Below are 72,089 nucleotides of genomic sequence, written 5' to 3'. Positions count from 1 at the left end.
CACCTCCTCGTCAGAGAAGTCGCATGCTAGTACACGTTTAGGTACTGCTTTTGGCTACTTCTGAAAGAGGACGAGCAATTTCAATAGCTGCTCTTCTGGATCGGTACTTCGCCTGATTCTATTAAGTCGCCGTCCAAAAGCACAAAGAAAAGGATATTGTATGTAAATAACTGGAAAGTTCAAAGAACACGATTATCTTATAGGCAGAACTCGCCTTTGTTTACTGTAAGAGACATGATGCTGAGAGATCTCATTTATTACATCACCTAAGGTCAGGCTCCTGCACTAACCCACTCAGGAATTCACCTACCAATTCAGGGATTGCCTTCTCCAGCTACCCGCATTCCTGACGGGAGCCCAGGGAATTTACCTGGCTAACTCAACCCCCTAGCCTGTCAGCTGTCTGGGGCAATCCCCCAGACCAAGCTGGCCTGGCTTGGTGTGGGATAAACTTTTGGTGAAGCTCCAACAGGAAGGAGAGGTGACACAATCCAGGTGGAGCCAGCAGCTGTGAGGTGTGTTCGGCAGCCCCGTGCTCCTCCCCAGCAGCAGGTGCAGCTGCGTGGGGACAGGACGTGGGGCACAGGGCAGGGGAAGTCACAGCAGGGCAAACCCATGCCGCTTTTGGCCACCCCAGCAGCCACAGAAACGTTCCTTGCTGTCCCGTGAGTCAGCACTCCTGATGTCAAGACTTGGCACTCAAATGGAAACACACAGCACTCCTGCCTGGGAGGAAGGGAATCTGAGCTCCACAAGGGGCTAGGCTGGCAAGCTTAGGTGGGCCATCAAAAACTAGGGCTTGGGTGGTTTTTACTCAGCATTTCCACGCTGTGGATTTCACTTTAAATTTGTGATTTCACTTTAAATATGCAGCAGCAAATGGTGGTAGCCAAACGCAGGTTTCAATTGTTGCACTGAGTTTGAAAGGCAGTGTATTTAACATTTAAATACACTGCATGCACCTTATGAATTATTTACTTACACCAGCCTTTCTGGAGATGCAGGGATGTTCTCACACTCACACACGCATAGCAGCACTAACACATCCGTGTGCATCAGCTGAGTCCTCCAGCTAATGATGCTGTTCTGTAGCTATTTAGCATGTTGCTGCTTTCATTTACAGGCCAGGGTGGGTGGTGGATATCCAATACGGACATTTTTGTGCCCAGTGAGGGACTGACACATCGGCTAGGATCACGTTGATGGTTATTCAACACAACTGCAGTAGCCTCTATTTTTGCTCCATTCTCACAGCAGCAATAAAACAGTGGCACAAAACAGAAAGTGACACACCAGATACATTGAACAGCAGCTGCCCTTAAAATCTGAGCAGTCTCCACGGACTGATCTGCCATTTGCAAACACTACCTTCTTTTTTTTACCCCTTCCTCTACTGAGGGGGTCTAATTAAAAAGGAGGGGGGAAAAGGAGATTGTAACAGCAGTAGGAGCAAAGAGTAAGCAGTGAGACCAAAAATACATCACCATGCTGGGGGAGATGCGTGGAAAACATCTGTGAGGTGTTTCCTTTAAGAAAAAAATTATCATGAATAGCAGGTGGACAATCTCCTGCTGCAATGTCCAGTCTTTGCCTAATTAGTAAAAAAGTTCACGTTTTAGGCAACACCAAAGCAAGCAATTATGTATAAAAGCCAGGTAAGCAGTGAAAGCACATACCCAAAAGTGCCCATAGGCAGGATCAATGTATAGACAAGCTTTTGGAAAAGCATATTTTTCTGTTTTAAACAGGTGAATGTATTTTGAACTAAGGCAGGAAAACTTATTCTCATGGTGTTTCCACACTGCCCTGTTTTAAGTACTGCATGTCATCGGATGTGGAATGGAAAAAGCACTTTTCTGGTGCCAAAGGGGAGAGGAGAACACAAAAGTACCATTTCACTTGTAAGACATGCACTCTGATATTTCTTCCAGCTGAACTCTGTAAGTGTGCAAAGTCCAAGAAACAGAATATTAATCTTTGATGAAGCAAACCTAAAATTGTGTAGGCTTGAATCACAATCATAATTATATTCAAATGCCAGGTCTCCTTTCTCTATAAATATACTTAAAGTATTCTGCAGAACAGTATTCCACGGGGAGACTGAACTAACTCAAGATGATATAGAGGCCAACCAGAACCAGAACTGAAGCTAAAAATATTCAATGACCCAATCACTGCATAGCCTGTGATAGTAGCCCTTTTTCTCATAACATATGTTCACAGATATGTCATCATCATCTGTTGTCAGACTAGTGGCAAATAAAGACTAGCAAATTTTCCTACATTTTTCACATCTCTTCTTGTTCCAGCAGCAACATTGCCTGCTTGCCTTTTATTCCCCATGGCTGGCATGTTCTAGTAATTTTCTGTCATGCTAAGATTTTGTGCCCTCAATATTTGTTTGCCTGTTTTTTAAAAATAGATGTATAGCAAGTTTTCTTCTTTTTCCCCCCTCTTATTGTCTGCATGACATTTACTTCTTCTGATTTAGGAAGGACAGGAACCCCTTTCCTGCACACACTCCGAGCAGTTTAAGACTTGAGTTATCCTTTTATTTAAGATCAACAAACAAACCAGCCAAATTTGATCCTGGATGAAAATATAGCTAGCAGCATAGCAGAGCTCAGCTGAAAGGACTGTCCCCAGTACTTCCAGCCAGGGGACCTGGAAATAAAATACTTCCCAGCTTCTCTGACTGTTCTGCCTGTGAGTCAGGAGGAGTCCCAAGTCTGAATCTCCTTTTATTCTTTGATATTCCCAGGGACAAGACCAAGGTGTGTGCAGGTTAGGAACATGCCAGAACATGCTGTAAAAAGTCTGGATGATCTGAACAAGAAGGGACTGGGAGTACAAAGTACAGGAACAGAGTGTAATGTGGATTTTGCTATTTCCAGCACTGGAATGGGGCCTTTTTTGGCCAAAATATAGGAATTCACAGCACAGAAAATTAATTTCCAAAGTGTGAGAGCTAGTGAGCATTAACTAACATTAGTGACTTACACCCACTCCTAGAATTTTGTCATCATATCCAATAACATTTTGAGTTTTGCTCAAAAATCTGTTATTCTATGAAGTCCTGGGTCAGGAAGCAAGGTAAATAAATCTGTGCAGAACGTCCCACCTCAGTGGCACGACCCAAGTGATTAAAGACAGAACTGTGCTAAGACATGGGTGCTGTCAAAGCTTACAATAGGTCAAAACCCATCCAGGAGGTAAATTTTTAATTTACCTGAGGGATGGTGCACCAACTATGCAGATTTTAAGGCTATGAGTTACATTTCCCTGATGCTGATGGGAATTTAACCTCAGTCAAGGAAGTGTCTGGGCCTGAAGGAGCCTAAAGACACCAATAATCACTAGCAGGTGATGATTGTCTGTGCTGAATGATCCCATTTAAAATCCTGCCAGGCATCTATTTGCCTCTTCAGCTCCTTAGTTACTTTTGTGTATCTGGCCTTTATTATTTGGAGAGTCTTTTGTTTATTCTTCTTTCTATGGTCTTTTGTCTTTGAAGGATTGATTTATTGCTATCTGATATGAGCTACATAATCCAACAAAAATGCCTTGTCTCAACAGTTTATAGTTCTGCTTAAGATTTATGTTTCATCCATCCTTCCAAGGAAAGTACTTGCTTTCTCTTCTTTACAATTTTAAATGTTTGTCTATTCAGAAATAAAATCCTTTCTTAGGAAAGGAAGTTAAGCTGAAGTCTGAATAATTTTAAACTCTGAGATGGCTCAGTTTAGGATGTGCTCTTTGTAACATAAAAACATACACAATTCCCCGCTGCCTGTGTTCCCCAGTGCATTTTTCCTAATGCACTCAGATTTTTTCCTACCCTGCACTCCAGCTTCTCCTCAAAACTTTCTCATTTTTCACCTTCTCTTTTCTTTATTCAAAACACTGACCAACACAATTTTCATTGGTTTAACCCTGTCTTTGACTCCCTCTTGAACCTCTAGGATTCTGCACTCCAGCTTCTGCTCAAAACTTTCTCATTTTTCACCTTTTCTTTATTCAAAACACTGACCAGCACGATTTTCATTGGTTTAACCCTGTCTTTGACTCCCTCTTGAACCTCTAGGATTTATTCTCCCACACCTTGGCATGAAGGTTCTACCTTCAGCTTCTGCCTCATTATTTCCTCGGCTGTTTAATCTCTTTTCAGACACCTTTCACTCATCCTTGGTCACACACTGAAATCCCACACTGCCCTTTCCCTGGTTTGGAGCCCTCGTTGTGCTGGAGAATCGTAACTTGCACCAAGAACAGAACATGGTCTGAATGTTCAGTGAAACAACAGGGCTTTGAGAGGGGGGAAAAGGGACACGACTTGGGCTTCTCTTCTGCAAAAGTTCTGGCCCCAGCTGCTGTGTCTAGGAGCATTTTGCTCTGGAAAACGGTCACATTTTAAGAATCCAAAACAATTTTCAAGACCCTCCAGTTGGTGGATACACTCACAAGTAAATACCAAAAGAAGGCCATATATGCAGTAATCACACCAATAGAGCTCACATTCAAAATGCTGCAGAAGTGAAAAGCTTCTGGAAAATCAGGTGACCTTTCTATGGAGCCTTGACTCACCTGTTTAGCTGCACTGTTCCTTCCTCAGCTACTTTTCCTCAAAGGCACCAGAAATTCTTCAGCCTCTATGAACCTCAGCAGAAGGCACAGACACCTGATGTCTTTTAATGATCAACCTATTAAGTCTGATACCACTGACCTCTGTAGCAGTGCTTACCAAGCACAAAATATGATAATATTAAACATTTTAAAGAGGTTTTTTTTTATGTTTCATTTCAAACCAAGTACTTCTGATTAAGGCAGTCAGCTCAATTCCTACCACAGTTTACATCTAACCCTTTTTGAGGTTTATTATAGTCTCCTACACCTAAAAATAGAGTGGTGACTAACATGAAGCAAATATTTTTAACCCCAGAGCAAAACCAAGGTGGGCAGATAGGCTTTGCTGCTCTCAACTAAACTACATATGGGATTTGTGATGTGATCATTCACATTTACAATGAGTGTCAATCCAACATCTGCTCCTACCATATTGGACTGTGAATATTTCACATCAACAACTGAAATCCAGATGTGTTTGTGTCATGAGCTCTATGCACTCTACTTGAAATGATTTGTCTCTGAAAACAGAATTACGGATGCACTCACGCTTGCAAAAGTATCCTGAAATGTTCCTGGTGCACAGCAGAGCTTTGGAGGGAGGATTCAGCCACCTGGGCCCAAAGTTCCTGATATTCCAGGCAAGAGGCATGTGCAGATGGGGACTCCCTCCTTTCCCAGTGCAGCAGCTGGAAGGAGGAGGCAAACCACCATCACATTCTGCACCATTATTTTCCCCACTTCCAATTTGATTCCTGCACTAACATCCCCCCCAAACTTTTACTATGCACCCTCTATTCTAAGGACACCACAACATTTGATATATGGTCACAAAATCCACAAAAGCTACACTTATTTTATCCCTATGTCTCTCCACATAGCTGAGTAATTTTGAAATGGTTATTACAAGCACTACATGTGGCTTGCTACACTTTATCAATTACCTGTCTTATTTCTTTTTTTACTCTTCAAGTTGAGGATTTCCACCCTGATCACTGGCCTCACCTTCCTTCCCTTCTGCAGGGGCAGGGCTGAGAGAGGTAGGGAGCAAAGGGGCAGGATGGGCTGTGGAGCACATCACACAACCTGGGCGTAAAGCTGTGAGGGTGATTTTATAATGAGGACCATGGGGTTAGTTCAGATGCTAAACACAGGGAATGTTTTAACAACCTGCCCCAAACACAGGGAATATCTCTCGTTGTAAAAGGGGAAAGTTGTTGTTAAGGTTTAACTCATACCAGAATGTCTTAAGACCAATTATTACATTTTAATTTTGTTTTCTCCTTCCACCCAGCCTGGGTTCCAGCTGGTGCTGTGGAAGGGGTTCATGTGCACACCTGCCAGAGCCACACATCCAGATGTTCATCTGTGTATGGAATCAAACATGGATGCCTGGACACTGGTCCTCAAATTCCACAAAAAAAAAAAAAAAAAAAAAAAAAAAGATATTCACAGATTTGGCCAACTCTCTTTGGCGTTTAAGGTATTGCTGCTTTCAGAGGAACAGGGAGGGAGTTCATTGCCCTGTGTGGGGTAAAACACAGAGAACTTCTCTCTGTCTGCCATTAGCACAGCCCAGCATAGCTCTGAAACTCCCTGTGCCAGACAGCTTAAAAAATCTGCACTAAGGAGGGGAAAAAGACAGCAAAGAGCAGGGAAGTGCTCACCATAGCCAGGGGACTTACATTTATCCATCTGGATTACTACTGTGGTTATTTTCCTAATTCTGCTCCATAAAACATTTATTGGGTCACCTTGTTTAGATGTGTGTAACTTCAGAGCATGTTCCTTGTTTGTTAAAGTAGCTGGCACTTCCCATATTCTAAGGAGAATTTGTATTTTTAGACACAAGCCTAAGCAAAGATGCTCTTAAGAAAACAGCTATAATCAATCAGGAGCATTCTGAGAAATAAAAATTTCTCTGGAAAATACTGATTCATGGAATCCTGCCCTTCCTATTGGTGTTTTTTTTGTTTGGTTTTTTTTTTTTTTTTTTTGGTTGGTTTTTTTTTTTTTTTTTTTGGTTGGTTTTTTTTTTTTTTTTTTTGGTTGGTTTTTTTTTTTTTTTTTTTGGTTGGTTTTTTTTTTTTTTTTTTTTGGGGGTTTTTTTGGTAGGGAGAAAGTCAGAGAAATGTTTTTTGGAACTCTTACTTTTTGTGAAGAAAAAAAGCTATATAGAATAAAGATATTACTGTATTCACCTGAGACACAGGAGACCCAAATTCAGCCTGGAGCTTTCTCTGATTTAATTTTGGCCTCAGCAAATCCCAGGTGAATGTCATGGCCAACTGCATGCATCTCAGCCTTTGGTACTGGTCCAGGGAATTGAGGGAGCCCAAGACACTAAAAATGTTCCTTGGAAACTCATCAAGAAGGTCAGGACAATGGCAGGAGTGGGATCCAAATCTGCACAAATAATGGGAAAGGAAAAGAGGTGCAAAAAGAAATTTGCCAAAATGAAATGAAAGATCTCATTTTACCACGTCAGTCAGAAAATGCTCTAAAACAGTAAAAAGCTGTGTTCCTCTACTAACCTGGCAAAACAGCATGTCTTTGTGAGGTCTGAAATCCCCATTTATGGCGATGAATAAGATTTAAACCATCCTCTTGATTTAAAAAAAAAAAAAAAAAAAAAAGATACCATTAAATTCTGATATTCTGATATCCCCAAGTCTGAGAAAAACTCCCAGTGACTTTTTAAAGAATTTTGTCTTGAGGAACAGAGATTTTGGAGTTCAGGAGGTGGCTCTGAAATTTCAGGGTCAGATTTCTTCAGCACCACAACTGAACACAAAATAACCAAGCTCAGAGGAATCACCCAGGACTCTGAAGTTCTTCTCCCACCCCTAAGGCATCATGCAGCAATATAAAAGGCACAAATACAATGTGAGATTTGCCTGCTATTTGCAAAGTTCTGGGTTTCTTTCTGCTCCAGACTGTTGTGCTATCACACCCAATGCCACTGAGGGCTCAGGAAATGCCAGAAGATGCCCAAGTATTGTATTAGTGGGGTTCCCAGGCAAAGGAAGGAATGATGAATCTGACTCCATGTTCTCAGAAGGCTAATTTATTATTTTGTTATCCTATATTATATTAAAGAATACTAAACTATACTATACTAAAGAATGCAGAAAGGATACTTACAGAAGGCTAAAAATATAATAATGAAACTTGTGACTCTTCTCCAGAGTCCAACACAGCTTGGCCCCAATTGGCCAAAGAGTGAAAACAGCTCACAGCAGAATCCAATGAAACAATCACCTGTGGGTAAACAATCTCCAAACACATTCTAAAGCAGCAAAACACAGGAGAAGCACATGAGATAAGAATTGTTTTCCTTTTTCTCTGAGGCTTCTCAGCTTCCCGGGAAAAGAATCCTGGGCGAAGGGATTTTCCAGAGAATGTGACTGCCACACCCAAGTCCCTGTTTTCTCAGACTCTGCATTTCCCACGCTGCTTAGATTTGCTTGTCACTGTTTTCCTGCTTGATGACTGCAGGGATGAGAATATTAGGAGTGGCAGTCTAATCAGTGACCACTCTGGGCATTCAGCCTGTCACAGCTGAAAACTCATGAATGAGCTGCAGTGGGTCAGTGAGAAGCTGACACCAACCAGAGCATGAGGCTCCCTGCAACAGGGCTCTTCCTCCTCACACAGCCAGGACAGAGATGGAAGCCTCACAATAAAAGAAATTTTAAAAACCTCAAGCCAAAACCAAGCAAGAAGCAAAACACACACAACAAAGATCTATTTTCAGCATAGTGAAAATATGACAAAATATTTGCTTGTTCTTTAGACACAATATCAGGCACGTATTGCACTAAAGAGTTTTTTTTTGCAGAGTCATAGCAAGGATTAGACCTTTTCTCTCACAGTGAATCCGAATATCAGATGTGCACAAATCCTTGTAAATCTCATCAATAACTATTTAAAAATAAATTGATCTATTTCAAATCCCACAAGTACAAGTAAATGAATTCAAATGTTCTCATTGCTCAATTAAATCTCATCCAGAGATGGGTCTGGGCAGCCATGGCCCCAGTTCAACAAACCACTTAAGCATATGCTTAAAACAAGCTCTGGATCAATTCCCAGTGAGGATTAATGCATATTCGTAAATGCTTCACTCCTTTGGAGACCACAGAATGAAATATTGCTGGAAAAGCCTTAAAAAGTAAAAGCACAATTTTAGTCTCTTGTTTTTAAATTAGCTTAAGCCACACTGAATATTCCAGACTCAGCAAAGTCTCCACAGACAAATGCTTATTTTCATTCCATAGCACCTTGTGCAAGGAAATTAAAATTTCAGAATGTAGCACGGGGTGGCCGGAGGGAGAGATGAGGACAGAAGGTGGAGGTTAATGCAGAAGGACCCTCTGAGGTTTCCAAGTACATTATAACAGAAAGCACATAAACAGGATGGCCCAGCCAGTAAATAATGATAGATCAATCCAACTGCTATTTCTGCAGCTCTGCAAGATGTACACGTCCTGACACTCCTGTTTATGTATTAAATTGAGAATGTGAATTGATACAAAGTGAAATGTTTTCTTTCCCTCAAGCCCCTTTTGTGCCTAGATGGATGGATGTTCACACTCCGCTTTTTTCCTTTGGTTAACCAGAGAAATAAATTCTTGATTAGCCCCACATTATTCTTGTTTTGCAGAGAATTTTTTGCCTCCACATACAAGTCCTGCTGGGGTAAGCCAGCAGAGACCTATTGACTTAGTGTCGTAGCAAATTACATGGCCCTACAGTCAGATGAAATATTAACTCAAGGGACTGATATTTTCACTGGATCAAAGACCCACTAATGAGAAACAGAACACCGGTCCTCAAAGAGGGTTTAAAAAGTTAGAGCAAAACACAGATCATTTAATACACTGCAAAAGTTGCAGTCACTTCCTGACAGTTTGCCTGCCTACAAACCTCTTAGCCCTGATTTATTAACACGAGCTGCTGTGCCAAGTTGGTGTCATAAAGGATAGATGCTGTGTGCCCACGCTCTGCTTGGAACTGCATAAACATGATCATCAACTAGATTTGACATCATAATCAAAACAATGAAAATAAGCTAAAGGTGGCAGGCAATATCCGAGAAAATGTATTAAGAAGATCCGTCTACATTAGGAAAAATAAAATTTGTCTCCACTGATGGAGGGAAGGACCTGTTTTTTAAAGGAATTCAGGTGCTTAAAGGAGCAGATGGGTGCACAGTGGGATTTTTAGAAGCTCTTTGATGGCAACTCCCACTGAAATCACTGTGTATTAGGCAGCTAGGTATTTTGGAAAATTCACATTACCTGCATCTTTAAGCACCTAAATACCTTTAAATATTTGGCCCAAAGACAGCTTACTGTAACGTCACAGGAAACAGAATAGTCCCTGCTCAAGGGAAAATAGTTTATTGTATGGTCAATTAATTTTCTAGTGAGAGAAATCCGTACAAGCAATTTTTAAGAGAAATTAGGCCAGAACTCCTGAGCTATGACTTCTGAACAGTATTTTGTAACTGAAATGAGGGATCTGGTACACCAAGACACTGTGGACATTTTTTTTGCAGGATTATAAGAGAGATAATACCCGTATAGGTAAGGTGCTCACCTTAGTCTGGAGCACATCAGGAATCCACAGGCCCCAATCCCACCAAGGAGGGAAAGATGAATGTGGTACCTGGGTGTTTGTGAAGGCAGGCAGGGGCTGGTAAGTGCAGGGGCTACAGGAGGGACACCCTCCCTGTGGAGAAGGCAGGCAAATGGTCAGAGGAGTCGTTTGTCTCTTTGGTCTGGGAGAAAGACACTGGCAGGCACAGGTGTTGTCCCAAGGAAGCTCTGGAATTCCAAACGTAAACGTGTCAGGGTTTTCAGCATGTTTTTGTCCCCTTCCCTTCACCACTGTGAAGGGAAGGGGGCACTGCAGGTCTCACAGAGGTGAGGCAATGCTTCTGATGCCTTAAGTTGTAGCTTTTATATTTTTCAGATTCTGTGCTGCTTTAGTGTCATTAGTGCGGATCCATTGAGGAGATCCTTTTCATAAATCCCTGCTTTATTGTTTAGCTCTGTCCAGCCTTTGTTCTAGGTCAGCCTTCTCAAGGGTGTCACTTCCAAAGGCCATTTAGATTTCTAATTCCACTTATCCAAGGACGCACTGAAGGGACCCAAGACAGCAAATCCCACAAAAATCCTTTGACTCCTAATTCAGGAGTAAGAGTCAGAAGTAAAGAAGCCCATCTACAGCCTGGCCTGCATCCAGGCATTGCCCTGTTATTCTGAGGTCCAGGAAATCAAACAAGTTTCTTGGCTTACATGATGGCTCAGGTTTTGGCTTTTCTATTTTTCACATTCTGTGCTGCTTTAGTGTGTGGGTCTGGGCTTCACATGAGGGCATGGTGAGCTCTGTGCACAGAGCAGCGAGACAAAACAATTCCTGCTCCAGCTGGGCACCAAGGACAAATGATCCAAATCTCAGCCCAAGAGCACAAACCCCGTGGGCTGGAGAGAGAAAAACAAGCAGGATGGGAGTGCAGGGGCTGCAGCTGGAATTGGACACTGAACTGCAATGTGCACATGGAGCAGAGCTGATCCCAGGGAGAGACCCCGTGAGCGCTCGTGCATTTTGGGACCATTTGGGTTCATCTTGGGTGCAGCCCTGGCTGGGCTCTTGTGCTGCCCAAGGTGGATCATGGAGGAGATCCTTTGAATGAATCCCTACTTTATTCTTTAACTCTGTCTAGTCTGTTCCAGGCCAGCCATCATACCTTCCACAGAGGAGGCAAATAACAGTTCTAGTACCACATCGTGCCACCTTCCAGTTGCAGAAGATTTCTCCTGCATCACCAATCTGTGTATCCCATCCAAGTCACTTCATTTAAAGTGGAAAAAAACAAGCAGTGACAGAACAGGGCCCTTAGAGTAAGGCTCCCAGCATAATGCAGCCACAAGAATTTAACAAGTGGGATTTACTTAACTGGTCACTAAGTGTTAGCTTTGCTCTAAAGATATATGGCTGAAAGTGTTTCTCTGGCTATAAAGAAACAGAACAGAGGGAGCAGAGAAAATGCCTGGCAAGCAAACTCTCTCCCTTTTGTTTAATAGCTCTCTCCATACTGATAAGCCTAGAAAAAAAGCTTAATTAAAGTTAATGGACAAATCTTCCATGGAAAAATTAACCACTTGATTTTTGGTCTGAGCATGCAAAATTTCTCTTCCTTGCTGTGTTCACCCCAAGACAGAAATCTTCAGGCAGAATTACATAAACATTGTCAGCTCCCAGGCTGGCTTTGTGTCTCAGACCTGATGAGTGACTGGCAGAGTTCACGGGCCAGGTTCACCAGCCTTGTAAGTGGGAACAGCTTCACTGAAGTCAGTGGGAGGCCTGAGCACATTACAGGAACCTTCCATAAATAGAACAGAGCTGTGTCCATTTGTACCAGAAATGGCTGCAAATTGCTGCCAGCAACCAGGCAGAGAACATTTTTCACCCTGTAGACTTGAGGCAACCCATTCCTGAAGATGCCATACAAAAATACTGCCCCCAAGTCCCTTCCCTAACTACTGCCATGGCACCCTTCCCTTTAACACTTAAAATGCCTTTAACACCCCAATGCCAACCAGTGCTATGCTCCCAGTGTGCTGCTGTGTTTGCTTTTCAATAGGTGACTCAGGCACAGATTGTGACCTTCACCAGGTCCCTGTGAGCTGATGGGGAGACACAGCAAGGTGCTGGGACAAACAAAGGTGAATATCATCCCTTATCTAATGTATTTAACACTCAGGCTTCACCCACATTTCACAGAAGAAGTGCTTTAAATAGGTTCTTTATACAGTCACAGTGCAGCCAGAAAGCTTAAAAAAGCTCAGCTGACAATACATGCTGCCATTTTAGATGATATTTGTGGCCAGATAAAAAAGGATACAAATTCCACCCCAAGCCAGGCAAAACTGCAGCTAAGGGTGGGACTCTGCACAAAGACAACTGCACTCCAGTACCACACCTGAGGTGAGACACAGCAAACATAATCTGCAGTTCCCAATTGGGTGTTGCCAAGTGTAAAAACAGCATTTGAGATGTCCTGCTCTTGCCAGACACGAGTGATGCAATCAAAGATAAAGTGCCCTGCTGTGAAGTCTGCAGCTCATACATGGAGCAGAGTGTAACAGGGACCACTTACACAACATGACACTACAGACTGCCCTTGGAACAAGGTTGGCAGAGACCCCTCTGGGTGAACAAGGAGCAACAATTTCTCATTAATGGATTGTTTCTGAAATTTTACATATTACCTTATTATAATATCAGGATGATACTGCTACCTGCTGTTTATACAAACTAATACAGTTAAGAATAGATGGATTTTGATGTATAAGTCATCTGTTTTGGCAGTTTTCAACAGTACACAAGAGAAGTGCATTGTGTCATGGCTTCTTTGATCACTTTTTCTTCAAGTGCAATAGCAGGAAATTCAGCAAAATACTCCAAGAGAGATTTCAAAAATCTGAGAGAATTTAAGGAATCTACTGGTGGCACTGTCAGGCTACTCAGCAAAACACACACTATTTTAATAAAGAGTGACAACTCTCCAGCTTATAAGCAGAGACCAAAAAATATGAGTCTGAGGATCCTCCTATGAGGAGGCTGAATACTTTCATAGTCACAAGGAAAACCTACTCTCTTTGACAGAAGAAAAAATGAAAATTTTAGGAGGGTTCATCTTAACAAACCTCATGTTCTCCCCATCAAAATTTAGAGGGAAGGAATCCAGTACTTTGCTGTACAAACTCAGCAGTCCAGACTGGCAGCTCTAGGTGCACTACAGGACAGACTGGAGTGCACAAGGACCTCACGAGTGTGGCTTTTCCATTGTGATCCTCAGCATCTGCTGAAGTTTCTGCAAAGTTACTCTAATTTATTCCCCAAAACACACTGACCCAAACAGACTGTAGAGTTTACAAGTTCATGTCCTGATTTACCTCCTGAAGAGAGTTGATTGAACACCTGCTTTTTAAATTGAGCTTTATGTTTCAGGCAGAGCCTCGTCATATTGCATAATCTAGTTTACCTAGACTCTAAATGTTTCACATTTTACTTTCAAATCCCAGAATTTGTTAACACTGACAGTAACAAAACATCCATGGCAGTGACATTGAAATCCTGGAAATAAAATGCTGTAAGGCTTCAGAGCTCCTAGCAGCCTTTAAATATAGAGATGAGTTCCCATGAGCCCACGACACACCCAGGGAAATTTTATGTGCTAATAACAGCTTTCATTCCCCATCCCAGCTCAGGACTCTGCTCCTTGTGAGCAGTCATGGTCACTGCAACTTTCACCTTCAACAGTTCTGCACTTTGGGACAGCTTTTTGTTCTGCTCCTCCCACAAGGGCTTTCCTAACTATAGTAAAATCAGGGTGCCCCTGACACTTGGGAATGGTTGGCATCTGACTCCATTGATATAGAAGGCTGAACAATTGCTTTATTAAACTATATTATATTACATTATACTATATTATATTAAAGATACATGCTATACTACAAAGAATACTAAAGAAAACTCGTGCCTGTCTGTCTCCAGACAGCCAGGACACAGCTTTTTCCCACTGGCCAAGGAAACAAAACAGTCCTTATCAGAATCCAACTGACAAATCACTTCAGGTAAACAATCTTCTTAAGACATTCCACATGTGCAAAAAGAACAGGAGCAGTAAGTAGAGATGAGAATTGTTTTCTCTTTCTTCTCTCTGTGCTTGTCCAGGAAAAAAAAAAAAAAAAACCCTGAGAGAGAGAATGATGTCTCTGTTCTGAGAATGTGAATGCCACACCTAAATGAAATAGTAAACGTGTAACCTCCATGTCATTGAAGAGAGGCTGGCCAAAGGAGGAAAATGGGCACATGCTTATACCCATCATGCTAATCCCTGCACTATGCTTCTTCTTTACACCACAGTGAGCCAATGGACTAATTAAAACCGATCAGTGTAATTGTTTCAACATGAGATGCAGAATTTCAGATCAGAAACTGAGCAGCGGCAGAGATTGCTGGAAAGTCAGTGTAAGTATCACCACCCTTGCCTGTAGGTAGAGTGCTGAGAGAGAAAATAATATTCTGATTCATGGAGTGGTAGAAGTACTCCAGCATTTTCCAGCAGGCTTCTCTGCAAAGCTACCATGCCTAAAGTCAACTTGAAAATGTGTTCTTCAAGAACTCCTGAGTAAAAGTGAAGGGAAAAGAATTTTACTGCTTTTTTCCAAAGTGTGCTAGCACCACTTGAAGATTTTTTGTCACATTGATTCAAATTCACTTCTTCCCCTGAGAAGTATAAGAATTCCTCAGCTTTCCTTATCTGATTTCAGCTGTCAAACACATCAGGAAGGATGCACCCCTCCATAATTCAAATGTTTTCCTGCCCACCTTAATTGTGTGTCTCTTTTCTGGATGTAACATAGGCAGAATGGGATGTCTGGAAGGGAGACTTGCCCTGGATGTCCTAATAAGGCAGGTGTGCATGATCACTGGAGGGTAAGTCCCACATATAATTCTTCTGTCATCAATTTACTTTACATCTCCATGCCTCATGACAGCCATTTTAAAAGCCTTGTCTACAGGGAATATTGTCATGAACTTCCTTAGACTCTGTGAGGAGTGACAGGAAATCCGCATCTCCAAGAGTAAGTAATTCCAGCTGTTTCAGCAGAAAGCAAAATGGTAAATTAATGTTCTTCAGAAGCAATAAAACAAATCCTGGTTTAGACAATTGTCTTAGCACGGGAGTTGAGAGACAACTTCACATTTATGTGGAAGCCAGTTAAAATCTCACATATTTCTATTTGCCTTTAACAGCTTCCAGTGAGTTGATGAGAAGTTATAACAATCAAGAAGTTGATTCTCAACTTCTGTTGGGAACAAGAAGTTGGTATGTCAGACAGAAATTGCTAGAAAAGAGTAGACGTTCATCTCTGTGCTTCAAGTTTCACAGAGCTCTAACAGACTGTAGACCCTGGAGTTTGCATGGGTGTGGATTTTTGGTTATTCTGACTGTGCCCCCAGTGTTATGCAGAAAGCATTATTTGTGCTACATCTTCAGGGATTAGGGCTCTGCAGCTCTGCATCTCTACCCTTTTAACTCCAAATGTCACACACTGCTAAAGAAAATCTTCAAAAATACCTAAAATTCGGTCTGCAGCACTGGATTGCTTCTAGATGGCAGCTTTCTGAAATATCTTCACCCTGATATGCTGTGGTACACACTGAAAAGAGCAGTAGAGATAAGGACAAAAACATAAAAGAGGTACCATAAAAATATTGAACAAGAAAGAAAGAGACAAGGATGGAAAAGGAAGTAAGACAAGCCAGCTCTTAAAGGAAAGATGTTCTTACCCTGATAAACTGGGGGCTTCTGGTAAGAGCTCACAACTGAGTGCTGTGAAAATATGGCAAGGTCATGGAAGCCAAGGCATGCCTCTGCTAAATAACTGCTGCTTATTTTGTTTGCCCAGCTTCCCCAGGACTGTATAGAGTGTACAAAATACATTCAGTGTGCTGGATCACCAGTGGGCCAAATTCCCATTGTTCACTGAGCAGCCACAGAGCTGTCCCCTTGCTCTGCTGCCACATTTAAACCAAACCATCTCTAAACTTCATTGTAAACGTATGGATGCCTCAGAATAAAGCTGTATACAGGTAGGTGTACAAAGGAGGTGCTAAGCTTGTTTATTTTCCAGGATAAACATGGTGGAGGGGAGCATGTGCATGTGTGTGTGGGTAAACTACAAATCTCTGTCATCAATTAAATTAAATGTCAATCCCATCAACAGAAAAAAGGGCAGGAGAAAGGAAAAATAAGTAACAAGTTTTTCCATTCTTTTTCATATTCTCTCAGCATTCCAGAACCTCCATAGTGGAGATTTACCTTCTTTTAAAAGAAGAAACTTCCTTAGATATCTATTCTATGAGACTTTGTTTGAATAATGATAAGCCTGAAAATTTCTCATTTAGTTAAACAACTGCATATTTTAGAAACCTGGCATCCAGTGCTGTATATTATTCCTTGATACTCCCAGTAAATATAAAGTTATGACTGTATGGAAAAAACCCAGCACACCAAAAAAATCCCTCTCAAAACCTGGAAGAAGGTAACTGTGCTTGAGAGATTCTACTTTAGCCTTTTTTTTTTCCTTGCCCTCTTTAGAAAAATTCAACCTTGACATAATCCTGCCACTGCCTACTGCTGGCTGAAGCCCCTTTTGTTAAAGTCAGAGAAAATCAGAATAAGGTTTTTAAAAAATCTGGGAATAAAAATAAAACAATCACCGAGCAAACAGGGTAAGAGGAATGGCAAGCGAGTATTTGTATCAGTAAACTTGAAAACCATCATCTGCTGTCTTCACTTAATGTCAATAGTTACTGATGTCCACTTTCATAAATATCATCTAGTAACTGGCTTTTCCTCCCTTACCACAGAAGCCACCCCTCCCCCTCAACAAGCACTCAGTTGTAATGCATGGGAAAATTGAGCTTGGGAAGTAAATTTCAGACTGTACTGGCAAATCTTAAGAGACTTCCACAGTGCTGGCAATTTACACTGATGGCTAATTTGGCCATTAAAGAAGTTATTCTGGTCAATGAATTCGTTTGTTTACAAGTAAAAGGAAGTAGAACTGTGAACCAAAGTGCTATTTGAATATTCTTTATTTACAAACTCTGGTTCAGCAAAGCTTACACTGGTTACATTTGATTGGAACTGATTCTGTGGTGCGATCCAAATGCAGGTTATTTGTGAGCATCTGACTAAAATAACACATTTTGCTAATAACCCTGTACTCTACCTCTTTTCCCCCAGATCTTTAAGGGAAAAAAAAAATAAAATCCATAAATATACATACATTGCTGATATGCCTGAAGGCCAAATGAATATACTTAGTGCTACTTGAAATAAGGCAGGGGAGTGCTGCTGAAATCTTCCTGAAGTAGCTAGCAAAAGGCCTGAGGAGCAGAACACAATAAGCGTTCAAAACCAGCTCACAATGTAATAATCAATGTGTAATATGAGCTAGGGGTTAGTTAAATAAAATGTGAAAGCTGTATTAATGAACCCTTTCGCTGTCCAACACAGCATTTCATTTTCTTTCATAGGCTGCATAATGCAGGGCTTGGGAATAAATTATAGATGAAACCCCCATCATATGTTTATAAATACACTAACATTAGCATTTTACTTCCTCATAAATCTGCAGCAAACATTCAGGCACAAGATAGAAAGCCCTGTAAAACAATGATATATTCTCTGCTTGCAAGACTTGCCTAGTGGCCCATTCATTTTTACCGCTGTTCTTCAAACATTACTTCCTTCGCTCATGCCCCCTCATTTAAAATCCATTTTAATTTAAAGATGTTCCATGCAGTCCTAGTGGTACATTTACTCATCCTGGTTATACATCATGGAGCAGGGAAAAGAAAATTGTTTAATCTAGAGATACGGTTCACTGTGGTCACCACTGAACAGTGGAGTAATTACCAGATCAGCTCTGCTAAAAATGCACTCAGGGTGTTCTGTGACCTATCATCTTCTAATCTGCATAGTGAAGTATAGCTTCATAACTATAAATTGCTGACTTAATTAAAACCAGGACCTTTCTGTCATTTAATTACAGGGAGAAAGGTTATTGCTTAAATGCAATTTTCCAAATGTGATTTCTTAACAGTTATTAACTGCTTCACCATCATTTATTGTTTCAGATTTTTCAATTTGAAAATAGTCCCTGTGACAGAAGTAATGACTTCATGAAAAACTCAATCTAGATGGAGCTGAGCAGACCCATTTGTTTCTCGTAAGTGGAGCAGACAGAAAACTTGAAAATGTCACAGGAGGATGCCGTGATTGCTCCACTTTACAGGAGTAATTAAAAACCAAGAGGTTGTATTAAAGGTGAAGAGAGGAGGTTTATGACAATTTCCAGGTTTTTCCCCTTACCAAAATATTGTCTGTGCCTTTTCAACTCTGTTAGGAAAGGTTTGGATTAATAATTAATAGTTTATCCCAATCCAACACACAATTCTAGCACCAGTGCACTAAGATAAGCTCTGCAGTTTTCTATTCATCTGCCAAGACCTTCCTTAATTTGAAATTAAGCAAGTTCCATAGAATTTCCCTCTAAAAAGCACATAAAGCTTTTTATTCCCAAGAATTCTTGTTTCCATGAAGTAAGTGCATTTGTACTAAAATTTGAAGGTCTAAGGCAGACCTTTTCATCCAAGAATGAACTTGATTCTGCAAGGCCACTTTTATATCAATCTGAGTCCCATGAGAAAAAAAAAAAACAGCATCAAGACATCCCCTGCAGAGTGCTGCATGAAATTCTGCTGAAAGGACTAACCCTGACCATTATAACTCACAGGAGCAGCTAAAACCTGAAAGTCCTCTTGCAGGATACTGCAAATACAAGGCAAGGTCCTTCTCCCAATAAAAGAAAAAAGACAGAAAAAAGAGAAAGAAAGAGAGAGGGGGGAAATAAAGAAAAATGAAGAGGGAAAAAAAAAAGAGAAAAAGAGACAAAGAAAAAAAGAGGAAAAAGGGAAAAAATATGAGGGGGAAAAATATTGAAATAAATGAGAGAAAACACAGATGCTTGTTGTTGCTAGGACAACAATTTCTTGCTCCCAGTAAGAACATATTTTTAATCTGAATTTTCCTTGCATCCCTTTTTGTTTCATTAGCAGTCCTTCCAAGATACATGTGAATTTTACATGGAAGAGATTTTGCAGATCAAGGGAAGTTTATTCAAGAATACCAGAGGAAGAGAAGAAGCTTTCTACCAGGCAGTCACACTCTCCTTTCCCCCTGTGGCAAGCCTCTACATTCCCAGAAAGATTCCCTGCCACTGATGGTGGCTCTAAGGTACCAGAGGAGCTGGCAGTGGATACAACAGACACCACTACAGATCCAATAATTTTAAGCATCTTTGTGACCCCACAAGCACATTAGAGTCTGCAATTCATTAAACCTTCAACACCCTCATTAGTGAGGAGAGAGCTGCTGCCCCAGCACACTGGAGCTGAGGGATCACATCACTATGGTCCAGAACCTTCAGCTCCAGGTTAAGGCCAGGAGAGGAGAGAACTTTCCTGAATAAACAAGTCATAAGGATTCCTTTCCTGCCCAATTTTCCAAAGCATTCTGCTGCACATGAGCTAATTGTGAGACTCTGAAACTGAGTGGGAGCTGCTCCTCAGCAGAAAAATTCTGTGGAGCAGTTTGGTGCAGATATTCAGGGTAGGCAGGAGCCATGTGGCAATGTTTGCACTCCCTGCAGCAACACAGCCGAGTGTTGCCCATTCAGAATTTCCTCTGCTTTTGCTATGAACACAACAACCAAAATATTTTCAAACCACTTGTCACCTCCATTCCAAATTGCGTTACCAAGTGGAATACAAGCTTTGGACTCTTCTCCCCCTACCCATTTTTTTTTTATTGTGATGACAAATCACATTTTTGGTTAGTCACCAAACATATGTGGCATTGGTTTTGTTCCCTGACTGGTACACTTGCATAACTTAGCAATGGAATCAAAACTGTAAACAGACAACATATGTGCATGTACAATGTGCAGTTTGCTTTCAGCTAATGATCAAGCACTCTGGGTTACAGTTTGCCCTTGGCAAGCATCTGTACTAGCATAGCTTGAATCCCTACATGTTTACACTCCACACTGGCAGGGGAGTGGCAGTGTGGCACAGGGAATAGCACAAGGGAACATGAATTATCTATTTTCGGACTCTAGAGATGGTCTTTGCAAGAATAAAAACTACACGGATAGAAAAATCAAAGAGAGAGAGAGAAAAATCGGAAGATTTTAACAGAAAATGAGAAAAATAAAATGCAGCTACCATAGGAATAGAACAGGGAAAAGGAAAGTGGGATACAGCCCCAGTCCCTGGAACAAAAATGCAGCAGCTCTGAGCAGAAAGCACCAGACACAAGCAGTCTTGACCAGGACCTAAAACCTGGAATTTACTGCCAGGCCAAACCAACATCTTAGAGATATACACTGTGGCCCTGCCTGTTTATTTTTTTGTTACTGCCAGTGTCATGGAATTCTATGCAGGGCTAATACATTCCATTATTTTTGCGACCTTTTCCTTATGCAGAGGAAAGTCTCCCTTCTTGCCAAGAGTGCAGGATTATCTCCTAAATAGAACAACACACCTTCCACTCCCATTTCAAATGAAGCTAGAAATCGTACTATAAGGACACCAGTGCAGCTAGAGGGGTTTACTGACAATTTTCCACTCTCAGCTCTACACTCAAAACACTTGTGTGTCCTCCCCAGTGCCAAGAGCTGCTCTGCAGGTGGAGGAAAGAAAGGCAGTGCCTGACCCTGCAGACTTCCCGCTGGGTTGTGTCCTGTGCACGTTGCAGCAGAGTCCTTACTGTCACATCCACACTGGGTTTGAGTTTTCACAAAGCCCTTATACTTGCACAGAACTCCAAGGAAACTGGCATTCACTAAAAGGGCCCAAAACACACTCACAGAACATAACCATGGGTATCTGTGGTTTCCAGCCCTTCTCAAATACTTTTTTGTCTCTGATGGAATTATAAACAGGACTTATCTGAGATTCAGAGACCGAGCTCCTAATATCAGTGTACAGGTCCCCCACAAAGGAGAGAGAACTTCCCAGGCTTTGATCCCTCTTACCCAAGTTTAACTCACATACAAAAGGAAGCAAACATCATAAATTTCATGTGGCATTTTTTATTTACCCTTGCAGCTGCCAAGGTTCACAAGGCAACAGGACACAGCACAGTTCAGGGAATTAGAGAATGAGGAGGAAAAGACAGTGACAGTTTCTTTACAAATGCTTTAGGACTCAATTCAAGTGAACCCACTAACATCAAACCTGTGACTTCTTTAACACCTGAGAGAGTCTCACAGATTGCTGTAAAGTAGATACTCTTAGTGAACACCAAAATAGCCAGAGATGCCCATAGGTCATTTAAATTTATTCTTTTGCCTTGGAGAAGTTGGGGGACACCAGTGATCTGCTCTGAAGCAAACTCCTTATTCTCACATATCCAGAAATTTGCAGCCCTGTTTCACAGGCAGAACTGCCTTGATCATGTGAAATAAGAGTCAGTTCAGGTAGGCTCTGCCAAAGCAGGTGCTTACAAAAACCATCACACCATGCAGCAGCCTTACGAGCTTCCCATGCTTTCCTTTGAATTACAAAAACAATACTCTCAGAGAAGGAACACCGGGCTTCAAAGCACACCATCACAAACAGGACACAGCGGCCATGAGGGTGAATAGCCTGCAAACACAGAATGAGCCCTTTCTGTAATCTCCTACGGTTTGTTCATCTGATTAATGGAGCCCATTCCATTTCCATTTAAGACTATTAAGAAGTCTGTAGCTTTAGCTATTTTTGTCTGCGAGACTCAGCCTGGAGATTTCAGAAGCTTAACATTCTAGCTGCATGTCACTGCAACCATTGTCTCTTGTCACAATTCTAATTCTATGTTCTGATAATAAAATTTCATTAGTGTCTGCACATCCTTTGCCTTACCTTTGAAGTACTGTCTTGTGCTGAAACGATTAGCAGTACTTTACGTCATATCACTTGACTGTTTGACAGCCATTGTGAGTGAGCTAAACGGGGAGAAATTAAAATTTCTGACAATTCCCATTACATCTAAATTGCTGAGAAATTAAGGGATATTTACTTTTACAAATATTAAAGGTTGTTTAAAATGTAAACTGACTTCTTTTTATTAGTAGATTCTACAATGTGCTAATTCAAAATGACTACATGGCCTTATGTGAATAAATTACCAACTCATTTTCCGAAAGCGAAGGACATTTCCTCCAGGCTGCTTTTTGACTGTTTGTGTCAGTAGAAAAAGAAAACAAAAAAACTTATGAATATTTCAGAGCAGAAGATATTCCTTGGTGCCTGTAGTCCGTGCTTCATCTTACCACAATAATGAGGTTATCCCTGTATGATATGATTTTTTTAACAACTTAACAAACAGCATGCCATGAAGCACTGAGTTCATCACATGATATTCATTTTTCTTGGGAGGGCTTCCTCCCTGATCAATGGCTTGAGCCCAGCTAATCCAGACCATAACACCCCACATGCCTGTCCATACAACGACCAAGCTTAATTTTGAAAGTAATTTACATTTTTCTGCTCCTGAGGATTCACATGTTTGGTGTCACAGTTTCTTCCATGATTTGGTGTTGCCTCAAACCTAAGTGGTCACTGTCCCTGCAGATTCCAAAGGGACACGAGCAAAAGAGGTGGTGAGATGTTTAGCACATCTGCATGAGTTTGCGGGCTCTCACCAGTCAGATTGCAGACTCAAATACATTGCTGAAAGTCTTTTAGCTGTTCATGTAACCACCCAGAGCTGCAGCTCAGTTGTGATTTAAAACCTGAGTTAGTGTAGCTGCCTAGAGTTATTTAGATTTCAGGTTGGGAATGAGCAAGGTTAACAGTGTTATGACTTTTTTAATCTCAGCTGAACTATTATGGGGTGACCAGGTGCTCCTGTACATTTTTAATTGCAGCCAAGAAAAATCTAGTCATGGTTCCTCCACTCTAAAACCTTTCCTTTGATTCCTCAGACCATCTTCCACACTACCATTCTTTCCAGACTGATAAACCTTCATTTCATCATTTATTAGAGCTTTTCATCTTCAGTTATTTCCACGACTTTTCTTGGTGCCTAATCACAGTTTTCTTCACAATTTTTTTCAAGCTCTCTGCATAAGTTCCAAAGACAAGCACTGCTTCTAAAAGTGCTAGTGCTTTGCCTTGTAGATATCTCTTTTATAGACTGCATTGTAGACAGCATTCTGGGATGAAACCCCAAATGGCTGCTCACAGTGTGCTGGCATGGTGAATGCAGTTTAGTCCACAAAGTCTGGCCCCTATAAAAGGGGCAGAATAGTTACCTACCACATAGGATGCGGTAAGGCTTAATTTATTAGTGCTGTAAAGCATTTTAAACCCTTAGAAGAAGAGTGTTAGGAAAACATAAAGCGCTATTGCCATAAAACATTTGTCTGGCTGAAAGCCCTCACTGGTCTGCTTGAGGAACAAAGAGGATGTAGGAAACCAGAGTTTTTTCCATTAAGAAAAAAAGTACTGTTTTCATTTATTTGGTGTCAGCACACATATTCTAAGACTCCTGGTGATGGAGAAGGAGGAAGAGCAGTGAGGCTATTGCATGAAACATTACTATTTGATTAAAAGATTACTAGGACATGGAAAAGCACACAAGCTATTTCCTGTCACCCAACCACATTTACCAAGAGAAACAGATCTGCAAATGCAGGAACTTTAAAATTTTAAGTCCTTCTGATCAAAGCAGTTCATTATGAATAATGCAAATGTGTAAAGAATGCTGCGCAAGGATGTGAAAATGAAGAAAGATATCAATATTTTTGATGGCTTCATTGTTGGCAACTGCTTTGTTTGGTTGGGATTTTTGAGAAGCAAGAATCCCAGCAGTAAATGCAATCATGTTCACTGGCTGCCACCAAAGCTCACTGTGTCTGAAATTCTTTCTTACATGCTTTGCTGAATCAGGACTCCAATACATGAAATATACTTTGATCTTGACAGTGGTTCAAGTCTTTTCCTTAAAGTCAAAGCCCATTTTGGCTTTTTTGCTTTGATGCACCATCAAGCTCATGCACATTTTTTGTCAAAATATATCCATATAATAGGGTTATAATAAATAGTTCTTTTAACAGTTCATTTAGGATTCTGAAATGATGAGGTTTGCAAAATGCAAAGTAAGAAACCACACAAATTTTTTTAAAGCAAACAAACTGTAACAATCCCCAAATTAATACTACAACTGAAAGAAAATTAAATCTGAGATAAGTTTATGTGACCAAAAGGCTTTGGGGCAGGACACTGCAATATGCTAAAGACACACTCATAACCACAAGCTACACTGAGGACTCAAATCACATATGAATGGCACATTTCAGATGTTCTTTACTCCTTAAAATAGATATGTACTTATCAGATGCTGACAAATGACTACTCTGTAAATGGCTAAAGAAAGATTTCTTTGTGTTCATATTTCATTTTCTTTTCCATTCTGTGTCATGTCCAGCTCCTGCTCATTTGCTATTTAGTCAAAAATAGAGTTACTCCATGAGAAATGTTGATATTTTTGATCTGCCCAGAAGACAACACAGCATGTGACAGCACATATTTCATACAAGATTTCCACTGAGTTCACTAGAAACCCCCATATAGGTGCACATAATTTGGGCTCTACATTTCAGTTCCAGGAATCAGAGATTGTAAGTCTCAAATGGACCTTTAAGACCCTGGGCTGCCTTCCAGCAAAAAAAAAAAAAAAAAAAAAAAAACAAAAAAAACCAAAAAAAAACAAAAAAAAAAAAACCACCACAATATTCCTCCAGCAAATTGGAAAGATTCAGAGAAGCATCTGAACTTTTGGGAATATACTTAGATCAAACTTCCAAACCTCTTCCAACAATATAAAAACAGAAATAAAACTGGCAGGTGCATCTTTTGCTATGTCCTATAACATAAAAATCATGGGCCACTTCACTGAAGTGATTGGAAGTCAAGAAGAGAATCTAAATATATGTATTATTTATATATTTATCTACAGCCATTCTGTGAAGTCTACTATTTGCAGCTAGACTTCCAAAACTTTGCTAGGAAACCGGTAATAGTATCTAAAATTAAAAAGCACAAAATGAGCTTTACTTTAAATTAGATTTAAATGAACAAATTATTGCAATAGCCCAGGTGAATTCACTGTGCAACGACCAGCTGCACAGCAGCCTGTGTGTGCTCTGCTCTCCCTCACTCGAACTGTGCTAGTGGTGCACTAGAAATTTAGATCAATAAATGTATAATACTCCATACCTTTCCCTGCTGCACAGCAATGTGTAAGGGTGCCTGGAGAAGGGATTATCCTCATGATCCCATGGACAGACACTGACCTCAGGGCACGCACACAGAGCTACTCCTTGCCAGTAAAACCGTGGCTGGCTCTAGGTTGAACACAGGAATTTGCTACCAGGAAAATGGCAGCACCAAGCTCCCAGGGAAGCTGCAGGATTGATGTGTGTGTCACACCACTCAGCAAGGGTCTGCCTCAGAGGCAGCAGAACTTTGACAAGCTTCTAAACCACGCAAGGGTGGGCAATTCTGCCCTTCCCCTCAAAGTATTGTTTACATGAATAAATTTAGCCCCCAGTTTGGCCTGTCCCTTATTGCCACCCTTACAGTGCCATTTCTGCGTCTGTCTCACGTGGACTAACAAATTCAAGAAACCCCCTCCCCCCTCTAATTGACTTTAGCCTTGAAAATTTCTATCTTAACAGAGCAGTTTCACTGATTGCAGAGTGGCAAATGGGAGATTGTCACTTGTTTTTAAAGTGCTTGCTTTTTACAGTGAAGAGCATGAAGTGTACCAGCAATGTTAACCTTCCGGAAACACACAATATTTAAATTACACTGCTCAGAGCACAGTAATTGAGCCAAACAGACATAAGTTCACATCCACTGAGCTTTCAACGTAGCAAATGCTGCCATCAATCCCTCTCAAGTGCCCAAAGGATGGTTCATATACCCAGAATGCTGTGTGGTTTTTTTCCCAACCCTAGCTGTAGATTTAATAAACTAAAAACTTCCTCTTGCAAATCTTACCTTTGCCATGTAATCTAGGGATAGTCAGAATGTTGGCTAACTCAGACCTTTCTAACATGCTTAGCTGAAACCCTGGGTAAACAATGAAATACCACTTAATACACTTTTTTTGCCACATTCCTGAGAGAGCAGACTGACAGGAGCCCGTGCATAGACCTGATCATACATTTGTTTAACTGCCATGTTTATAAAAAGTCTCCAACTTATTAACAAGCATTTGAAGAAAAAGATTAACCAATCACTTCAGAGTCCTCCATTTGGTTATGAGCTGTGCCCACTAACAAGACTTTCCACAAAGGCTGTCGTGAAGCTTCATCCTTCAATGGTCCAGATTCCTGATCATCAGCCTTTACTACATTACTTACAACTATAGTAAAGGATGACCGTTTGCCCACTGAATTCCTCACAAAAATGTACTTTTTTCATCCCTTTTGCCATTTTCCAAACATCTGAATGTACTTTGCACTCATATAGGAATACTCCAGACACCAAAACTTGGAGTTGCCACACAGCTGTTGCTACCAGATGTCGCAGCCTGGGTGCTGCTGGATCCCAAGGTAAATGAATCTAATATTCCTAGAAAGGGAAGCACTGTAAGGTAAAGCCAGGGCACATTCTCACTTGTTACACACTACTGCAATGACTCTGGCATCAGAGGTACCCACTAAGATTCTTTATACAAGAAAACAATTCAAATTCCAGCAACTTAATACTGAGTGAAACATTATGTATATTTATATAGGTCTATCACAGGTCATTTCTAATGTGTAGATATGACCTATGGTCATATTTCAAAAGACATCACAAAAAGCAGCAGCTACTTGGTTCCCTCTCCTTTATTTTGTACATCTTGCACTGAGTTTCTGGACTCGCTGTACTTTGTGGCAGTTGTCACATTTTAAGTTCTTGTGGGGTAAAGTGTAACCCCTGTGGAGAACCTGCACATGGCACAGGAACCACTGCTGTGCCTCCCTCATCTTCAAAGCAAGGTGCATTCACCCTGGCTGAGAACATCAAAAAGTGCTGTGCTCTCCCTGCTGGGTTACACAGGCACAAAGCAGATCAGGCAGACACTGGCAAAAACATTTCCTTACCTAAGAAATCCAAACAACCTTTTTAAAAATTAAGGTCTAAACTATCTTTTGAGATGAAGTGCCTTATATTCATGAATAAAAGAAACCCCTTTGTTATGTGTTCAGAATGTGTGGTTAAGCATTTTTTGGTCTATAATATTATAAAATCTTGCTTCACTGATGAATCCAGCTCTCAATGTGCAGGAAATGAGCAGATGCTCAACATTGTCTAATAACTGTCCTATCTAGCCATCAAAATGACATATGGAGGCTTAATAGCAGATTTTAAATAAAAATTTCATAAGTCCAGGTGTAAAACACATGTCATGTCACAAATAAAAAGGGTTTCCCAATGTCAGCTGGAGCCTGCTCTGCTGGGTTTTTGCAGAGTAGGTATCTCGGAGGAAGCTTCGTCCATCTCAGATAATGCCTGAACTTTAATTCTATTTGCTTTGGAAACAAATGATATCAATTATCCCCACCCTCTGACCCAAATAACAACACCTCTTCACTCTACTTCTACGTGCGCACACCATATCCTACAAGAAGGAATAACAACACACACACATGCACTCTCAATTCTACATTTCTAATGCATAAATCTAAAGAATCCTCACAAATAGTCTGGAATCTCATTCCAGAGGCAAGCTTTGCTGGTTTGAGTCTCTCCCTCCTCTCAAATCCAAGGCAGTATGTCTCACTGCAAGCTAACAAACTCTTCTAAAATAAGATCCTTGGGGAGATAGTGATCATTGGAACTGTAGGGTTTTTTCTAGGGGAAGTAAAGTTGATGGTCTAGATCCTGATCCAGGAATATTCAAATTGACTAAAGCAGAACTGTTGCTGGAAACAGGCATGAGCTGATGTTGTGGAATCTGTCCTTAAATACGTATGAGTCACATAAATATATATAAAAACACACATACATATAAATATAAATTTTATATATATAGATATATACACATATAAAAGCCTTCAGACATAAAAATCTTTTCCTCCTCAAAAAGCATCCTCATCCCAAAGTAAATCTGTGGTGTAAATAAGCCTTACTATGGATCACTCTGCTCATCTCAAACTCATAAAGCAGCAATATAATTTAAGAAAAAAGTACCTTAACGTATTGCTTATCACCCTGTCCTTTTTACAAGCGCCGCCTACTAAAAAGTATCATTTATTTTCTTTCTTATTCTGGGCAGATTTGCATGTGGTGCTCTCATTTCTAAAGAGAAAAAAAAAAACTTCAAAATGAAGATTAGAATAAAACCACCTCAAGAACCTTAGCTGTATAGCCTTTGTAACTTTTCCTTCACTGAGAGCTCTTGAAATCAAACGCCAGTAAAAGCACAAGCTTAGCGCTGTTATTATTATCAAGCACTCGGGGCGTGTGTACATTTACTCAGCGCTTTACAAGCAGAGATAAGATATCCTTAGAGTCAACACAAGGGATGGCAAACACCAGGGCGGCACGGAGGGAGCGGGAGGGTGGGAGAGGGCGATGAGAGATGCTCAGTGAGCCGCTGCCGAGCGGAGTGACAGGAAGGAAAGGGAAGGGAAGGGAAAGGAAGGAGGGAGCGCGTCCTGCCCGTCCGACAGCAGGTGGGGCTGCTGCAGTGCGGGCTGCCTGCTGGAGGGAGAGGATGGAGGGAGGATGAAGGCTCTGGAGCTCCCAACCTGCAGGAAGCTGACGGCTCCAATTCAGAACCGCTCTGGTTTTCACATCGCTTATTTCATCGCTCCTCTCGGCCTCGGCAAGCCTTAGCCAAAGTCCCCGAGTGCTTTTCTGGGCGTGACTAAAGCAGCGATTCAGAAAGATCCAGGCCAGTTCGTCACAAATCTGGATCGCATCTCCTGTGGCGAAGCTACTGATATACAGCCAGCCTACACCTGTCGCTCCAGCCCCGAGAATGACACAGGAACAGGCGAGAGACAGGATTGTAGAAAAGGAAAAGAAGGCTTTATTCAAAAGAACCGCACGGTTTTTATAGAGCAATACGATAGGTTCTATTTCATTGGCTAACTAAAACATCTTCCTCGCACACTGTCCTTGAAAAGAACAGGAAAACAAAGTAGAAAAACACCACCTGCAAGTTGCTTATACCTAACAATTTATCACATGTTTCGAACTCCCTAAAATTTCTCACAAGCCACTGTGAGAAACACTTGCCATTTCTCTCTCTCTGTCCGATGGCATCCACATACACCTATGGGGAGCACACTTGAATGACTCTGAAAAACTGCATCTCATTTAGAAAACATGCCAACTATTTTTAATACAATTTTTTACAATACCATCCCCTTGTGCAGGTCATTCCCATTGCCCTATCAAATTTAGGAGGATGTCAAAATTATGTTCAAAGCAGAGTGCAAGAAAAAGTCCTGAGGACAAATCTTCTTAGCTGAAAGTCTGATATTATTTTCAAGTCCAAAGGTCCAGTTATGCTGGACCGAAGGGGAAGCTGAGCCCTTTCTCAGGGAAGAGAATGGGCACGGAAAGTTTGTGCCTGGTTTAGCAACCCAAATCCATTGCAAGATGAGAGCAGCAAGCTCTAGGTGGAGGCAGGCAGAGCTCAGCAAGAAGCACTGCTGGCAGAGCAGAGCCCAGGCACTGAGTTCAGCTCTCATTACCCTGACAGCTTACATGAGCCATGCCACAGGGAACACCAGGAGAGCCCCCAGATTGCACTGTGCCAGGTGGGCCACTTTTCATGCTCTGCTTCTACCACTTCTGAGGCATTGGCAGGATGTTCTGCTGTGGAAACCCAGGGCACCGGGAATGTTTCTCTGTCTGCTCTGGGGCGCCCTGACCCCCAGGGCAGCACTGACTTTGACCCTCATCCATGGAGAAAGTTTCCTAGACTTCAAGATAGACCAGAATCCACAAAAGTGTGCAATAGACTATAGAGAGTAGTGTAGGTGTATCACTTGGTGAGAAATTTAGGTTTGGGGATTTTTAGTATGCTGTGGATGGAAGCAAGATGGAGCGCACAGAGTGTTGTCCTGGGTTTCTTCTTCATGCTTCTTCTTCCTTCTTCATGGGTTTGGGTGGCATTTTGTAATTGGACAGAAAAGTCCACATTGCAGGCTCTGTGGGATCAGTTATTGGGTTAAAAGAGAAAATAATCTATGTGTCAGTTCTTAATTGGATAGTTTAGTCTTAAAAGACCTTGTAACAAGAGATTGTTGGCCATTTTGTGCCTTCTAATGAAAAGCTGCAGAACTCGTGGTTGTGAGACTGTTTTACTGATAAGAAATAATAAAAATAAATAAAAAAAACCTGAGTCTGAACATGAACTACTGTCTGGAGTGCCTTCAATCCAGACCCGGAGAAACCAACATTCTATTCCATGATACAGGCTCTGCCAGCACTTGGCATCTTCCAGAACCAGGCACCATGGGAGGGTTTCTGTCACAGCAGAGACAGTCACCACACACAGAGTGTCACCACAGAATTTCAGAAAGCTTTAAGCATTTGCCCAAACACAGCAACACCTTACCTCATTAGAAGGCTTCAATCATCTGCCCATACAGAGCAACTTCACGGCACTTCAGAAGGCCGCACGTGTGTGCTCCTCCTGTCCTTCAGCCCCTTTTGTGCCCTGCTGTTGATGCAGTGCAGCTGTGTGCCCTCTGCTCCCTGTGGGATTGGGCAGCACCCCTGGGCACTCCATGGCTCCTCACCTTCAATAGCATTCACCTGTGCTGCACAGCTGGAGCCAATTGGGGATCAATTGGGGATCAGCTCCACTCCCAATCACCACAAACTGTGTGCCCATAGGTTTCAACAGTCCTGGTCATCATTTTTCTGCCGTAGGCTCATACTTCCAGCACTGAAGTGTCCACTGCTTTGTCCCCATCATAAAGTACATCCCCCGACATAAAGTAGCTCTAGATAAAACTTCTCTATGTTTGCCTCATTTTCCATCTTTAGTCTCTTAGGATGTGTCTGGATGGACATTCACATTACTAAGGTAGAACACTATCCCTGTTTTCTGCTAGCTAAAATGAGTGCGTCCCATCCACAGCAGCATGGTACTCAGGACAAACTGCAAAACTCACCCAAGGTACAGAATAAACTCTGTGACAATTACTGAACTCAGTCACTGCTAAGTAACCATTCAGTCACTGTGAAATTATTAAGAGCCATCTCGAGGTTTCTCTGCAAGCAGCAGTTGCTGCAGTGTCAACATACCTTGAGATACACACACAAGGTCTCTGGAGACTTGATAAATTGGTAGCTGGCCAGTGCTGCTATTACCTCTGATGGTTAAATTAAGACAGGCCAATATGCTACAATCACACCTCTATTCTGTCAGGTAGACCTATGGAGATAAAGACAGACCCAAACAAAAAAAAGAGTCCCTGCTCACAGCAAGAGACAGATGCATAAACACAGGCCGAACTGTATTTTTTCCAGAGAACCTAATAATTCCACTCTTTGAAGAGCAGCACACAGAATCAAAATATACAAGAGTGGGGTTGGCCATGTCTCAGACACCCCTGAGGTAGTTACAGATGCTTCTTAACAAGTGCACAGCAGCTCATCAGGCCCAGGGTCCCTGTCCACCACAGGACGGCAAGGGGATGAAGGGAACAAGAGTATTAAGAGGGCATGATGCCAAGTTGGGGACTCCTTGACCTTTTTTCTTTTCATTACATGATGCCCCCTTTCCACCACCTGTGTGATGCCCCTTTGCAGGGTCATGCACAATTCCTTGATGACCACAGTGTCTGAACTTGGAGCCATGTCAGGGTTTTCCACTCATGCTGGAAGAAAGGGTCAGTTAGAAGCATGAAGGAGAGACAAAAGAAGACGTAAATGGTTAGAGTCACTTTCAGAAGGAACACAGACAGAAGAAAGCACTGCTCTTTGCCCAGCAAGTTTTGCACCCCTAGTAAGATGCCCGGCTGCAGCAGAGGCACTCCTCTGGGAGAGGAAGAGGAAGTTGCTGTCTGGAGGATGGTAAAGGCTAGAGACAGAGTTTCAGATTTGCACACACCCTCCTTTGCACACACAGACCTTTGAGTGTCTGCCTCACAGCTGTAGCAAATGTGTACCTTCCAACACATGGCCTATTTTCTTACTGACCTGTATTGCACTGAGACTGCAAGAAGCCTCTGAAGCAGGGGTCTACCTCTCCCCCACAGCCATTTTTACGCCAAGTTAGTGTCACTTTTCACAGCAGACTTAGTCCCACTTTGCTCGAGAGCAGCATATTTCCAGATGCAGCAACGCTGAATTAGTGTCAACATTCTTTCCAGAAGCATCATTCCAAATAGATGCCTACCCATCACAGCAGAAGGGGCACCCCTAGTAAGATGCCCGGCTGCAGCAGAGGCACTCCTCTGGGAGAGGAGGAGGAAGTTGCTGTCTGGAGGATGGTAAAGGCTAGAGACAGTTTCAGATTTGCACACACCCTCCTTTGCACACACAGACCTTTGAGTGTCTGCCTCACAGCTGTAGCAAATGTGTACCCTCCAACACATGGCCTATTTTCTTACTGACCTGTATTGCACTGAGACTGCAAGAAGCCTCTGAAGCAGGGGTCTACCTCTCCCCCACAGCCATTTTTACACCAAGTTTGTGTCACTTTTAACAGCAGGCTTAGTGCCGGTTTGCACTTTGCTCGAGAGCAGCATCTTTCCAGATGCAGCAACGCTGAATTAGTGTCAACATTCTTTCCAGAAGCATCATTCCAAATAGATGCCTACCCATCACAGCAGAAGGGCACACTCTTAAATGTGGTAATTAACAGGCAGCTCTACAAAAAATGCTGTAAACATTAACAACATGAAATCTTTAGTAGATTTTTTGCATCTGCTGGTAGAAGGTTTGTTTTTCATGGGAGACAAAGCAGTGACTGTCTGTAAATTACGCTCATGCCAAGTGTTAAAATGCAATAACACACCACCCTAAAACATGCATAGAAATGACTGCCTTGCTATGTATTTTGTACTAAAAGCAGTAGCTTAATCATCAAAGTAAAGCTTTGCTTGCAGAAGGCTGCTTGCAAGCATCTGGCCTTCTTGTCCTTCAGCCCCTTTTGTGCCCTGCTGTTGATGCAGTGCAGCTGTGTGCCCTCTGCTCCCTGTGGGATTGGGCAGCACCCCTGGGCACTCCATGGCTCCTCACCTTCAATAGCATTCACCTGTGCTGCACAGCTGGAGCCCACTGGGGACGAAGTTCAGCTCCAGCCCTACTCCCAGTCACCACAAAGTGTGCCTCCAGGAAGGGTCAGGTGTGGTTTGAAAACTGGCCCAGGCAGCATCTGACATTTCCTCCCCGAGGTCACCCTCACAGGGGGAAGTTGACTTTGGCTGGAGCACTGTGTGTTCTGGCTAACCCACCTGGCAGACAAACTCCCAGGGACTCCTGGCAGGGTGAACCAGCACAGCCTGAGGCTGCACTCTGATATTCAGGAAAGCCTGGGGCAGAGACACTGAGTCCAGCACAGAGCCCAGGGCCCCCATAAAAGCCCGAGCCAGCTTACAGGGAGGTTGGTGCCAAGGCTCCTGTACAACAGGGAATCCAGCTTGTTCAAAACAGTGTCTTCTGTGTCACTGCCAAACCCCACAGGATCTCGGGTCCAGTGCTAGTCATGCTGCTGGTGGCAGTACACATTTATGGGGTCTGTTGTCGAGGCTCTGCCATTCAGTGCTTTGTTCAGTCAAGAAATCCAAGTTGGCTTAATCTTATTGTGTTAATAGATCTAAATATGGACATAAAGAACTCGAGCATACATAAGCACAATGAATATGAGACTCTCATTCATTCCTGCACAGTACACAGTAAATTGCCAGCGCAGCCCTTTGAGCTTACTAACATCTTTAGACTTGGCCTCACAAAGATTACACTCCCCACTCAGCAATTCAACCTCCTTCTAATACTTTTAAAACAGAGGAAAGGCCAAGACCTCTAGAGAAGATGCCAAAGATTGAAAGGTTGGCCCTGAAAGCAGACCAACTGCAGCAGGCAGCAAAGCAAAGAGGCCATGCCAGCAGTGGTGCTCTCAAGGAAAGGAAGCACAGTTTCTGTTCTGGCATCCACAGCACCCAAACACTTACACACACAATGCAGGTCCCTGCAAGGCAGCAGCCAGTATCTGCTTGGAAAGGGTCTTTGCTACTTGGAACTTTTTCAGGCTTTCTTAACACTGTGGCTTTTCTAAGGATTCCCTCACTCTTCTGGTCGTTATGGAAAAAATTAAATCACTGGAGCTCCCACACTTACTGGGCCCCAGAAAGCTGACAGCTAAGAGCCAGAATATACTGCATGATACTTTGTTTTCTTTCTAACAAGAAAGAACTTTTGTTTCTCTCCAAACAACAGTAAGCTTACATCAGGAAATGAGCATTTGCAAAGCTGAAATCTCAACATGGAGCATTATTTAAATTTGTAGGGCTATTTAATGTTCATCACACGTTTGATCCTAACAGCGCAAATGATTTTCTATCAGAACATTTTTTTTCCACTTCAACAAGGAAAACTGCCCCTCCAAATATAAGCACTGCTTGTTATTTTGAGGCAGTGAGGCAAAACATACAGCACATAGACCACATTTGGCCTGCTTAGCAGATGTCTACAGATCACTTGATGTTATTTTCAACATAAAAGCTATTATATTTCTGGCCTCGCCTTATTAGTTGTTAAATAATTATTTATGCTTGGCAAATAAATTCTAGGAACCTTGAATAAAGCCCATCAACCCTACTAATCTAGCCATATTTGACACAACAGTTTTCACTCACAGAAGACCCAAGATGTAATGTTTGTTGCCTGTATGATTCTGTCTCACAACCTAAAAGGTAATCCCATATTTACATTTAAATGTATATAGGATGTGTTCCAATGCTACTTCCCTGGCAAAGAATGAGCTTGTTTGCTTTACTGACATTTGCAACTATACTATGGCCAGTTTCAGTTCATAACTCAGTTTATTTAAATCTGTACTCCACAACTCTGGCACTAGTTAACATGTTTTTCCATAGGTTTTTTCGCTTTGCCTGTCAAATTTGGCTGTATTTGTCATTGGTTAAGCCCTGGTGCGCTGTGACCTTGTAGAAAACAAACAATAACTGGAAATGTAGACTTCCCTTAATTAATATTTTTAAGCAGCTAACCTAACTTACAGGAGTGCTATTTATACACATTCAAAACTGTAGTTGTTGTGTGTTCTGCTTGAATGGTTTGTAAATTCCAAACAGTCAATCTACAACAAGACTTGGAAAAGATACTGAGTGCAAGGCCCTGTGTGAAAGGCTTTCAACCAATCTTTGGACATTCATATGCTGTTGTCTGAAGAAATTTAGCTGATATGTTGTCTTTTGAAAGCACATTTTAGTGTAATTATACTTTTTTATCCTTAACAGACCAGTTAGAATTTAAAGATTTGGGGAAAAAAAGGAATTTGAACATTCCACTGAGGAGAACTAGTTCAATGTCTATTTTTATTTCATCTGTCTGGTTAAAGGAGCACAGCTTCTCTATTATCACAATAATGTACATTATGTCTGCATTTAAGTTTATGTGCAGTTTACGATTTTGTGTGATAAATAAAAATTAGTGATGCAAAAAGGAGCAAAAGGAATTCACATTGCTTCCAGCAAACTGCACTTCCTGCCCTAAAAGCTGTGTGGCTTTGCTTTGCATCGTTGGCAAAATAAAGTTACAGAGATGCTTTCAGCTGATTTTGGTGGACATTGAACAGACCCCTTTGTCCTATGAAAGAGCCAGGAAAGAGCCAAGTTCCTCTGTTCCCCTGGATATCCCCATTCCAGGCTGCTCTGCAGCTACAGCACTTATGCATCTCTCAGCCCTGTGATGAGTCCTTTCTACAGCTGACCTTTGCACGGGGAGATTTTAACCCTGGGTTTAAAATGTTCAGTGAGAGCTCTGGGCTGTGTTTCACTGCTGCATCCAGGAGGCAGAGGTCATGGCCAAAAGCAGGGTTTATTGTAGGGTTGGCTTTACAGTTTTTATTAATGGCAAGCCAGTTTCTCTCCACTGATGTCTGTGATAATGCAATATATCCTTGAACTTTGTGTCATAAAGTAGCAAAGGTGAGCAACTGCTGAGGCAGAAAAAGTGAGGAGAAAATACTGTAAATAAAATTATGTACATCAAATAATACTTGATAAACGCTTGCCTTTGTGACATATGACTTTGATGCTATTATTTCCTTTGCTTGTTGGTAACACATACCCACCTGTTAAATACAAACTGCCCAGCTAGCTAATAACAGCAGGGTTTCACATGCTGGCAGGTTCCCTTAGTGTGGATAGCTAGAAGCAAACCAAAAAACGTGGTGGAGGAAAGCAGCACCCTCAATAGAGCAGGGAACCAGAGTCACTAAATCCAACATTAGTCCTGCATGTGGCATTAACCTAGACAGATCTTTTCTCATGCACACTTTTTTCCTCTGTGTTGGAACAGTATTGCAGCTCTGAGGGAAGCTTTGCAATGTCAGCAGATTCTGAGATGAACTTTTAAGATGTTCTATTGCTAGGAGTTTCATTAACAGCTGATACCATTGCTCAGGTTGCCTGCAGCCTTTTTTGATTTTAAACATTGTTAATCATACCTCACTCTGTGAATAACAGCAATAAATCAAAACCATAGAGAGATCCACTTTCACAATAAAGCCACCAGGAAACAAAAATTATGCCCTAGACTTAGGAGGAGGTCAATTCAGTCCTGAAGACATCCTAGCCATGGGAAGAAGAGGAATGGATAACTGCAGTGAAGTGTTTTCTCTGACCCTGGTACTGCTCAGAAACTGGCCTATGGGCAGGATTTCAGTAGGTCTAGCAGTGCAGTTACTACAAATTTTATTTTTAAGTGTGTATTTAATGTGCCAGGGTATCCCTGTAATTCCAAGGCACCTGTTCTTTTGATGTGAGTTGAGTTTTAAGGAGATGCCATTCTCAGACAATCACATGCTGAAAATAGAAATGACAAAGAAATATCCATTAAATGCAAAGCAGGCAGACAGGCAAGATCTCCTGCAGATAATTAGGTTCAATAGTTTCTGTCTGATGACTAAAAAACCTGACCTTGTATACTTCTTTCTGGTGCAGTTTGTTTTTCTTAGGTAGGCATCCTAGCAGGTGGTTTCCTCTGAAAGAAATAGTCCAGTGTAAATCAGGGCTGTCCATAACTTCAGGTGCTGCAGCAAGGTTTGACAACAAACTGGATTACCTGAACATGGGCACCTTTCAAACAGCACTGCTTGGGAGGCTGGCACAGCTGAGCAGTGCTGAACTGTTAAATCACAGAGAAATTAGAGGGGAAAAAATTAAACCTTGCAAGCTGGGATTTGCAGGCAGACCTGTAAGAGTGTACAGATATCAAGGGATACAGATTAGCAGTATTTTAATCTCCAGTTAATTAATGCTCTCTATGTCTACTACCTTTAGCACAAATAAAATTTCCTTGTGACTTCAATAATTCTGTTTGCACTCTCCCCCACGGTTCTGTTTGAGACAAACCATGTTTTTATGATGAAGACTATGATGAAGTGCTTTATGATGAAGTGCTGGCCCACTGAACAGCACAGCCTGCTCTGGGATCATGTCCCTCACAAACTGAGATCTAGCTGTCCCTGTGGTTGTCTGCACCAGTCTATCTGTCACTCTCCACAAATCTCCGCTCTGTTTTATCGGGGTATTTTCTCATTTAAAGGCTGGGGCAGTGCAGCTTTCAGTAATCAGCAACTTCAGCATAGATTACAGTACAAAACACACATTTTCACTATTTAACTCCAAAGAAGAATGAATTCAGCAACAATTTCGTTTTTCACCAAAGAAAAGTAAAATCTTTACTTAACCAATTTCCTTGTCTGCTTTTTCTCTATCTTTAACAAAATACTCCAGTTACTATTTGGAGGCATACCTTACTTTCATACATCCAGGGTTCTAAAGTTACACAAGGACTGGTGTGTGTGCAGTTCAGCTCTCCTACAGATTTAATTTTGTTGCTCTCACTTATGACCAAACAAGGGATAATTTTTCCCAGCTCCTTCTTTGCTATTTCCCCATTTCACTAACAATACACGGGCCCTGATAAGTATTCAGCTACAGCAGTGTCTGCTTTGAGCAACAAAGCTGCTCTCCCATACCTTCTGTAACTGATTTGAGGACGTTTACACCTCAGCCCAAACATCTGTGCCTGCAATTCCACCCCCACGTGCTCACACTCTGTGTTTGCAAATGCAGGAACTTGGGTTTAAGCACAGCATAGCCCAGCAGTGTACCCAAGTCTCCAGACTTTTATGCCCTACATACACCGTGGAATTTCCACTGTGCACACAAAATTATTCATGACAGAAACATTGAAGGACCATCCTCCCTTCTCCCTCTGTGATGAGAATACCAATGAGAAACATAGCAAGAGGTTTTCTTTGACTTCCTGATCATAGGGAGGAAAGAAAATTTTAAACCAATATATTTTGTGGGAGGGAAAGGGAAAGTCATTGCAAAATGTTGAAGACCAGGGGTGCAAGTACATACTTGTATTAACATTTCCCATCCCTGGAGCTGCAGTAATTTGCATGACATTATCTACCTGGGATGTTGCTATGGTTATCACCATACATAAGTAATTATCAGGGCAAATTGCACATACAGCACACGGATTCACGCTGTCAGAAGCAAAGAATCTTTTTATACACTTGAAAATGTACATATTCAAAAAAACCCACTAATCACAAAGATTCCTGATATGAGAAAACCTTCTGGAGTGCTCCAAAATTGTTGTTAACTATGTTTATTGACACCTTAAGGACCAAGTCAGACTATGTCCCAGTGAAGAGAGACACTGCACAGGCTCTGTAGAAAATCATCAGAAAGTCACCAGTAGAAGTGAGCAGAAAACAACCAGCAGGAACAGTAGAAATCCCTCCCAAAGAGTTTGAGGTATAAGCAGATGAGAAAGGCAAAGAGAAGGAGAAGGGGTGTATCAGACAGAGCAAATAAGATTGTCAGCTTCCTTGGTTGCAAAGGCCACGATTATTTTGGGTAGATTATGTCATGGAACCTTCTTCTGGCAACTAGGCACAAAAAGATCAATAGAAGAGAAGGAGGAGAGAGTGATGCAGACTACATCCATGCTAAGAAAAAGACAAGATTTTTGTTGTGTTGAAGCAACTGGTGTTGTGATGAAGCAGCTGGTTAGGACAAGCCGAAAGGAAGTCTAACCAAAGTGGTTCTCTGGAAGTTCCCCTATTTCCTCTCCTGCAAAGTTTCTGCTGCTGTTTGCAGTTTGGGATCTGATTGTGCTCCCCATGCTTTCCCACAGGAGCTCAGACAAAAGTTACAGTCCATCCACACTTGTACATCCAAGCTGAAAGGAGCAATTAACACCCAGCAGAATTTGGAGGAAAGTAAAAATACAGAGTATCTAATGCTAACTCATACAAAGTAAATTAGACATTAAAAGCTCATTCTGAAATTCTGATACTGTTACATTCCCAACAAAATACAGCTGCACTGTAAACAAACAGCTTGAGCTGCTGTCTACTGGTATCAATAAAAACTTTCCAACAAGTTTGAAGTAGGTGTCCTGTGTCCTCAGGAACAGACAAAGCTTTAAAAATAGTGCTGACACTATGACTTGAGTAAACCACATTTGGCTAACTGGAACGTAAAATGTAATTCTGAAAAGCACAAAATACCTTTCTACAATTTAATTTGAGGTGGCATACATGACTCTCATACCCATTCAAACCAACCATATTTTCCATGTACAGAGAAATAATGCGATTCATCCAGATTTACAAACTACAGTAGAATTGAGGAGAAAAAAAGTCATATTTTCTATTTCTAGCTTCTCTTAAAAAAAAAGTTCTTTTGTTTACTTAGAAATCATCTGCTTCTCTCAGACATATATTTTTATCTCCTAGTAGTACCAGGCTACTATAATGCCATCCAATATTTTGACTATTTAAGCAGATAGAACTAGAAAAACATAGTGATAGAGGTATGCTCTGAGAAGAGCTTCAGAAGTGTGACAAGAGCAGGTATGAGCCAGCAGGCAGTCAGAAAGCACAGCAGCTCTTAGGGACCATTTGCATGGTCTCGGGGAAGTCACAATTAATGATGTCCACAAACACTGGCTAAAGATGCAAGATATGTGTAACTTCATTAGGAAAAAGGCAGACTGAAGACAAAGACAGACGTGAAATAAATCATCTCAGGTTTTAATGCCAGTGACTGAACACCCACGGTGATAGGAATATTGTAACTCTGAATATATTTCATACAAAATAGTTTGTTGGCTTTAAATATATCAATGAAAGGGAAAGTAAATATGTGAAGAGCAAAATGCAAGATGGAAAAAGTGAGATAAATATTGTTAGATTCAGAGGAAAAATGCTATAAACAGTAAGCAAAGCTCTTTGATTTGCACTGTTTTCCAGCCCATAAAACCCTAATATCTTGCCAGCGTTTCATTAAAAGCTTATGAACTACCCAGCATGCCTGCTCCTCCATAAATGTATTGCTAAAAAACATTGTTGATGTTGCAGACCTGGTATTTTGCAATTTTTCAAAGAAACCTTATGTGTATCAAATTCAGATGCATTATTGGAAGAAGTGGGGATGGTGAAAATGGCCCCACAGACTCTAAAACTAATTAATCATTCAAGAACAGTAAGTTTCGCTCAGAGATGTTAGAAGTAATATCTCTAAACCTGAAAATACAAATATTTTAAGAAACGGGCATTGTGGATAAAGGACTTAAGAGAAAACTACCATTTTGTGAATTGGATAAAAGGAGCTGAAGGCATGTCTTCACAGAGAAATGAGAGTTCAAGGTCACGACAGCCCAGCAGCAAAATCTGTAAATGTTAATCTGAGTGATACAAAGATCTGGCAATGCTAAGACTGACCAGATCAACAACTGTTCTGACTGAATGTGCAGCCTATTCTCAGCATTACCATCTCAGACTTCAGCCCTCTAAGGACAAGTAATAGCAATATCATTCCTTTTCCACAAAAAGTCATATTGGATCAATCAAATCTTTGTTGTTATTACCAGTGGTCCCGAACCAAGTCTGGAGGGATCAGGACACTCATGATTTCCCATCTTTCATAAGACCACTGCATTTCAGGGCTCATTCTCACTGGAACCCAAACATGGGGCAAAATTAAAATGTTCCAACGGGCAGAACCCATACCCCTGAGGCAAAACTTCCCAGTGTCTGGAGGCTTTCCAGTGAACAACCGTGTGTGCACTTAGCCCATTCTGCATTGCTCTTACTGTAGCTCTCCTCACAGAAGTGCTTCCAAATTATTCTGACAACAAAACATAGAAATTCATTTCCCACATCCCTCAAATAACTTCATATCCCTCTGCTGCTAAGATCAAGCATCAAGCTGATGTTTGATTACAACACTGATGGGGTGAATGGGCAGTAAAACCCACCTGTTACCCATCCAAATGACTTTCTCTTAACTAGCGGCACACTCTGGTACTTGTGGATATGTAAGATAAAATTCAGCACCTCAGCACAAACCCACCTCTGGAATAACGTTAATAACAATATTATAGAGGTAGGAGGCATAGACGGGAATATTACAAGACCAAGACGCAAATAAGAATATCTGAATTAGTGTACAGACATGAGATTCCTGAATACGTTAACAAAAACTTGGTTTTGAAGGTAGATGCTTAATAACAAACAAACAAACAAACAAACCCAAATGCAGCAGAAGGATTACATCTCACTAGCTCTGGAAACTCAAACACAGCTGGTCTGATCAGCTGAGCCATTTTCAAGCTGCCACATGCACATCACAGCTCTCTCCAAACAGCACTGGAGCAGTTGCTGAGCTGTGGATGCACAAACAGCCCCAGACGACAGACTGCCCCGGCCCACCGAGTGACTGAGCTCCAGGGGTGCATTAGTGTTCCTCTCTGTCTAATTAACTAACAAACCAATATATCTGACTGCTTAAATGTTTGAAATCTGCTGCTGTTGCCAATGGTTCTGAGGCAAACCAGCACTAGCCCTGCCTGGGTCTCATTCACTCTTCGCACGAGTCACAAAAGGCACACGTGGAAATCTCCACCACCACATTTCTGTGGTCATTACCACCAAATCCTCTAGCAGGCACAGCTCAGCTGTCTGTGAGGTTTAGGTCAAAAGGAGTTCTACCAGTGTAACAACAGCACAAGGGGAAGCTGTGGCTTGGTGCAGCATCCTGCACATCCCTGTTAGTGGTACACCCAAAGGCCACATCAGACGTGGCTTTTACACCCTGTGGGCTGGGTTGACAAACCAGTTGTTGCAATTTGGAAAAGTGACAATGGGTGGACCAGCCCCGGCGGTGGAGCACAGCTCACCACAGGACCCCTTAGCAACAGGGTCATTGCCCTGCAAGGTGCTGCACTCCATGACAATCATGACAATCCTCTCTGCACTCTGTTTCTGGAGTTGTGAATGACGTGTGTAACATAGGGAAAAGGATCATACCGGGAAAAGGAATGAATTACCTCTGCCTAGAGACTTTTGCAACTGTCAACAAAATAAATTTCACTTTACGTAAAACAAACTTTTCCTATATGGTTTGGGCTTCCTGTCTCCCACATTTTCAGGATCACACGTTTAGTTCCCTTATAGTGACGGTGACAGTGACCCCATCACGATAAATAACCTTTGTGAGAGTGCTGACAACTTTTCCCCTCACACTTTTGGGGTATCAACACTCAGGACAGCGTGCAGGGCTTTGTTTGTTTGTGTTCAAATCACACTTTTGTCCTTTCCCAACCGATTTAGGATGACAGCAGCAACCATCATTAACACGGCGCTCCGGATGAACGAGCAGCAGCGGCGGGACAGCCCCGAGCCGCTGTTGCGAGCTGAGCCCGGGGCTGCCCGCGGTCCCGGCCCCGCCGCCCGGGCCCCGTGCGGACGTGGCGCGGCCGGCGGGGCATGGCGGCCGGCGGGGCGCGGAAGGCGCTGCCCGCGCTGCTGCTGCTGCTGGCGGCGGGCGCGCTGGGCAAGCCCACGGCGAGGCAGGAGCGGGCCCGGCCCGCAGCCGCGCAGCACGAGGACCGGCCCGGCTTCCAGTACGACCACGAGGCCTTCCTGGGCAAGGAGGAGGCGCGGAGCTTCGACCAGCTCAGCCCGGAGGAGAGCCGGGAGCGCCTGGGGTGAGCGCCCGGCCCGGGCGGGAGACGTGGCAGGGGGAGGGCCCGAGGTGGGCCCGGGGCGGAGGAGGCGGCCTGAGGCTGCCTGAGTGTCCGAGGGGGCCGCGGGGCCCTGAACCCCACTGTGGGACCCTGCGCCCCAGAGCGGTGCCCTGAACCCCACTGTGGGACCCTGCACCCCAGAGTGGTGCCCTGAACCCCACTGTGGGACCCTGTGCCCCAGAGTGGTGCCCTGAACCCCACTGTGGGACCCTGTGCCCCAGAGTGGTGCCCTGAACCCCACTGTGGGACCCTGCGCCCCAGAGTGGTGCCCTGAACCCCACTGTGAGACCCTATGCCCCAGAGTGGTGCCCTGAACCCCACTGTGGGACCCTGCGCCCCAGAGTGGTGCCCTGAACCCCACTGTGAGACCCTGTGCCCCAGAGTGGTGCCCTGAACCCCAGAGCAGTGCCCTGAACTGCAGTGTTCAGCACGGCCCCCTCCCTGTAGGCAGTGAAGAACAGTGTGATGCCCTGTACGCCACAGTGGGACCATGTTCTCCATAGTAGTGCTCTGAGCCCCAGTGTAGGACCCTGTACCCCAAAGTAGCGCCCTGAATCCGTGTGATGCTCTCTACCCCACAGTGGGACCCTGTTCTCCATAGTAGTGTCCTGAATCCCAGTGTGGGACCCTGTACCCCAGAGTGGTGCCCTGAACCCCACTGTGGGCCCCTCTACCCCGGAGTGGTGCCCTGAACCCCACTGTGATGCCCTGTACCCCACAGTGGGACCCTGTAGCGCACAGTAGCCGGCGGGTCAAACCTCTCTCGCACCCCCCCGCTGGTTTTGCAAAGGAGCAGCGAACAATTAATGCTTTGGTGTTTTTCCCTCCTGCCTTTTCTGGCCCCGCAGCAATGAGGCTCGCAGAGGGAGCTGCTGTACCGGGTGGTGGACCTGCTGCTGGAGGGCTTTGCTGCTGTGGCTCCCTGCCTCTGGGACACTTGCTCACACCATATCAGTGTCAATCGAGTTTAAACCATTCCTTCTCTACAGCTACGTTTACAAGTCCACTTCAAGCATCTTCCCACTTGTGACTTCTTCACTCACAGTGTTTCAGTTGCTATTACTTCCACACTGCTCTTTATGCAAAGAGCAGGGACCATGCCTTCCTTTACTGCTTCTCCCCCCTTTACACCGACAGGGAGCCAGATCACTAAGCAGAATTAAATTTAATAGGAGTTAAAGAAAGATCCTTTAATGTAGTTACCACAAAGAAGATTGTTTAAAATATCTGCATGAATCACTAAGATTTCCCCCCCTGCCTTCCCTTCCATAGGGAGTGGCACTTGCTAATTTTTTGTCTAGTCCTACCATAAGCAGTAGCACTGCAACCTCACTGAGTAACCTCTAGATCCTTCTCAAAGCTGTCACTGCGTGTCTCAGTGAGTAAACAGATGAAGTGATTACCAGAAATGCTCGACTCCATCCTCATTGTTTCAAGAAGGAGAAAAAGAAACCATGTTCTCAGCATAGATGACTATGACCTAGATTCTCATGAGTTGTGTCACCAAAATGGACATGCCCTCCTAATATTGGTCTGCACTTACTAGCACAGATAATTCAGTCAGGGATATGATTTAACAATACAGGTGTTTTTAAGCAATTTTTACAAATGCTAACTCAGCAAGGGAAGAAGTTTTAACTTCATTGATCTCACTGATTGCCCTTTGGAGGGGTGACAGGCACATTAAAGTACAGCCACAGTCAATAATTACCTTTTAAATGGAGGTGACTGAAGTGGCCCTCTGAGGACACATTGTGAGGTGAGCACTGTGCATCTCAGCATCAGGGATGTGGCTCCTGGGGTGCCTTTGGGAAAGTTTCATAACTTCCAGCATTCCCCGACCTTGTAATTTTGGATAGCAGCACACTGGGAGGTAAAGAGAGGATTTAAAAAACATCTTGTGCCTTAATAGTCATATGCTTCTTAAAAGTGATTTTTAAATGATTACTGGGAGAAAACAAACATACAGTCTGCTGCTCTAACTAGAGTGCATGCTGCTCTATTTGTAAGGCATTTTACCTTGCTTAGGAAACGTGGCAGCACATTGGTCATCCCAGTAATAACAGTAAAAAGTCAGGTCCACAGTCCACAAAACAGCTTTTTACCTGTGTCTTTGGGAGCCTGTAGACAGGACTGTTTTATTGTTCTCATCTTCACCTGAGAAGTGGGGTGGAATAGTGCACATGGACCTATAAAAAGAGGTGAAAAGGAGAAGGCATGAAACATTTTCTGTTACACAGTCCTGACTTCTTTCACGTTGCACATTGCCAAGAGCGACCAGCATAATCTTCTAATACCTTAATGGTAGAAAAAAACACCAGTTAAACAAATGAAATTAAATTCATTGTGGGGAAAATCTGGTGACAAATAGAGTCCATCATGCAGGGAAAGAGACCACTGGCAACCAGTGGATACAGAAGAGAAAAGGTTTTCTAGTCAGTTAATCCACACTTCACTAATTCAGAAAGGAAATTCAGCAGCCCTTTTTTTACCCCATAACTCAGAAACAGCATGTTCATAAATTCAGTCTGATACTATCAGACTCACATAAGATTGCTGGAAGTTTAGCAGAAGTTGCTGCTGCTATTTCAGCATCCACTTTTGTAACTAAGGCTTGGGCAGAGACATTGCTTCACTACTTGGGCAGTTCCAGTTGGCCAAATGTGGTTTCTTTGTAAAGAACCAAGATGTGGAATTAAAAAGAATGTTTAGAAGTGCAGATCTTTTCCCCTGAGGTTTAGGGAGCTCACCTGTTGAGTGTCAAGTCAAGATTTAGACAAGTCAGCTCCTGCTCTTCCCCCTGCATTCCAATGGCACGTCCATAGGCATGGCATGAGCTGGCCACTGGATGAGGCACAAGGACTGCAGGCAGGCTGCCCCTGCACCTCTTGGGCAGGGTGAAGGGTGCTGATGTGCCCAGAGCCAGTCTGGATGTGCCAGAGAGCCAAGGTGGATGTGCTCAATTCCAAGAGCAGGCACAGAAGGCAGTTTTACAAGCTCAGCCCCAAAATGGTGGAGTTTATCAATTGCAGAGAGATTAGTTGCAGAGAACATAAATGGTAGAGAGAGCATTGTCTTTTTTTTTTTTTTTGAACTGCAGCTGTGTGCAGAATGTTTCACTCCTGCTGATTCCAACAGTGCTGGCAGCTTTACACTGGACAGAGGTTTATAGCCCAGCTGCCAGCAATGGCTGGAGACCTGCTGTAGACTTGATACTGCTTTAGTGAGTAACAGGCATTCCTGGCAACACCAGCAATACTGGTTTCCATTAGGAATGAAAGGAAAGAAACAAGTGGAGGAACAGGCATGGAAGGGGAGATGGTACCTGGTGTACATCCCCAGCATTACACACTCATATACTCACTTCACCCTGGTGTCAGCCTGCTGGAGAGCCAAAGGAGAGACTGCAGGTGTCCACCAAGTCCTGGACTTTTGCCCTGGTTGCCCCAGCAAGTTTGAGTACAGGCTTTGTCCTGAAGTGAAGTTGCTGTCTCCTGCTCTGAGCAGCATGGCCACTCGCTGTAGGCAGTGAAGAACAGATGCCCCTAAGACAGGAGGCACAGCCTAAGAAAAAGAAAGCCAGGTATTCTCTGCTCACTAATTTTGGTTGTGCAAGTTCCCTTTGAGTTATTCATTGCAATGCTGAATAACAAATAGAGACACATTCCTCAAGATGATGTGTAAAATGCAGGAAAGCCTTAAACAGTAGGACAGCTTTAGGAGTTTGGGGCACTCCATTTTTGTGGAAAATCAAGGGCCAGATACAGATTATTAAAATTGGCCTGACATGCAGTTTGGTTTTCTGCCAGCTCCTAAAGATGCTGATCTCTTTTTACAGGAAGATTGTGGATAGAATAGATGATGACAAAGACGGCTATATCACAACAGAGGAATTAAAAACCTGGATTAAACGAGTACAGAAACGCTACATCTATGAAAATGTGGCCAAAGTTTGGAAAGACTATGATCTAAACAAGGATGATAAAATTGCCTGGGAAGAATACAAACAAGCCACATATGGTTATTATCTAGGTAAGAGAACAGATTGTGTGATCAAGGATTTTTGAGATAATAAAATATGATTTCTTGCCTTGCAGTCAGCTGGAGGTTGTTGTCACATTTAGGACTCTTGAAGCTCACATTAAATTTTATAGATGCTCAGAGGTCAAAAGCACTTTTTAGTTATTTATTGCAGCCCTTTGCACATGGGTCACCAGCACACAGAAGGTTTTGAAGAGGTATCATTAAATATACTGACACAGCTGAATTAAAGCCTCATCCAGTTAGAAATACATTATTTTTTAACATTGAAAAGGGTACTTTAATTAAAAAATAATATATTGTCTAATTAACTGTATTTGTGAATTTAGCTTCTAAAATCCTAAGTCTAGATGTTAAAAATTTAGTCTGTGTCTAAGCTATAGCAAAGTTATTGATTAAAATCATTCTTGCAGAATAACATGCTTCAGACTGTGATCAACAGCAAATGAAAATCCTTAACAAATCAGGCAAAAGAAACATTTATTAAAAAATATACCTGAATTCCCCCCACCCCCCTATATGTTCCCTTTGCTTTTATAAGTTAATGAAGGAAGAGGAGGAGAAGAGATCACTTAAGCTAAAGGGCAATACTGACAGAGCAACAAATCAGTATTAATTGACCATTTATACTTACTGGAAATGAGAAAACAATATTTACCTTCCACAGAGGCAGTTTCTAGAGCAAGCTTCCTGTAGCAGTAATAATTCCAAAGTCTACCTTAGATTTAAATGGAGTTTGTTACATTTATGAAAGGAAATATTTGACACGCAGTCCCTGCAGAATTATCCCTGGAACCCTTCTCAGTCCGTTGTCTTTGCTCCCTCCAAGCCCCAAGATTTGGAGCAGAATGGTGAGCTTGTGTCAATGGATACTTAAAATTCCCATTTGTAATTCCTGGCCCAGTCTTTTTCACCTGTGTTTGTCTCTCAACACATGAATTGTGAAATTGTTATGAGTATTTTTCATTTTTAAAGTCAGTTTAATGATCCTATTAAAAAAAATTATATCAAATACTATTCCTTTTATGCCACTGAACACTCTGAAGAAGTGCCATTGTTTCAAACTGAAAATAATTGTTAGGTTCCCTGTAGCAGAGGCGTAGTGCTGAGATAATTTCAGTCAGTCTGCCACCTTCTGAAACCATGTTTCCTTGGTTGGCTCTTCTTGAAACTGAAAAGTTGTGTGGATCATATTGATTCCTAAAGAAGAAGAAAACTTCTGTGAATGAAGTCTACCCCAAATATTGCCTCAGTGGTGCTTGTAAAGGCAGATAAAAACAATCTGTGAGGGATAATCTACAATACTGCAAAATCTATTATTCTGGATTGCAACAGAAGGCTTGCTCAGAAATTTAACTCCTACTACTGTCACCTTTAAAAATCAAACCAAGTGTTTGACCCCTAAATTTAAAACCTCACGGGAAAGAGAATTTCCATTTAGAACAACAGCTATTTTGGCAATAAACCTTTTTATTTCTAGACCAAACTGCTTTGTTTTGCTAGTATGTTTTAAAGGAAAACACCTCTGAGATCATCTTGATTCCTTTGCAGAAAATCCAGAAGAATTCCAAGATGCAACTGATCAGCACAGTTTTAAGAAAATGCTGCCCAGAGATGAAAGACGATTCAAAACTGCAGATCTGGATGGAGACTTGGCTGCCACTCATGAGGAGTTCACTGCTTTCCTGCACCCAGAGGAGTTTGAGCACATGAAAAACATTGTTGTCCTAGTAAGCAAAGCAAAATCAGTGCCATTGTTTCTACTTTCATGGTTGAACTTTGAAGGCTTCTCTCACCTTTCCAGGAAGGGTTTAGAGAGAGACACACACATAATAGCTAAATGGGGAACAGAAGGGGGTGCCTTTCATGATACTCACTTGGTTTAGGAGTCTCAGCATAACAAAGACCTTTTAAGTGCGCTTAGACAGCTCCTAAAGGGAATCAAGAAACAATCTTGGGGCACAGATTTAAACCAAAATAAAAGGGAGGGTGTGCTGACATGCAGCAGCTGAGTGTTTCATGCAAGCTGGTATCTGCCCCTAACATAAGCAGTTCATTCATACAGGTGATTTTTTTTCAACATGAAAGGATATTTGTATATTCATTGTGTAAACAACAGTCCCACTGGATTCAGTGAAACTACATTCACTTGTGTACAGGGGCAGGTCAAGGCCTCAGAACACTGAATTGTCAAAGGCAGGTAGTCAGAGCTCTCAGGGTTTTTTTTGATTATTTTCATGCAAAATTGTTTTCCAGGAAACCTTAGAAGACATAGACAAAAACAAGGATGGTTTTGTGGATCAAGATGAGTACATTGGTAAGTGTTGTTACTTGTTTCTTGTATAATCTCCAGCCCATTTTTCCATCTTCTCTCAAATTTGCAGCAGCATTAACAACCTAGAGCAAACAGTTCAACTGTTTTATACCAACCATCCAACCCAGAAAGTTTAGTTTCATTTTAGGCAGATAGCAACACGACCAGGAAGAGTTCCTCATGCTTCACAGCACAAAATTCTCCTCTTGTTCTTATTTAACTCAGCTAAGAGTTATATGAGAACAAAAGAAGAGAATCTGGAATAATATTCTTCATGGCAGGGGTATTCTTTGTATATTGCACCATATCAACTGCTGTTTGAAGGCGTTGTTTAGAAATGCAGGAGGGTCAGAAAATAAATTAGTCTTTTCCCAAATAAATAGTTTTGGATGGTTCTCAAATATCCAAAACACCTGGGAAGCAACCATTGCAAAAAGAGAAAGTTCACCTTGTTCCTACTACGTTTTTTTCCCTAGTTTAATTAGTAAGTAAAGCCCATACTTTTGTACTGATGATACCATTATATTTTGATGAGTTTTAAATCCAGAAAGTAGCACTAAGAAGGCATTAGTGCAAAGTTGGATGAAGCTTTCTGTTTCTAGTGGTGCTATAAAGATCACTTCACATAGAATCAGGAACAATATACACACGCTAATTAATGGCAGGGGGTTCTGTTCCTTGTAAATTATATTTAGCCCAGAAAGTGAATGCTATTCATCTATGACTGAAATAACAGAGCAGCATAATTTCCACAGTAATTTCAGTTCATTCAGTGACATTACCTACATATAATTATAAGGTAATTGTCAACATTTGTTACCATGTGAATGCTGGTTTTTCTTGTCTTCTATAGATAGGAACATAGAATGTTCTAGTCACGATCACCCCACATTGGCAAGGATGATAAAAATCAAATTGACAGGACATGTCAGTTGCTTCAAATAAACAATATAATTTGCACTTTAAAAAATGAAAAAAGAAAGTGAATGTGTTGTCTGAAGTTATCTTCCTGAGTTGAGAAAACTATGCTTAAAATATTCCTACTTTCCTTTTTCAGATGTAATTTTTTGAAATTTTGATGAAGTTGGGATTAAGAAGCTAACAGAAAACTAAATCCCTTCTTTGGTAGTTTATAAGGAGCAACAAAAACAAGTCCAAAAATTTCATTTTCTAGATGGAATATTTGTTGGGGAGATTTGCTGAAGCTTATAGAATGATCCCACCCTCCTTTCCCTTTTTTCCTCCCGTTTTGTTTTTTGCACAATTTGGTTTAGATTTACGCAAGCAGCGGAGCAAAGTGCCTATAACAATGTTGAGCAGAGAGAGCTAAACTGTCACTGTGCATGGGCAGGTAACAGAGTATTTCAGGGACACTGGGGACAGCGACAATGGAGAACCTCAGCCCAGTGTACACACTCACTGCAGGGTCAGGGGAGTTACTCCTGCCTTTGAATTCAGCATTTATGGTTCCCACAGATACCAGCCAGCTCTGACCCTCACACCATCCATGTGAGTACACTTTTCCTTAGAACATCCCTGAAAACCAAAGAGAGAGGAGAGGAGAGGAGTAGTATCACAAAGCAGGCTTTAATTCTAAATAGAAAAGTGGAAGGCTTGAGGAATAAGATGAGTTGGAAAGAATTGGCCACAGTGACCAGAAGAATGACACAGACACACCACTCATTATTTGGAAAGGCCTGTGATGGAAAGCACATTTAGAAGTCAGTTGGTTTTAATAATCACTGCTGCTCTCCTGTGTTTATGCAGAAAGCAGCTGCCACCGTGGTCTGGTCCTACCAATGCTCCCAAAATGTAGCACAGAAGTGATGTGCAGAGCAGCTCGTGTGTGTAATCTCTGCAGCCTGTCACAAACAGTGCTCCCTCCCCAGGTACCAGTGTGTGACAAGTGCACTGTGCCTGTGGCTCCTCACACAATGCACCATGACTCGTGACTTCTCCAGCTCTGTCTTCCTGGAAGAGTGTCTTCTGCTGGAATGTGCTGCAGCACTGCATGGTTAAAAGAGAACTGATCTGCTAAGCTGAATGTCTCTCACACAGACTTCTCTAAAAGCAGAACAAATGCATGAAAAGTTCCATTTAGCAATTTTTGTTTGCCTAAATTCCCCTGTGCCTTTTATCCTGTAATCACTGCTGGCTGGAGTCTGATCTTATCCTCAAAGACATTTGCTGGCAGGGACAAGATAAAATGGCTGAGTTCTTTTCTCCCCATGTGACTAAGCCTAGCACTAAAGCTTAAGACTGCTGTTCAACCAAAGATCCTTAGAGAATTTTGTTGATTCTGAAATTCAGATGATGCCTTTGAGCTTTCCTGTTAGCCCCACCAGAAGTGCACAGGTATGATAGGGGGTGCTGTGAGAATGGGCACAATCCCCAGCAGTGAAGAAATAGGCCTGAGAGAAGATATAGCTACTCTATCTACACCCCACATTTCTTTTTCTGTACAGAGACACTGTGCAAAGAGTGAAAAGTTCAGTCCCCTCTGCTGAGCACTGTGAAAATATCTTCAGTTTGTGCTTAATTTGCAAAGTAAATAGGACTCAAGTAAGACCTTTATTTCCTCTCCAGCTGATATGTTTGCAAATGAAGAGGGTGGACCAGAGCCCAACTGGGTGATTACAGAGCGTGAGCAGTTCTCAGATTTTCGTGATCTCAACAAGGATGGAAAGATGGACAAAGATGAGATCCAGCACTGGATCCTCCCCCAGGACTATGACCATGCACTAGCTGAAGCCAGGCACTTAGTCTATGAATCTGATGTAGACAAGGTATGTAGTGTTCCAGTATTGTTTTTAAAGAAGTTATACCAGGTCTTGTGGGTTTTTTAAAATACCAGCTTGCAAGAATTTATTTCTAATAACTTTTCTTTAGAGGCTAGAATTGCAAGTGGATTAATGTTTCCATGCCAGTGTCAGTTGATAGTGTTAGAGTTACAAGTATTAAAATACAGTTTATCAGCTCTGGGGGTTTCCTGGCTTTCATTAGGTTTGATGAGAAGCTATCATCTTAAACCTGGACATTTCAACACAGCAAAAATACTCTTTTTTTTCCTTTAAGAGTGGTCATTACTTTTGCATGTTAATATAGACTAAAATAGGAAAATAAAGTTACATTTAGATACCCCTTGTACTCAAATGTAGGGGTAGCAAAACCACTCTCAGTTCTATATTCAAGCACACACCTTTCACTTAAACACTGGCTCTGATGAGGGACAGTATATTCCAGATGATCTTCAAAAGGGTCATGCAAGCAAAGCTGGAACCTGAAAGCCAAAATACTCTGAACACAGAAAGTGTAAACTGCTAACATAAGCAACCACCTCCCACAAAGTGCACCAGAGGATTTTTGTTTTTACAGTCAGGAAGATGAACCAAACCACAGGGCAAAACGGTGTACCAGGTAATCCACTGTTAACCTACTGTTAGCCTACTGTTTCTACTGCTTGGCATTACAGAGGACTTTCAGTTTGCAGTTTGACCTACCTGAAGCCTGTGGGACTTCTGTCTTTCACTGACTGAGGTCCAAATTTCACCCACTGTGACAGCTACAAATGATTGCTGTGAAGAACTGTTTCCCAGGGCTCTTGCAAGTCTGTGCTGGTGTGTCTTTGACTCAGTTCTGAAAATATTCTTACAGAGGTTTTTTTTTTTTCTTCTACCAGGATCAAAAACTAACAAAAGAGGAAGTTCTAGACAACTGGAATATGTTTGTTGGAAGTCAAGCTACTAATTATGGGGAGGACCTCACGAGAAACCATGATGAGCTATGATACAAGTGTGTCACACATCTTTTCTCCACTTCACTGAAATCACCATGTCCCTCCCCTCCTGGAGGGAAGATGGGCAAGGGACACTCACAACTGAATGACTTGCGTTAATATTATTTGTAACATGCCAGCTTATTACCTCAGAAATCACATAGAAATAGCTTTTTACTCCTTTCACATGGTTAAATACAGTATATAGTTACTACAGTTTTATTTTTGAAAAAATTAAGAAGGTTACTTTTCTGAATAGGTTAGAGCCTGACATGGAAAAAGCACTTCTAAAAACATTGCAAAGATCTTTAATAGCCAAGTATTTTCTTCAAATACCCACTTTTACCATGGTGAAATGCACCTAGGATTAGAACCCTAATGTTTAAACAGACTTAAGTTATTTATTTGTCTTTTCTAATAGCATGTTATGGTTTAGAGGTAACCCTTTGAGCCTCCTTCCTACCCAGAGAAGAGTTTGATACCAGCTTTGTCTCCACACAGTTTCTGTGTGCCGTTTGGGTCAGTGCTGCTGCAGGAGTGTCCAGCAGCCCCCTGGCTCCTGCTTCCATGTGCAAATGCACAGGTGGTCTTGTCCCTGGCCCTGGCATTCCCAGCCAGGGATGCAGAGTCCAGCCTGACAGCTGCTCCTTCCACAACAGGGTAATGTACAACTGTTTGTGGGCCCTTGGCCTTGCTGCTTCCTGGGAGGAATTGTGCCACATGGAGCATGATTTACCTCCTGCTTTTCACACTTTACCCCAGCCCTGCTCTTGTTCACACAGTGTGAATGGCAGCAGCTCTGTGATGGAGAAAGAATGAGACATATCAGCCCTCTGGGCCTTCTGTCTCCTCTGCCACTAAGAGGACAGATTCTTGTGGCTGAAGTTCTGGGTTTGTGCGTTTATACCTAGAAGTACATGTTACTGAAGCAACTCTAAAGACAGCTCTCCTTCCAAAAAAGGGGGGAAGCTTTCCACACAGGTGCTTTCTTTTTTACTGTATAATGTGAGTTGTTACATGTATATTTTTATATAACCAACTTCTCTAAGTTTGGTTGTTTTTAACTGTACTGGTTTTTAAAAGAAGCACAATAAAACCAATACTTCTTTTTAATACTGTGAAGGTGCAATAACTGTAACACAGAGTAGCAGAGAGATGATGTGAAAACACAAACCAAGCCTCTGAAGCCAGTAGTTCCCAAAGCACTGGGATGGTTATTTCCAAAAGCATCTGGATATACAGCCCCAACTGTTCTTCATCACCTCATTAAATAAAAAGAGAAGCCAAAAAGAAGTGCAGTATACATAGTAGCTGTAACTAGAATTTGTTCTGGACACTAACACTGGGAGATCAGGACTGCACAGCAGCATTCTCTGGGAGGTTCCTGGAAGGCTGGGTGTAAAACATCACACCCTGGTCCCATAACCATCCAGAGGGGAGCTTTGAGACTCCCAGGCTGTGAGACACTTCAGCAATTCAACACATTTGTGAAAATCTTCAGGAGACAGTGTAGAACTGTGACCTCTGTGAAGTGTCATTTTTATAAGGTCATAGAACCATTCTGGAATACTTTACATCTTGCAGTTGAAGATAGTTATATGTAGATTGCTGATTCTGACAGAGATTCCATATGCTTGCTGGCACCACCACTAAGCTTTTGGGGTGCATGTCTTGTGACATTGCCAGCAATGTCTCTGAAAAATCCCTACCTCTCCTACTAACATACAGTAGGGCAAATGTCATAAAAGTGAACTGGTTTTGCTTTTACAGTACCCTCAAGTTAAATAAAAGCCTAAATGCAGTGTTATCTGGGAAGCAATCAAATTGTATCTTGGCACGTGTAAATGATTATATATTTTCTTTATGGCTTGGATTTAGAAAGGTTTATTGTACTCAATAATCCTGACTATCTTTATCAAACTAACATATTTTGCTGACAGATTTTCAGTACTCTCTATGTACCCAAATTATCTTCTGCTGTTTCTGGAAACAATACCTTAAAAGACCTCAAAAAACGCTTGTTTCCTGCGTGTGAAACTGCAACTCAACTGGATACTAAGCCAAGGATTTTCACTGGAGCCCAGGGGAAGGTTGTTTGCTCACTCTTGTTGAAATTCAGTGGGAGTTGGGTGCTGAGACACTAAGCATTGTTGCCCTCAGCTAAACATGACACTTCTGAATGCTCTGTGCACCGTCCCAACAAAAAAACACATCTGTGCTTTGACAAGCAATCACATTTTCTTCCACATTACTAAATGAATTTGGAACAGAATTAGCAGCACGCGAGAGAAAAACCCTGTTCTCATCTTTGTTCTTGATTCCTGTTACTGCTTGGAACACAGTGGTATTTTCCAGGATAAAACTGTACTTACGTGAGTAAGAATGCTGAAATCAGGAGCTTTTCACACAAACAGTAACTGAAAATTGAGATCCAGAAAAAGGTTTCCTTTTTTCCCAAAAGAATGGTACTCAGATAGCATACACCCAGCTAGGAAAAAGGAAAACATGCCAATTAGAATGAGGTGTCAAGTAATCAAATTATTTATCAATAGTGGGTTATGGGGTCATATTAAGATTAGGAGCTTTTTTTAATAAAGCAGAGTGTAGAAGCAGTTTTAGAGAACATAACCATCCCAGATGTGATTTCATTTTAAAGTCTCCCCTCTTTCTGCAGTTCTCCATGATGTTTCTCTTACCAACATTCAGTAATGGCACAGTGCATTCCATGCTCTAAATTTCCCTTTCAAGCTGAATGCACTATGGAAGAGTAACTCCAAAAGAGACTAGAGCTTCTGGGTTTGAATTTAACACTATTTAAGGAAAGCAAACCTTTGCTAGGGGATATAACTGTTAACATTGTGATTTTTCAAGCCTAAGGTTTCTAATGGGGTTTGACTGTTCCAGAGATAACATTTTTTTTCCTAGGTAACATATTTCAACTCATATTACGAGCAAACGTTACAAAATTTTAGTGTAATGTGAAATACTGAAATGTCAGATAGCATTATTTATCTTCTTAATATGACTAAAACCATTAATTGCTGGGAGCCATACTTCATCCCAGCAACATGAAAATCCATTTTGTGCCTATCTTGTCAGTTATTGCCGATTTTCTTAATCAGTTGTGACACAGTGAAATTCTGTTGGGAAGTGTGTTTATATATTTCCAACTGCAGGTTCTGTATGGTAACTTATTACATAGATCCTCCATTAACTCAGTGTTTTCACCATGCCTGTGCCACAATGCATCAAAGGTGCATTTTTCTTATTTAGATATCTGGAATAGCCATTATTATTGCCCATGCAGTTTTAATTATTGGGATTTATGAAATGAGCTAAGTGGCTAATGTTCACTGTCTTATAATTCCATTTAATGATTCAGTCAGGTTGAATCTGTCTCCTATTCCAGTAAAAGGGGCTGTGCAGAACTCCCTAGAGAAAGGAGATCACAGCCCATCCTGCTCCCATTACACGAGTACCTTGCAATAGTTGTAGAATGTTTTATTATTTGCTGTGCAGAAGCTGATCTTGATCCCAGTGAAGTTATCATGAACTCCTAGTTCTAAGGAGTGTAAGAACTACTCTGAGGCCTAGTCTGAGGCCTTGGCCACCCAAAGGCAAGCAGAACAATGGGGTGATGGGACTGGAGGTCAGAAATAGCCTTACAACCATCAGATCCTGATCTTACTACTACTGAGCACTAACATTTAGGAATTAGACTGGTTCATACTCCTGTGAGATAGTTAGGGTGTAAGTCTGGTTCATGGAAGGCAGCGTGTAAAGTCTTAGTGGTCTGCTCAAGGAGCCTGAAGCATTATATTGAGTCATGGTGGCGTCACCCTTAGCAAATGAGTGAGTTTTACAGAGTGACAGAAGGATCTACAAAAAAAGATTTGACAGCAAAACATTTTGCAAAACCTGACTCGGTCTATAGCCAAGCACTTTGAAGCATCCACCACTTCTTTTTTCATGGCCCCAGCTTAGCTGTGCTGTGTTCCATTCAAAGAGTCCAGCAAGCAGCATATTAACCATTTCCACTAATCTCAAAGGGAGAATTGAGGACTATTTCCCACTGAAGTTTCAGGCACCAGTAAGGCTGATGTCCCTGAGATTCAAGTGCTATATAGATTGATAATCTATATTATAGATAATATCTATATTATATGACCACCAGTCACAGTGAATTTCAAAGCAATCTCAGGAGAAGAATTTACCAGCTTTCCCCTTGTATTAAACTGAGCAAGGGGCACACACGTGCAGGTGACACAAGGGGCACACACATGCAGGTGACACAAGGGGCACACACGTGCAGGTGACACAAGGGGCACACACATGCAGGTGACACAAGGGGCACACACGTGCAGGTGACACAACAGCCAATTTCACACCTGCGTTCTGCCTCTCCACAGGATAAAGGATCAAACAGCATTTCTTCACTGTGGCAGTGACAAGGATGCAATGATCCTGGGCATGCATTACTATTCCTATTGATAAGTGAGGGCTAGCCATCCTCAGCGTAAGCATTGGCTCTGAGAGCAGCAGAGCTCAGTTTCATATACTGCATATTGGCTGTTTTCCCTGTGGAAGAATTTATTTCATAATCATAAATGGTCCAAAAATGGTCTGGCTGGCTAACTTGAAGTTTTACTGTTTTTAAATGTTTCTTAGTTGGCCTTATTTGTAAAAGTTGGTCACACTTGTGGACTGAAACTAGCACATACCTGAAATTCCAGAACAGCTGTATAGAACAAGTCATGGGACAATCCCAAATCTGAATACTAATTAGAATGAGTACTATTAGAATCTGAGTGCACTAATTAAGGGGGACACATACATTAGAAATTACAAAGTTCCATCATATCAACAAGAATTTAGATATGCATCGAGATGTGTAGGAAATATTTTTTTTATATGGGAATAGCCTGACAGCTTTTAAAAAGGACCAATGGGAGCACTAATGATGAAAAATTAGTATAGCATTTGAAAATGCACCTTGAAGTAATTACTGTACTTACTGAACTCCCAGAACCCTGATGTCCTTGGGGCTTCTCAGGACATGCCTCCTGTTTGGATAAAAGTCAGGGAATTTAATGTTTCAGGAAGAAATAAAAGTGGGGATGAGCTTTGATCATTAGATCAACTGTAAGGTAACACAGACATACAGAACATAGTATTGATGAGATGGACAGGTCAGAGACATCCCCCCAGATTACTCCTAATTTAAATTTAAATATGGCTTTCACTGCATCACACAGGCTGCTGGCACACAAAAGGAAGGAATTCTAGTTGAGAACTCATCAAATGACAATTGCAACAGATTTCAGATGGCTAAAACTTCCTGAAATCTTTACATGGTAACACGTAAGGGTAGGTGGGCCATTTTAAAATCATAGGAAGCATCTTTGTTAAAGAGAGAATTCACAAGGAAATTCCAGAGGCAGCAGGAATGAAGCAAAAGGAGTGCTGGAGAGGTATGCTAGAGGTATCCTTCTCTTCATTCCTGCTCTTACTTTAACAGATTTGGCATCAATTTTTTGCCCTTTTTTTTTTGTCCTTAAGTTTTCAATTCAGTTAATAGTACAGATGTAACATTTCTGGGAGCCCCCAGACCTCCCCAGATCGCTGATAACTGACAACTTTTAATTGTTTTCTGACAAAGAAATGAAGTTTTCACAGCTATTACATCTGTTCCAAACTGGATACATCAAACTATAGTTAAACAATCAAAGAAACTCCACAAATGCAAGGGACTAAAAAAAGTATGATTCCATTACTCCCATATGTACTTATAAATATATCTAACCTGAAACAGACTTATTTAGGGTTATACTGAGTTGGAATATTTAGTTTACTACAAAATAATTTAAAAGTTAGCTCTATACCAGAAAAGAATTTGTATACTTGCAGGCTAGAGAGTACTGTTTTCATGGAGACATTAAATGCAGTAATTTACACTTGAGTTTAGTCAAACTGCCAAATGTTTCGTGGGTCTTTCTATAGGGTAAGCTGCATGACCTATTCTTGAGCTAACATTCTAACCCCATGGCTTTGTGCCAAGGCTGCCTACTCAGCTTCTTAATAAAAATGTCTATTTTAGATCAGCTCTACACGTGCTGCGTGTCCTGAGCATGGAGTTTGGCAACTTTCAATCATCACAGACCTGTTATAAAATTACTTCAGTATCAAAGGACCTTTGTAAAGCCTTGTTAACCACTTGCAGTAGCTTGTTTTTCTGTAAACATCTGAATGGATAATTTATTTTTCCTCTTTCTGCAAGGAAATCCATTTTCTGCACTTATTACCCCAAAGCTGGTAAAAAGTAAACTTGCATACAAGATGTTAAAATAGGTCCTCTGGGATAAGGAGCCTGGGGATAAAGTAGGTTTTCCCCTGAATCCAACTGCATTCATGGTCCAGCTTTGCAGAGAATTTTCTAGGCATGCATCTGTGATGTAAAGAAATATTAGTTTAATAGTGGGAACCAGTGTCCAAAATGCAGGCAACAGGGACAAGCAGGGCCCTTCCACTGTGCCTTCAGAAGGTCTAACCATGGGTGCATAAAGCAGCCAGTGCAAACATCCCCTCTTTGTGTTCCTGCATCCCTCATAACACACACAAACACAGCTGAAATGAAACAGGCAAGATGAAGAGCAATGAGAAACGACATGAAATACTGCCTTTAAAATCTACTTTATTCAACTGGAAACAAAACATTTTAAAAGGTGATAATGCTCTAAAAGCTATTTAACTCACCAGCCAAATCAAACTGACCAAAATCTAATTTATTCCTTGTCTTGTTTAGCAGATGCTTAAAAGATCAATATAGTTGTCTCTGTAGATCGACATGAAATATTAACCAGCCTGAGTGTTCTGAAGCTTTTTACAACATATTCAGCCTCATTAAACATTAAGCAGCCTTGAAATATAAATATAAAATAACTATCAGCTTCCTATCCTTCAGACACAGAACAAAGGTAGCTCAAATGTGGGAAGCATGAGGAAAATATATTAAATGAACTGGGAATTCACAGAGAAGTTAACTTGGGAAGGCTGTCAGTACAAATTGGCTCAATCAGATACACTTTACCATAAGGAGGGAAAGTATTGTAAGATCAGGAGAATATCTGCTATGGAACACAAGAGTAGTGTGGCATTTATAGCATGACAAATTAATAGAAATAAATCTCTGACCACAAATAATCTGGGGCCCAGTTGTTGTTCATACCCCAGCTCCTTCCACCCCTCGGATTTGCTGTAAGCCCCCCTCCCCGGGTTCAGTGAGAAAGGAGCCCTCTTTTCTCTGCTTTTCACCACTGCCTGCTACGTTCACAATATCTGGGCAATACAGCAGAAAGGAGTTTCAGGTTCACTAAAGGGAAATGTCAGCTTTGCAAATCACTGAAAGTAACCGGACATAAACTGTCAAAAGGAGTCAGTGAGACAGTGTGGTTATTGTCAGCACAGAGCTCAGGCCTGCAACCCGAGCTGTGCCTAAAGCTTACACACAGCACAGCAGCACAGCCCTGCCAGGGCGCACAGACCAACTAATTGAGCTAAAAATGCTGTTTAATTTTAATAGATGCAATTAAAATATGCAATATGCAATATATGTTTATATATGCAATAGGCAATAGATGCAGTAGGCAATTAAAATATGCAATATATGTTTATTACCTGTTTCTCCCATTTATCTGCTTGCTTTAGTATTACCATTGCTTGCTTTAATGTTAGAATAAAATCCAAGCTCTCAGCACTGCTGAGTCTGCCAGGGTTTACAGATAAGTTGCTTTTTTACTGCTACTTCTTGTCCAGCATTGGTGTCAGAGCAGACATGCCAGGGCTGCAATTCCTTGCAGCCACCTTCTCTCAATTTGGCAAGAAGTGAAACTGCATGGGATTCATTCGCCTGCAGAGAGACAAGATTTGGTAAACTGTACAGGGAGCTGTTAAGTTCAAATTCTCTTCTACAGCATGAAGGTAGGAATGCCATCAATTAGTCAGTGCAAAAACCATGAGGAGTTGAGAATAAAACCAAGAAACTCATTTGGTACACTTAGAGCCAAAAAAAAAAAAATTAATATAGGTATTTTTGAATTTTTGCAGCATAAGCAAGACAGCAGTGGGCTCACATAAAGAATAAGTGTATCAGACACATTAAGAAGTGATATCAAATAGCATTTGACATTGGGCTATTTTTGCTGCATTCTCAGAATAGAACTGGAAATATACTTTTTCATTCCACTGCATTACACCATATTTTTATACTTTCTCTACCTGTACGCCATGCTGTTAACAAGCATTTGTTTGAACAGCATCAAATCAAATGTTTTACACTCACTTGCATGCTGAAATTTCATATGTGCTTTGCAGACAGGGTTACACTATCTCCAAACATGTGCTTTACAATGAAATTAAAAATTATGTGTAATGGGAAAAGATTACACACAATGTCAGCAAATCTTTAAGTCAAAGGGACAAATTATTGCCAACTGGGACAGGCTTGTGGAGAAAAGCAAAGGCTCAGATCTCCTGTACCTTCTGCACCAACCCTCCCTGCTTCTACTAAAACCCAGAACAATCCCAGACACCCTTTTCTTTTTGTTGTTTGGTTTTCTTGGTTTTTTGGTTTGGTTTTGTTGTTGTTGTTGTTCGGTTGGTTTGGTTTTCTTCTTTTGGTTTGGGTCTTGGGGGGGGGGGGGGGGGGGGGGCGGTGTTTTTTGTTTATTTTTGTGCTTTGTTTTGGTTTTTTGGTTTTTTTTTTTTTGCTGCCTGGAGATTCCCAGAGCTCAGCAGTGGCACAAGGAGTCACTCATTTCTCACAGCCAGGGTGGTGGAGCACGATGCAGCTGTGACAAGGCACAGGGATGGGGCTGCACCATGCACAGAACTCTCACAACAACTCAGGGAGCAGCTTGGTGCCTTCCTTGCTTCTTTAATCGGAGTGCTTTGCCTAAACTGCAGGTCCTGCAGGTTGTTTGGGAGCAAAGGTAACGTGGCAGTTGTGCCAAGCATTTCTTGGATGCCGTGGTACAATGCAGAGGAATGGAGCAAGGCAGTTTCCTTGCTGAGATTGTCACAGCTCTTTTTTCCAAAAATCCTCTTTTCTCAAGGGTGTGCTGGTTCATGTGTCATGCTTGTGCCTCCCTGAGCTGCTGGTGTGTAGGAAAGAAGCCAAAAACCAGGGTTAGAAGGTTATCTAAGTGTCATGAAATTGGCATTAAGGATTAGGGTGGAACAAGCAGATGAGGACGGACAGACAGCAATAGTACTGTGAGGGGAGGGGATTTTTCCTTGTCTCCTGGAATCAAACCTGGAAATCAAGCACAGATGAAATCTGCTTGGCTTGTGGTGCTTTGCTCCCCTTAAAAATCTGAGTAACATTTAAACCAAAATGAAAGCCAAATTTACTGTAAAAGTTTGCTCAGTCAAGGTCTACCTGCTTTCAGCAAGCTGCACTTGCACTTCTCTTAAATATCCATCCAAACCCAGTTTCTGGAGTGCAATCTTTGAAGCCTTGCAGGTTCTTTTCCTACAAGACCTCGCAGCTCAGCCTTTTAGCCAGGCAGTCCTTCATTCTTTATAACTTTATTACTACAATGGGTTTTTTTCCCTGAATGCACAGCTCCCAGCACCCCTGCAAAGCAGAGCAATAATTCACTCCCTCCAGTCCATCCAATGCCACAGGACTCATCTTCACTCCCAAAAATCCTCACAGTCCCCAAGATGGCTGATCTCTCACCCACTGCTGAAAGCTTTATTTCTCTTGTTCACCTAAGTTATTTTTTTAAAGGCCATATAGAAGTCAAAAAAGGCTTGCGTATGCTCCCATGCTGCTCCTCATATTTCAGAGGGTTTTCTAAATTTCTAGTTATCTTCCAGCGCTCTCCTCAGCCACAGCTTGGAAGGATGTACCTGCCAAGCAGCACATTAATTATGTTTCCTCCACCAGCAAGGCTAAACAGAGAGCAAGCAATGAAAACCTAATCGAGCAACTGACATTGCAGAGAGTGGGGAGGAAGAAACTTCCTCAGACTCCCACCAGCCCCATCCAGGGTGTTGAACTTGGGCTGTGCTTTCCCCCCTCTGCCTCCACCCCTGTGCTTTCCTTTCTCTTGTGCTGGAATTTCTTCAGCAATCTCTTCTGGTTCAGCACTGCTGCAGTAGTTAGGGCAGTGAAATTATGCCTCATGACTCGGATTCCTAAGAACTACAGTAATACAAGTAATAAAACAACCACAGTTTTGTCTTTATTTGACTAAAATTCATACCTCAAGAGCACCAAACCATGAAGAAATAACATTGAAGGGAGAGAGAAAATAATCACACAGATCAGAATGGCACACCACAAATGCATCAACCCTCAGCTCATATTAATTGTATGGTTCTAAAAACTATATTTTCTCTCTCTCTTTCAATGTACCTAAGCTCATTTACATCCACAGGCACTGTTTAAAATAAATTTAAAGTATATTTGTCTGCAAACAGTCCTCCTAGGAAAAGAAAAACTAACACTGAGTGAAACATCTCTGCACAGGTTTTTTGCTGCTGTAGAGGACATGTAATGGATGTGTGTGCAGCAGCACATGAAAGATGAAGAAGCAAATTATTCAGCTGTTTTGTTTAAAACAGAACAAAAATGCTAACATATATGCAAATTTCTTTCACTGAAAATTATAAAGCTATCTTGGTACAGCTCTGGCTCTCCACTGTCTCTAGAAAAACTGAAAACCTGTTTAAGATCCAGACAAACCCTGGCACACTTATACATGTGGGCAGGTGGAAGCCATCAAAGCATGCCAACAGGAATGTGTGCTGGTTAGGACTGGGATGGAGTGATTTATTATCCGTAATAGCTGGCATTTGGATTTGTGCTGGGGTCAGTGTTGGTAAGTCAGGGGTGGCTTTGTTATTGCTGAGCAGCACTCACACAGAGCCAAGGCCATTCCTGCCTCTCACCCCAGCACACAGGGAACTGGGAGAGGACCCAGCAGAGCCCAGCCAGTCACTGGGGTGTCCCAGACCCTCTGGCCCATGCTCAGTTATGGAGCTGGGGGGAGGAGGAAAAGGGGATGTTTGGAGTTTGGTGTTGGTTCCCCCAAGTCCCTGTCCTGTGGCATGGAGCCCTGCTCCCCTGGGATGGAGCCCTGCTCTCCTGGGATGCAGCCCTAGGACGGAGCTCCCCTGGGATGGAGCCCTGCTCCCCTGGGCATAGAGCCCTGGGATAGAGCTCCCCTGGGGTGGAGCTCTGGGATGGAACCCTGCTCCCCTGGGCATGGAGCCCTGGGCATGGAGCCCTGCTTCCCTGGGGATGGAGCCCTGCTCCCCTGGGATGGAGCCCTGGCATGGAGCTCCCCTGGGATGCAGCCCTGGGGTAGAGCTCCCCTGGGATGGAGCCCTGGGATGGAGCTCCCCTGGGATGCAGCCCTGGGGTGGAGCTCCCCTGGGATGGAGCCCTGCTCTGCTGGGCATGGCTGAGCTCCATCAGGAAGGGGGAATGAATTCCTTGCTATGCTTTTGTGGATTGCTTTGGCTTTCCCTGCTGAGCTGTCTTTATCTCACTCCTTGATTTTCCTCACTTTTACCCCTTCCAAGTCTCTCCCCCATCCCAGAGTGGTGGGAGTGAGTTTTTGGGGCTCAGCTGCTGACAGAGGGAGCTCTTTCAGAACGCCCCAGCAGAAATCCATGACCTACTCATAAGCCTTTCAATCTCTACTTGCTATAGGTCATTGAAAAAACGAGTTTCTGCAGCAGACCTTGCAATAGAATTAATTTTTTCCTTCAGGAGTTAAATGACTACATATAAATGATTTATATAACTGGGTACAAGCACACACAGAACATAAATGAACTACCAGCAGCAAAGACACTTGATCACTGATTTTCTTCAAATGTCTGATATTGTTCAGGAAGTTTGTTTTCAAAAGATATTGTGCTAGATTTGCAAACAGGCTGGATAAAAACTAATTAGAACTAACCATTGCTGAGAAATGCTAATGTGGAATGGAAGGCATTTAAAGAACAGTAACAGAGTTTAAAATATAAGTTCATTCCAGTAAATCAGTGTCAAAATGACAAGAGAAGCCAGCATAGCTCAAGACAGATATATGGAACAATATGTAAGACAAACAAAACTGCTTTTGAACCCATCCACAGAATATCAGAAGTGAAAGATTTGATCAAGTATTAAAAGAAAAGGCTGAACCAAATGAAACAAAAACAAAAGTGAATCAGACAGTCAAAATCTCTCAGTGTGAGGTTTTTTCCTGGTTTGGGTTTTTAATTTTTTTCTTTTTTTAAATTGGGTCAAACCCAAAGATTTAAGAATTCACTTTCCATAACCAGAGTGAAAAGCATCAAACTAAAATCCAATGACAACTAAGAATATATAAAGAATTAATTTGCCTTAATTTAACTGTTCCAAGATATAATTGTATCTGATGCCTCCTACCTGAATACTGGTGCTTTGAAGCAGGGTACTGGGGCAAAGTGGCTTTTTCAGTCCTGTCTGTCTCCTCGCCCTGTCATAGCAATCAAAACTGCAAAGGTGAAGGGTTTCGTGGTGGCTGATATTAGGTAAAAAACCTATGATAGAATTGGGTTTTTCTTGCATTGCTTGCTTTCCCAAATCAAAATAAACTGCTAGGAGAAACAATTTAAGATTTCCATCATACTGGGTATTTTACAGATCTTCCTTAATCTCTGCCACAAGGCTTCCCAAATCTCTGACTTGACCTGTAAACCAGAGCTATAACCTGAAATCTTCACTGGCACTTCAGTCTGAGTTTTCTAACTCTGGTTACACAGTTAGGGATGCAAGGACCACATGGGCTTATCCTGATATAAAAAGCCAAAACAACTCACTGTTTGATCCACTCTTAATGGCATCAATGCCAAGTTTTTCTTGTACAACGCAGTTTAGTGGCAGCCCACGGAAGGGAGCCAGGCAGTGCCTTACACCTCTTTCTTCTCTTGCAAAAGGATGCACAGCTACTCATAGCTGAGCCAGAAGGAAGCCCAGGTATCCAAGAGAGAAATAAAAAGTGGGAACATAAAGTGAGAGAAGTCTTTACTGACACTTTAGGAGTTCATGTAGTTCAGGAGAGTTCCCTGAAGGCAGGAGACCATCATAATGCCATTAGTTAAGGGAAAGGCTGGGGAGACTGGAAATGTGTGTAGGGAAAGCTTAAAAATCATTTTAGAAAGCCAAGCGAGGCTTTAAACAAGCACACTAGTGGTTCAATTAAGGGTTTCAGAGATGCCTGCAGGAGGAAATCTCAGAGGATATTACTGCTAGGATAGACAAAGGGACGCAATGGGAACCTGATGTGGAGATGTTCAGAACCATTTCCCCAAGTTTCATATCGGAAGCTAAATGCATTAAAAAATTTAGAACAGCAAATGTATTCCAGAAATGTGGACAAAGTGCATTCAATAAGCTATTCAATCATATATCAGCACAAACAGAGGGGCTGAAGCTATAATTCTACAAACAGAAAGAGCACAGAAAAGAAAAGCAAAGGAAGAATTGGTTAATAAGGTAGGCAGATGTGAGAACAGATAATTTGCTTTTTAATAAACAATTTGGACATTTGTTAAAGAGAATATGCAAGTCTTTTTAGGAAGGACTCTGCTGGTTGATCTATCAAAGAATGTAAAATGAAGACAAAAAAGGCAGAGAAAAAAGTCATAATGAAATCTGTTTTAAATTATTAATAAAGAGTTGACCAAGTACTTTCCAAAACAAAGAATACAACTCAGTCTAAATAATATTGTGCAATTAGTACATTTTTACATTAAAATAATTTCTTTTTAAAACAATGGCAGGGTTGTTTTCTTTTTTGGGGGGTGGTGCTGGTGGTGAAATGGTGTTGAAATTTAATACTAAACCTCCGTACAGATTTAAAAAGATGAGCAAACTTTATAATTGATCCCTTTCTCTTCCAAAACGAGGTTACATTTCTCCTAGAAGCACAAACTACACAGGTATTTTCCATCACTGGTTAGTGTACATTTTACAGCCCCAGTGTGAGCCCTACACTTAAGTGCTGACTTATTCAGCAGAGAAATCTAAGAGCTTCCTTCTCCTGCTCCACAGACTCCCATTCTCCACGGTCACAGCTGCATGGCCTCCGTTTAAAAGCAGATCTCCATTTGCTGTTGCCTTGTTCATAGGGAATGGGAGGTTTTCACTGGAACTACAAGCACCAGCTTCATGCTTTTAGCTTGGAGGGATCCAGTTAGATTTCCCATGGGCTGGACAAATATCAGAGGTCACACAAAGAGAGAATATGTGACCCTATAAGAGCATAAAAAACTGAGTAGGAGAGAAGAAGAATCAGCAACAGCTTCCACCTACCACCATCAACAGTGAATCAAAACAAACTATTTAATGGGGTTTGAAAATACTGATGCAGAAACTAACTGCACTCTTTGTCCAGCAAGCTGAAATAGATACTTAAAGTTGTACTGCTCAATTTTCTCAAAACAGTAAACATTTAACAGCCTTTTCCTGTTGGGAAGGATGAAAGTTTGACAAGAAAGTCTCACAGATACGTATGGTTAGCAGAAAGATTTTTGAATGTAGAAGCTGAGGAAGGAATAGAGATGGAAGCAAATTTTGATATAGAAGAAAGGAATTGCTGAGCCAGTCTTACTGGATAACCAAGGAGGCAAAGGGTATGTTAGTTAGAAGGGGTTTTTATGACTTAGAGCAAAGGATAAACCCACCTCAAACTAGATGTTTTTACCAAGCAGAAAGACAGCACAGACAAACAAGTCAGCAGATGCTGTAAATACAAAAAAAGGTCTCAGAATTTTCCACTGCAAGAAAACTGAAAAACAACTTCTAGCATAAACTGTAATGTACTAACTTTTAGTGATTGGAGAATAGCAACAAGAATATGGTAATTATAGTAGTTATGATAGGCTATAGGTAAAAGTCAAGGTATAGATTGGTTCTACTGTGTTAAGATGCTCAGCAAAGGAAAGTGTATAATGCATTTGTAACCTCAACTCAGGGTCTCCAGGCCTGCCTGCAGCTGACAGCTGTAGGCACAGGCTCTGTCACCCACGACCCTGGGCTGCTGTAACACCTTGGATGTAATAAACTGCATTTGGAAGAGCTGCCTGGAGTCCCCATCTCTCATTCAGGCTCTTACATTTTCCCAAAGATTGGCCTAAATAACTCGAGAAGATCAGCAGAGTTTGATTGATTTGCAGCGTAGCACGAAACAATCCCCACACATTTCCTCCTCTGCCTCTTCACTTGGGAGCCATGCTCCTAAACCAGCCCATCAGCCTGCCTGGTGCTGGCAGAGGAGGCAAGGATGAGGAGCAGCAGAGGATGCTGCTCTGCATATTCCCCTGGCTGGAATGGTTTTCCAGCACTCTCCTCAGTCCTTGGCAGTGATGGCAGCCTGCAAAATAATGGCCTCAACAGCTTTGTAGGCCACTTGCTGCTATAATCTGTATAATAAGTATTAGTTTAGCTTTTCATATGGAAAGTTAATCCCCTAATAACATTTCAAATTACTGAACAGTGTTTGGAAAAAATCATACCTACTATTCAGAAACCTGTGCTGCAATCAGCTACACGAGATATACAGCATTCTGTAATTAGTGCACACCTTTCAGACTTGGCCAATTATCTCTTGTGAATTAAAAATGTTCCCCCCCCCCCCCCCCCCCCCCCGCTCCCCCTCCTCCCCCCCCCCCCCACCACTACACTTGAGAGGGAAGAGAAAAAGGAAGGAAAGATAAGCACTATACCTCTAAGTTAGCTGAAAATTCAGTAAGATAATGTCCCTGATGTGGTTATTTCCAAGTGAGCATCAGGTTATTCAACCTAGGTGAATTTAATGACTCTGGACAGGTCGTGCAATGAATTTTCCTTTAAATCACTTATAATTGCAAACATAAAAATTAAAAAGCAGTCTGAAGAGAGCGATAACACAATATAAATGATGGAAAGCAGTCATCTACAGATAGTGGTGCTGCCATTTTAATTGAGAAGCTGCTGAGGGGACAGCACTAGGATGAGAAGCCCAGGTTCTGTAACCCGACAGAGCTTTTGAATGACTATACATGATTAACAAACCTGTTTTTAATAACCTGACATAAAAACTTCAGAGTTTCTCCTCTTTAATACAACATTCTTCTACAGGTTTCAGAAAGCCCAGGCCGGACTTGGCTATCCCCACTTTCTCCCCAGAATCCATTAGCAGCTGGCTGTTACTGCTCTGCTGAGCTGTGGATTAGGATTAGCTTTCCTTTAGATTCCCAAACCAGTGTTTTCAATGATGCAGAGCATTTCAGGTTCCAAATTCCCTGGTAGAGCCCACCTTTTCTTATATCTCCAAGCACTGCTCAGATCAACATCACCATGACCTAGTCATAAACAACCTGGGTCAGTGGGAGCTTTGTTTCCCAGCCTGACAGCAGTGCTGAAGTGCACAGTTCAGCTGTGGAGAGAGGGAGCCCAGTGCAGCAGCCCCAGGGCCTGCAAGGCCTCCTTGGAGGGCAGAAGCCTGAGCTAGGAAATGCAAAGTCACGATGACTCGGGTCTTAGAAGCCCCTCTCTTCCGCCTTTTGGACCCTGTTTATCTCTCTGTAAGCCTGTAGGTCACTTTTCCCCGACCCTTTCTATGGGACAGTTTTCAAAACCTCTGTAGGGTATAAAAACCCCTAATTCTGCCTGGTTTGGCAGAAGAGCTGTCACTGAGAACCTTCGTGGAAGACCCTAATAAAGAATCCTGAGGAATCGTCAAACAGCCTTCTCTTCTCTCTCCCTGTGTCTGCTGCCACGGCCACAAGCAAGCCAAAAGAGCTGATAATCACACAGAGCTGATAACCACTAAAGAGCTGAAATCACTTGAGCTTGCTTGGCTGCCCGCAGCTGGGAACGGCTTGGGAGATCGGACCAAGTCTGAGCCTCTGCTGAGACTATCCTGGCCTCGGCAGTCCACCAGGCACAGCCCGGCTGGAACCTACCGGGATAGCCCAGCACCTCTGCCTGCCCTTGCCATGCTTTGGAGCATAAACGCCTGTCTCATTTGTAGGTGTTTGTTAAGACAAAAGGGCTGGCACAGCATGCCCAGCCCTGCCCTGCAGCTTCACAGGGCTCTGGAAGCCAGCACTGCCCAACCCACGAAGGGCCAGGACAACAAACACCAAAAGGACAAGGGGCTCCAGACCCTTGCCCTTTAACACGACATTAATGATGCAAAACAGCAATTTACAGATAGTGGTGCTGCTGTTTTAATTGAGGCCGTTCTGATGAGAAGCTGCTGAGCCTCATGGGGACGGCACTGGGATGAGAAACCCAGCAAAAAAACCCACCCAAAACAGCAAAAGGACAAGGGGGTCGAGACTGGTCACTGCTGTTAGAATAACAACTGAAAAATACAACTGTGCTCCTCTCACTGGAAATGGGAACTTCTCCTTCCCTTACCTGCTAAGGGCCTGAAGCAAGAAGAATCTTCAGGTCCTCTGAGCTGGTGTAAATATGTTTCATCACCTTCCAGCAGGGAACCCAGTCTTCTTCATGGATGTCATCCAATGGAGCAATCCTGCCCTTTTAAAAATAACTCTGCTTTAATTTATCACCTCTTTAGGGTTTTTGACAGGTTTTGATCCCTTTTATTTTAGACCAAAGCTTTTAGAAATGTTAGCTGCATCAAAAAGGAAACGTTGAAAACCACATTACAGATTTTCAGAATTAGAGATGACTTGAATTTCAATCTAGGAGCCAAACTCATCTGTTTTGTCCTGTAAAAGTTTGGAGCCAAGATTAAACCCAGGCTTTTTCTGGTCATAATTTAGATAAGACTGAACATTTCAAACATTATCCATTTTTATCAGATTTTGGCTCCAGATGAAAGAAACCTTGCAGGTACAATCATACAGCCAAATGACTAACTGCCACCCTTTGTGCCTGTTAATTATTTCTGGCCACAGTATTCAGTGCATAATGGAGCACGGACACAATATGATGGCTTTTCTTTTTCTTTTTTTTCTTCCTCCCCCTTATTTTTCCCCCACCTTTTCTATTTTTTTTTTAAATTTTATTTGGCTTCTAGATCAACATTTTGAGAAGTCAACACTTGCATTGTTGAAAGTAAAGGGATAGTCAGCCTGGAACATCCTGGTTTGTTTTGCATAGGTATTCAGTATTTGCTGCTCCCAATGACTTTTAGTTAGAAATGGGAGAACAACCATAATTATGAAACCAAGCCCAAACTGCTTCAAAATTAATCACTTCAAAAATCCAGAAACCATTTAACAAATGTAGACATGATGTTGGGGGCAGGGAGGGTGAGAGAAGGAGTTTCATCCCTGGGAAAAAAACCCCACAAACTCCCTGTCCCAAGC

At 42.0% G+C, this 72,089-nt stretch overlaps 1 protein-coding gene across 1 annotated transcript; it reads left to right on the top strand.

The window, feature by feature from the left end:
• Nucleotides 1–43,324: 43,324 nt before the first annotated feature.
• Nucleotides 43,325–55,565, top strand: RCN1 (reticulocalbin 1). Its single transcript, XM_041423302.1, has 6 exons — nt 43,325–43,551; nt 47,429–47,622; nt 49,183–49,361; nt 49,888–49,948; nt 52,532–52,731; nt 53,625–55,565. The coding sequence occupies exons 1-6, from the start codon at nt 43,331–43,333 to the stop codon at nt 53,730–53,732; spliced, it is 963 nt and encodes a 320-aa protein (XP_041279236.1). The 5' UTR covers nt 43,325–43,330; the 3' UTR covers nt 53,733–55,565.
• Nucleotides 55,566–72,089: the final 16,524 nt, after the last annotated feature.

The sequence above is a fragment of the Onychostruthus taczanowskii genome, unplaced genomic scaffold (genome assembly GCF_017590055.1).
Source record: "Onychostruthus taczanowskii isolate IOZ18803 unplaced genomic scaffold, ASM1759005v1 scaffold76, whole genome shotgun sequence".
Lineage (NCBI taxonomy): Eukaryota > Metazoa > Chordata > Aves > Passeriformes > Passeridae > Onychostruthus > Onychostruthus taczanowskii.
The sequence above is the reverse complement of the archived record's forward strand: the minus strand, read 5'-3'. Positions and strand labels throughout refer to the sequence as shown.

Excerpts from the sequence above, each read along its gene's own strand:
- RCN1 (XM_041423302.1), top strand. The coding sequence starts at position 43,331 with ATGGCGGCCGGCGGGGCGCGGAAGGCGCTGCCCGCGCTGCTGCTGCTG. Across the intron at positions 47,623-49,182 it reads CACATATGGTTATTATCTAG|AAAATCCAGAAGAATTCCAA; the intron begins GTAAGAGAACAG and ends ATTCCTTTGCAG. Across the intron at positions 52,732-53,624 it reads ATGAATCTGATGTAGACAAG|GATCAAAAACTAACAAAAGA; the intron begins GTATGTAGTGTT and ends TTCTTCTACCAG.